This window comes from Sceloporus occidentalis, unplaced genomic scaffold (assembly GCF_023333645.1).
Source record: "Sceloporus occidentalis isolate IW3139 unplaced genomic scaffold, rSceOcc1.0.p SCAF_49, whole genome shotgun sequence".
Taxonomy (NCBI): Eukaryota; Metazoa; Chordata; class Lepidosauria; order Squamata; family Phrynosomatidae; genus Sceloporus; species Sceloporus occidentalis.
The window spans coordinates 2,052,388-2,124,476 of record NW_028317029.1 but is presented as its reverse complement, the minus strand read 5'-3'; the positions used below and the strand labels follow the sequence as shown (position 1 = coordinate 2,124,476).

The following is a 72,089-nucleotide window of genomic DNA, read 5'->3' as shown; positions in this document are numbered from 1 at the left end:
CATTCTTTGCTGATGTAGTGCAGATCTTCTATGCCATTGTCCATCACAAAGGACCATTCATTTCAGGATGGATTAGAACGTCTGCTCTAAGGCTCATCATTGCTCCAATATTCATAATGATTAAATGCCAACTATTACATGTATTAAAAAAAAATTCCCAGGGTGACAGGTGATCCACAATAGAACTCAAAACACATGTACTGAAACAACAATGGATTTATGTTGCCATTAGTCACTTGCATTAAGCAAATTTGGCACAAAGACCATCTGGTGAGTATTAAGGAGGCAAAATATGACTAAATATATAATAAGTGGCTTTGTCAAGATATCTTTCAGTATGTAGGATTTTAATGTCTGATATTGTTGGCTGGTAAAAGTAAAAATGTGCCCCAGCCAAGGCATACAGGTGTTGGACATAATAAAAGTCAAAATCAGTGACTCAACATATGATATAAATCAGCACTTCCTATCATCAGTGATGTCATATTTAAATCTGTTATAGGTATCTAAACAGCACAGAAACCAAGATTAACCATTACATGGTAAATCACACTTTTCATTATTTCATTGTTAAACATAAATGTAAGGACTAATGCCCATTCTAGTGTGGATTGGAACAAATTTAAAATGTGGCTATTGGAAATAGAAAACCAAGCTGTGAAATAAAAAAATTACTAACACGTGCACATACTGTATGCATGTATGATGGATTAAGGACAATGGTGAAAAGCTCCGTTTGTGCAGCACAATGAATACGACAAATAAGCATGGAGAAGAAGACTTACAGCAAATAAAACATAACATAATTTACATTATAAATATACTATAGTATATAATATATAGTATACATTATATATATACTATAGTATATACTCACTCAGTAATTTTAGGCAGGTGTGAATACATTCTGTAAAGTAAGAATGCTTACAAAAATAGACATGGTAAAAGTTTATTTTTATCACTTAACAAAATGCAAAGTAAGTCAACAAAATAAAAATCAAATCAATATTTGGTGTGACTGCCCTTCGCCTTCAAAACAGCATCATTTCTTCTAGGTACACTTGCACACAGTACTATAAAGAACTTGGCAGGTAGGTTGTTGCAAATAAGTACTTCTCAGCATTGAGGATACCATTAATTCTGACCAAATCCCCAACTCCCTTGGCAGAAATGCAGCCGCTAAACAAACTGCCTGGACTATGTGATAATTATTCATTGTCATGTCTACCTGCAGCCACTAGTGGCCACCCTTCCCTCTCAGGAGCACAACTTTCTAATTACTAGGCAGAGCTGAGCCACGTTACCTGAGTTTAGGCCTGCCCTTTTATACATGCTCTGCCCATCAGTCTGGGCCTTTGCATTGTTTGGCTTTGGTTCCTGTTAATCTGCTTGCAGCTAAATAGTTAGTTCTGATCTCCTGTGTATGACTTTCGCTACGTTGATGATCCAGCTTTGTGTACCAGACCCCGGCGTGTCCCAGACTCCCCTATCTGTCCAGCCCTTTCCAAGCCGTGTGCCCTGCCTGAGGGCTTCCAACCCATGTGCCCTGCCTGAGGGGTTCCAAGATGTGTGCCCTGCCACTCTGAGTTCCCTTGTCTTTGCTACAATTCCCCTATCCTCGCTACAGTTCCCCTGTCCTCACTACAGTTCCCCTGTCCTCACTACAGTTCCCCTTTATTCTTTGATTCCAGTCCTGCTTTTCTGTTTTTTGTGTGCCTGTCTGTACCTACCTACCCATCATGATGCATCAACGGGTACAGACAGAGCCCCTAATATTCCCTGGGCTCCTACCCGACCTGCTGACCAGGGTCCTGACACACCGTCTGTCATTTTCTATACAGCGGTTCTTGGCCTTGTTTCCACGTCAATGATACGGAAAGTTCTGACCAGACTTCTCAGGACAGTAGATGTGTGTATCAGCGTCCCACTGTTCTCTGCCAATGCTGAGCTAACGTCCCTGCTGGACATCTTGCAATTGCAAATGGAATTAAGCATGATGCGTCTTTTCATTCATTAGCAGAATAGATGGGCCGAATGGTCCTCATCTCCCATCATATTCCAGGTTTCTATGTGTAAACAATCATGAAATTTGCAATGAACACATGTTATAATGGTTTAAGTGTTTGAGACTAGTTAGAAAGACATTTTATGTTGTAGAATGTAAAAAAGTACAAAATGTACTATCAATTTATGGGATATTTTTTGCCTTTGAGCCATAATGGTTTTCAAAGTTTTTTACAGTAACTAAAATACTTTAAATACCAACAAGCCGTAATCATGCAAGGGACATAAATTTGAGGCCATTTCTTCCATCCTGTCATTAGTTAGACCTAAATTATTGTCCTGAGGCAAAACTAGAAAAATCTTCTTCCTCTATTACTAAAGAATGAATGATAAGTTAATCACATGGGACAAATATGATGTGATTGTGGTCACGTACGTGTTACAGAACATATTTTTACGGTGTTAATTATAACATAGTATGTGTCAAACCGGCTTGGCGCATAAAATGTAAATTGAAATAATAGCATTTTGTTTAACAGGCATTACATTGAAGGAATCAATCCAACTGCCCTAGATCATCATGGGGTTTTTTAATGTATTTTTAAATCCCATTACCAACTCTACAGAAACAATGGACTTCCTCTGTTTGTCTTGGTTAGTGAAGTGTGGGTGGATGATTGGGCAGACAATATTTACTTACCTCTGACAAATTATTTTTTATAATTCGTTTAAAGTAACAGAGGCGTATTGTTTGATATACTTGTACGCATAAGTGTTGTGCCATTTGTCACCAGAACTGAATTGATTTAATGTTTAGTCTCTTTCCTGGTAGTACCTGGAACAATTAAATTCTCAGAATGGTCACAAGTATAGCCAATGTAGCACTCTGGGTCATAGTTAGCTTGATAATAATCTAGTACAAAGGAGCAGTGCAATTTTTGGTTCTGACACAAGGCTATGACATTATAAATTATCACAACAACTCCACAGGGCTCCAGGAAGGTGCAGGCGAAATAGGATAGTTTTCCCGAGTCTTCAAATCACTGCCGTTATCAAGACCAACCGGCATAACTTTCTAGAAATGTGGCAAAAAGAAAGAAATAAGAGAAACATAATATAGACCAAAGTCAATGAAGTCCCCTAAACCCTTTATTTAAAACTGTCACAAAGGTTATGAGGATGAAAATAAATGTATGTTATCAATATTTGAACCATTCATGAACCCTCTCTATTTGAAGACCAATCCAGGTTTCCTGGCATAGATGACCATGATAATAGGGGTGATGTCTAGGTAGGCCATATTCAGACGATGGTAGGTTGATATTGATTGAAATGTAAAGCTACTTCCAAAATAATGTAACAGATGACACAAGTTGTTTAAATACTTAAAATCCAATTTAGAGATTACACCTTATGCTTTGTCTTATCTTATCATCCTTTGTACACATAGGGGTATCATTGGATTATGAGTATATATTTACATTAGGTCATATTAAGTTTTTTTTATTTATTTATTGAATTATATATGGATTTAATTAGTTATAGTGATTGTTATTACTTTACATGATTGAATATTTATATTTCTATTTAATTTGTCACTATAATGGATTCATGTATCTATTTAATTATACATCTATAACATAGTAAGGTATTTACACTGTATACAAATACACACACACATCAGTTTATATATTTCTTTTTTATTATTATAATATATTTTTTTCAAATTTTTTTAAGTACTATATTTTTTATTATATGAATATAAGTGATCTGATAGATACAAGTATAGCACTATACACACGTTTACATATATATACATAGAGACTGAGATGCCAGTATAAGAGACACGGACTATGCAGATCCTTGCACCATAAATAAACATGTGATTATAAGCACCTGGCACTTGGAGATATATATTTTTCATTTCTGGCCATTTAGGTGCGTTGGATTGCTTCCAAGCTCTAGTTATGGCAAGCTTTGCGTTCACTAGAATATATGTGATTCCCGCGAAGTCTATTCTAGGCATATTGGGCCAATCCATGTGTAGCAAAATGGATCTGGGTTCTTCTTTTAGATTTTGACCTGGAATATTTTTCATTTGTTTTATTAATTCGGCCCATAGCGTTCTTATTTCGCTGCAAGGCCACCAAACATGTAAATAGTCTGCGCTCGTCTTGCCACATCTCCAGCAGAGAGATGGAATCAAGATCTTCTGTTTTATCTTTAAGTCTTTTTCTTTAATGTTTTTCTACACCATAAACTGAAAAGTAGTATGAGTATGATATACTGCTACCATACCATTTTTGTTAGTATGTGTCCAAAGGGTCCATTTGGCCAACACTTGACAGACCTGATTTAAGGTCCATTCAAAATACTTATCATACAGAACTCATATCTTGCTCATTTTGTAAGTTTGGAAATTATGCAATATGATCATATCCTGATATATCAAGTTCAAACACCAAATTCATGTGATTTTTTTAACAATTATTGTAAACCTACAAAAAAAATGATTGGTGCAAACTATATGGAAGACGTAGAGCTTGTCTCAGTGTTGCAACAGGATGTTACATATATGAAAAATAACGTGTGATTCAAAATTACTTGCGTCTATGGAACTTGGCATCACTATTAATTAAAAACTAATCAGAGATGGCCCTTCATTGGGTCTTGGTAGGTGCCTGGGTCCTTGTGTGTCTAGGCATGTTAGCATGTATGCGTGTGTATGTATGTATGTGTGTGTGTGTCTTTCTGGGTGTGTCTCTGTGTTGATTTGTTTGTGTGTCTGACTTTGTGTGTATGTATGTATGGGTATGCTAGCATGTGTGTCTGGTTACTGTATGTGTGTGTCTTGGTTTGTGTGTCTGGGTATGTATGTGTCTGTGAATGTTAGCATGTTTGGGTATGTGTGTCTGCCTGGGTATGTGTGTCTGTGTGTGTCTGTGGGGGTACATGTTTGTGTCTGCATTTGTGTATGTTTGGTTATATGTATGTGTGTCTCTCTTGGTTTGTGTGTCTGTTTGGCTATGTGTGTGTCTGGGTATTTTAGCATGGGTATGTGTGTGTTGTACACGTGTGTGGGTATGTGTGTGTATGGCTATGTGTGTGTCTCTGTCTGGGTTTGTGTATGTCTTTTTGGGTTTGGGTGTGGTTTTGGTAGGCATGATTTTAGTGGTGAGGGGGCAACATGTCATTCTGGCACAATGTTTTGGATGTGAATGCAACTTCATAACAGTGAATTTCCCCAAAAGAAAAAGACGGTAAACAATATCAACATTTTAATTGATTCCTGTAATCACATCTTCGCTACAGAAAGCTCATCCAAGCATACCTAAATTATTCATGAAGAATGCTATAGCTGTGGTCTGGGGCCAAAGTTATTGCTTTGAATCCTGTACATGGCTGCGTATATGTTTTAGATTAGAACCATGTTAGACAGGCTGTGCTCCAGTGGTACCCTTGACACTTCAAGGAAGTCGTCCTCGGGGTTGAAACAAGGAATGGAATAAATAGACGAGAATCATTTTCATTAATATAACTTTGGGCTTTGTGGTAGGCTACTATTAAAAGTATGACTTTTGTCCTAGGTGTCCAGTCCTAGTTATTCCCAAATGCATATCTGGAGACAAAAAATAAGGCACGTTTAAGCCTTGCTATTTTATTCACAGGTCATACAAAATAAACATGAGTGCATATCATGCCTTTTGGTTAGTTACAGGATCTGGAATTGTGTAGAACAGGTTCATTGTTGTGTCTGTTTTCGGGGGGGGGGGGGGTGTGACCATTGTACTAGAAATAGACAGCAAAGATTTGAAACTGCCCCAATTAGTTAGTTAAGCTCTAGTTAAAGAGTAATGTTTGTGGCATTGGGAGGTTTTATCAGCAAAATTAATGTGTAACATATGGGCATGCAGGCATTGCAGGTCATCATGATCTCATAGACCCAAAAACCATTTAAGAAATGCTTGAAGACCAAAGAACCAAAGAAGATATCATTTTGAGTGTTTACATCAAAAAAAGTACTTGCAAAACAAATACATACATAATAATATATATATTATCTTTAAGCTTATAACAATAATTATTGTATATACTTTGGATAAACATTGTTTAAATGGACAGATTTTGCACTTTAGGATGAAATGAAGCAATAGGTAGACTTAATTATCTCAACATTAATTACCGTAATATTATGATGCAATGTACAACAGATCTACCGATTCCTGACCATAGTGATTACCACAAAGCTCTTGGAACGTGTAATTGTAAAACTAGATTTATGAAACACACAACGCTGTCTTTCTGTAGTTATCCAATGTTGTGGTTTTGGATGGTCTCGGTATTATGGAAGTAAACATAGAATTTGACAGCAGATAAGAACCATTCAGTCCACCCAGTCACACATGAATAATGTGGTTTGACATCTAAAACGCCTGAATAAGAACCGAGGGGATGCATAGACAGCACAACTTTACCATCTGTAAACTATCATTTGTGGAGTCCTCTATTTTTACCTCTTTTAAAATAATATTTAACAAAATTGCCAAATATAATTGTTTCAGGAAGTGGTAGGCAGACGTTAAGGCCAAACGTAACACAGACTCTATTTTTTTTTTTACAATATACTGGAATTCAGAGGGTTTTTAAAACAAAAAGAATAGAAATGTTTACATTAGAATCATTTTTGTTATCGGCACTAAACCTATTCGTGTTTGTTGACACAATGCAATGCAGAAAACATATTAATTTGTATTCTTGACCGATTTACTACTTGAAAGTAGCGTAATGCACTTAACCCTGGTGGCATGTAAAATTAACCCATTAGGCCATGCACAAAAATAATATTTGTCGATCTGTGTAATTTTTCTGAAGGTATTTGTTTCAAAAGTAATTGGCCAATTAACCTCCCGCAAAGCTAAGCTGACAGAACTAACACATCAATTCTAATCCTAATAAATCCTGTTATTATGTCTTTTTCTCCTCCAGAGCTTCACAATCTCTGCCTGCGCCAATTAGCTGCCCCACAAGAGGGATAATAATGAAACAAACATAATATAATTAATGTTTTTGGGGACCTCATACTAATTATTGATTGATTTATTTTTCAACACAATTTCATCTGCATTGCGATTGTTTGATTAGGTGATATCGGAGCTGGCATGAGAATGCTGACGTGATAATATTCGCTTATTAATGGAGCCTTTTCTGCTGCCTCATTGAAGGATGTCTATGACCGGATAAGTTCAGTCACTCAAAGTGTAAACAGACCTTTGGAAGAGTAGAAAACCACTGCCGGAAACGCTGACAACTACTTATGGCGTCTATCCAAAAAGAAGAAGAAAAAAAAAGATTAAAATGTGACTGCAGAAATCACACAAGCACGTCTGCAACATGACACTGCCTTACAATTACATTACATCACGCTGATTGCTGTTTTATCAGAAATTGCAGAATAAACTGGCATTATAGAAAATTATAAATATATAGATAGATAGATATCACATAGATTGGATAGAAATTATTTATTTGAAGAGAATTGTGGTGATCAGTGTTTCAAAACCCTTGATTCATTAATTAAATTACCAATGTGCTTTCAAAAAGTCTGTCCACCGGTGGAATTGTTTTGAAAATATTTAGTTTACCCGATACAGACAAAGCAATGTTCTTTGCCAACACAATGGACCTTAAGGAGCCTCTGTGTATATTTGTTCCCACTGAGTCCTATTGTAAAGGCCCCCCCCCCCCCCCGCAAATGGCGGCATCCTCAGGAACATGATTGGTGGTTGGCATGGAGTCGTGTGATCACTGATGACCGATCACAGCAATCAGAGCCACTATAACATAAGCCACGGTACTCAAACAGTATTCGTCTCTGGAGCTCTTATTCCTTCCCTGCCTCACTGAAGCAAAGAGAGACTATAAAGTCTTTCAAGTTCTATGGCAACTTTGTAAACTTTTTTTAATACAGGTCTCCACCTAATATATATATATTTTATATATATATATATATATACATATATATATATATATATATATATATATCTTAATAGTACTAGGCTTATTACAGCAGGGGAGGAATGGGTAGAATATATATATATATATATATATATATATATATATCTTAATAGTACTAGGCTTATTACAGCAGGGGAGGAATGGGTAGAATTGGCACAGCCTATGGTCACTATATTGGCTGTTGCACTGTAGGGTATATGGACCAGTTAGAAGGTGACCTCTGATCTCCCCAACCAGTCCAAGGAGAAGTTGTGCTATGGATATATATATATATTTTTTGCTTATTTATATGGGTTTATTTAGGGTACAGAACTGTAAAATGCAGAAAAAGGGAAATATCCACTTAAATTCCTATTGTTTTCTGCTGTAGGGTAAGTGGAATCTGCCGTTTAGATGCCTCATCGGATGTTGAGAACGGTTGCATTGTGTTAAGATATTTGTCATAACATTTTGGTGAAAACCCCTGGCTATGTCTATGGGTGATTTGATGACAGAGCTGGAAACTATGAACCTGAATTCAACAAGAACAGAACATTAAATGAAAATAACACAAATGGCAAGTTTTCTGCGCTGCTATCTAAATTAATTTTCAATGATCAGCAATCAGTGTCTGAATTATAATATACAATAATGTCACCTTGTTATAAGGATAGAACAACCTGTTATAATACTATCAGACTATAATTCTGTCTCAGAAACTCAGACTTGGCTAAATCTCTTAATAGCTGATGTTGTACTTTCACCCAGTGAGCTGATAAGAATTACTCTCATTTAGATTGTGAGGTCAATATTTAAATCATTATTTAAAATCAAACAAAATGACCCACTTCCTGAGAGCTGCCCGACTCACGGTTATAGGCTATTTTTTTAAAGATGTTTACTCACAAGTAAGATAACACAGGTTTTTAACCCTTCAGTACCAGAGTGTGAACAGTTTTTGGACTGGCCCTGTGTGCCAGTATGGCACCCCCACGATGGGTGGTATCCAGGGCAGCCCACCCCTCCCAAAGTACACCACAAAATAACCCCGAGGTGATATCACTACATTATATGTTTTTTGTTTAAATAGGAAAAGAACGTATGCTTTTTGTTCCTTGTATTTTATCCACAATGTTATTCAGTTGTTTGTGTTAGAAATGGCCCACAATTAATGTTTCCCTCTCAATTTTGTCTTTTACAAATAAAATACTGTTTATGCTGTTCAACTTTTCGATGTCAGAGGATGCGTTAAAAATATACCACCCAAATATTGCGTCTGCCAAGAGTAATAGTAGCAGAGCAATAGTTTGGGGAGCAGCTATAAACTGAGAATGCCCCGACCCCTCTTCCCCTTACTGTGAACAAAATGCACAAAATGGGTAAAGTAATTGTCGTAACCATCTGAATGCCAGTGGGACACATAATGCAACTAACTTTATTCTTGCCCAGCATATTCAAACTACAAAAGTAATGATGAATGGAAATGGTTCATCTGATTAACTACACGACTGCGTGCAGATAAAAGTATTTTCCTAATGTCCAATGTTTTCAACCAGTTCCACAATGAGCACAGCCTGACTCAGTCTAGTTGGTTTCTTAGGTCTGAAACCCCCTAAGGACTTCCTCAGTGATAGATCTTTTATTTACTCGTAAACCTTTCCCAAATCTCGGGGGGGGGAAAAAAAAGAAAAAAAATATATCAGAATGTGATCCTTTAACCCGAGGGCCCTCACAAAGCCACCATTCTTGCTATTCATGATGTCAATCTCACGGGAGGTTCCTCAACTTCTGTTTTGTCTGTATGTGTAAAAGGTATATTTGTGAAATTATTGGACAAATAATTGGTTAAATAATTTGTTTAAATTGTACAGTGCTGGGTAATATGTTAGTGCTTGACAAATAAAGGATACTGATAATAAGAAGAAGGAGAAGAAGATTCTTTCCCTTATTAGTGTTGTCACGCCTTGGTTTTAAAGGGTTAATGCACTTAGCTTTGTTGTGTATGTATTGAAATACCTGAAACGACCAGGGGGACTGCCTTTTCTGAATGAAAAGTATTACCTAAGAGGTGTTGTGTCATCTGTATAATTTGCCACACAAATCAGGGAAATCTGAAGTGACTCATGTTTCAGATGTATGATGCTCGAGTGGGGCTATATAAAGGCAGATCTTGGAGACGTGATCATATAATCCTGAGTTTCTACCCTACAAACAGCAGAAGAATGAAGTGCCTCGCAGTGTTGTTACTGTGCGTGACGGCTATCGCTGCATTCCCAGCTGCCCAGAAAGATGATTTAGAAGCCGACTATGAAGAACTCGCTCAGGTACTCATACCTATACATTGTAACTAGTTATTAATTCATTATATAGCGTAATAGAAACCGAAAAAAAACACAGGGGGTACTCTATTGACATAGGTTGTAATATACAAACCTAATATTTTAACCCTGAAAGTGCCAGAGAGGTTAAAAACAAATGTTTCCAATGCTTGGCTTGCTCCTCTAGTATTTAATGTGTAGCATATGTAGATCTTATATCTGATTATAAGTACTCTTTGAAACTTTTTGTCACTTGACAGAAATATTTCTAGCATGTTAGTGGTTTTTTTTTTTTTTTAAAAAAAAAAGCTTTTTAACCCCTTAATGACAAAGCGTACAGGCTCAAAATGCATTGTTTTCAATGGGTTTAGGGACCGCCCATTGTCGTTAAGGGGTTAAACAAATCAAGTTAAAATAAGCCTCTTTTCTATTACAAAAAAAAAATTAACAAATTTCCAGATAACAAATAACTCATATTTTAATCATCTGGATTGTGAGATTGTTAAGAATTCTTTAGTTTGCCTAAAGGTTTGTGTCTTAAATACGATTATGCCAAACCCCATGCAATGTGCAGACTCCATCTTTAAATTGTGGGCGCTATATTATAATAATATAACATTTTTATTATGTAAATGTGTTGTTTTTTTTAGAAATACCTGGAAAGGTTTTATGACCTGCGGACAGGTGGTCCGGTTGGAAGAAAAAAGAACAGCAATCCATTCTCTGAGAAACTCCAGAATATGCAGAAGTTTTTTGGCCTGAAGGTAACAGGAACACTGAATGCAGAGACTGTGGAAGTGATGCAGAAACCCCGCTGCGGAGTGCATGACATCGGTCTGTACAGCACCGTCCACAAAGATTCTGCATGGAAAAAAACAGATCTAACTTACAGGTAACCCTTAATAAGGGACTAAAGGACTATAGGGAGGCACTGCCTCTAACCACATCTAAAACAAAAGTGTTCCCTTTCAGCCATTTTAAGTGTTGAATGTATGCAAACGTGAAATTTTTCATCTATATAGGACAGAAAAAACCTGTCACAACATTATTGACCTGCTATAGGGTTAGTTTTAGCCTTTGTTGCACATATATATTATTTCTCCTTAAATCATTTGTCTTATTTGCATATTCAATGTGAGGACATGTGCACCTAGAGTCTACTCTATTACTTGTAATTCAAATTTCACATTATAAGTCAATATAAGCCATGTAACATGAAAAATGCGAATGCTGTATTAAATTAATTTCAGAAATTAGCATACGTAAGAAAATAATTACAGTGACATACTTATTGGTATAGTTATCGTTGATATCATGATATGTAGCTGTTAGCGAGAACAAGATATGACTTCTATGATGACTTCAAACTTTGTTCCCTCCAAGGATTTTAAACTTCACGCCTGACTTGCGTAAAGCTGATGTGGAGAAGGCAATCGAAAAAGCCTTTAAGGTTTGGAGTGATGTGACACCGCTTACATTCACCAGAATCTACGATAAAGAGTCTGATATTGAAATCTCTTTTGTTAGAGGAGGTAAATATTTATCGTTTTATAAATACTGCATTGTTGTAAAACCATTTTAACCATCGGTACCATGAGTAAGCCACAAAATAGTAATAATTCAAACAGAATTTAATTCTAGTTTTAAGCTAGTGAATTTAGTCAGAGAGCATGAGAGCATGAATGAGGGTAAGTGAAAAATAAATTATGTTTCCGAATGAAAAAATCTCTCTGGTTTTCGTCCGAACCGAAGAGCCTTACCTTAAGCTCTCTCAGGACAGGCTACAATATTTCAGGAGGAGGAATGTATGGTGAAAGCTGTGTTCCAATAACTGGAACAGAACTATTAGTTTCTAACACTAAGAGCTATTTTAACAATCATATGCTTTTGTTTCCTAAGATCATCATGATAACTCCCCTTTTGATGGACCCAATGGAATTTTAGCTCATGCTTTCCAACCTGGCAATGGTATCGGTGGAGATGCCCATTTTGATGAAGATGAAAGTTTTACAAAAAACAATCACCGTGAGTTAAACATCTTTTCAATATTAACATGTCAAGCCATCATTTGCTTTTATACTTTAATACTTATGTATTTTAAATATTTTCTTCACGTATTGAATTACCGTATATTCCGGCATATAAGACGACTGGGCGTATAAGACGACCCCCAACTTTTCCAGTTCAAATATAGAGTTTGGACTATACTCGCCGTATAAGACTACCCCTCTACCCAGCGTACAATAACCAGCCAATCACGGCAAGCGATGTACCTTACCGGTGATTGGCTGGTTGTTATAAAGACATATACATACATACACTGCCCTTACACACACACACACACATATATATATATATATATATATCTACACATACTAACATACACCTGTCAATACATACACATTTATACACTGCCCTCACCACACACCCCTGCCTTTACACACACACACATATATATATATATATATATATATATATACAGACACACACACATGTGTATATATACACACACACACCAGCTTACAAACACACAAACACACTGACCATCTCACACCAACATACCTACACTGCACTGACACCCCTTTCTCCCCATCTCTTACCTTTCTCATCTTTTATCTTCTTTCTTCCCTCCAGTTGTGGGAGCGCGAGGTCTGTCATGTCAGACCTCTGTTTACTGCTCCCTCATCACTACGCTCCGGCAATTGATGCCGAGCGCCCGGAGATGACGTCATCACCGCGCTCCGCATCAATAGCCAGCGCGTAGTGATTAGGGAGCAGGGAAGCCGAGGTCTGAAGTGCCAGACCTCGAGCTCCCTAATGTCGGGCTAGTTAGAGGGAGGTCGTGATCTCCCCAACCAGCCCTGCTGATCAGGGCTAGTTGGGGAGATCACGATCTTGCACCTACCCCGGCGTGGCCTTGAAGACCGGCCCAGGGGAGGCGGCTTCTCCACTCGCCCCTCCCCTAGAGATTTGTGGCTTTGTGGGACTCTCCGGCTGGGTAAGTATTCGGTACTCGGTTAGTACCCGGCGTATAAGACGACCCCCGACTTTTAAGAAGTCGTCTTATACGCCGGAATATACGCTAAACTCTGCAATGGGTTTTTGTTATCTTCTCTTGCATTTGAAGTAAAAACTGACTAGATCGATGTCCTTTACACTGCATAAAAAAGCATCAAGAGCCATCATGAAATTTGGTATCTATCCATGATGTCGTGCTAGAATTAAAAGTCATCACCAATCAAACTAAGGGAATGTTGCCGGTGATTGGACTATTCTACTAGTCATTATGGTTACAAAACAATTAAGCTAACAGCATCATGTTCTTATAGTCCCATATGTATATATGATATGAGCTTTGGTACTTGTGATAGTTTTCTTTAATCAAAATCATACATTTTCCTTGTAGCATATAATTTATTTCTGGTGGCTGCTCATGAGTTTGGACATTCCCTGGGGCTTTCTCATTCAACTGACCAAGGTGCCTTAATGTACCCTACTTACCCAAATACCCATCCTGATGAATTCACACTTCCTCAAGATGATATTGATGCCATACAGTATCTCTACGGTAAGTAAAATAATTATACAATATGCCTTGCAATACATTATATTAAGTATCTCCAGTGTTCCAACTTGTGCCATTTATCAGAAAAAAACCCACAATTGGTTACAACTAGTTATTAGGTAATATACCTTACGTACCTCGATTGATATCACTTTTTAGGCGTGCCACATATGAGTATATCCAGTATATTAAAAAATACGAATAGGTTTTTATGTGTTGTATTTCGTTTAGTATATCTCACCATTTTCAGTCAACCTTATTATTTTGGTTTTCTTATTAGGGAAATCAACAAACCCCATTCAGCCAACAGGACCCACTACTCCATCCAGATGTGATCCCACCATGGTTTTCGATGCTGTCACCACTTTACGAGGAGAAATGTTTATCTTTGTTAACAGGTAATCTGTTATAAGTTATGAACCTCTTTTTACTCCCACCATTTTTGAAATATTAGTATCAAATTAGAAATGTCATTTCAAAAATATTGTGCCATTTTCTATTTTATTTTTTTAAAGAGTTGTAGTTTTTGCATAATATTTTCATGCAGCTACATTTTAGTCATTTTTATATATGTTCTAGTTCCTTTATCTTAGCCCAATCTACAAGACAAACATCCTAACCTCTTATAATACTGCCTGTGGTAAACAATAGAATGTCTCAGTGTTAATCACCTAGCACCAAGTCAGGTCTACAAATAAAGAAAGTTTTTTGGAACAAAAGGGGATAAAAACAAGTTTTTGTCAATGCCGACCAACGTTACTGTATACAATGCAAGTTGAAAAATATATTTTCCCCTTTAATTACACAAAAAAATCTAAATATCTGCTCAGTGTGGAAGTACTGAGTACAGATTATGCCAAGTAGTGAGATAAACAAGCAATTTCCATAAACAGAATGTATTAAATCTATATAGTGTTGTATTCTTGTTGTCAACCTCTCATGAGCTTGGTCAACCAAGCAGATAAAACTATTGTTATAATATAATACATAATAATACAATATAATAAATTTTGAACCAATGCATGAAACTAATTTTTTTCATTTAAAACAGATTTTTGTGGCGTAAGCATCCTCAAGTATCCGAGCCGGAACTCCTCTTCATTCAAACTCTGTGGCCATCTTTGCCTGCTGGCATTGACGCTGCCTATGAAAACCCTTATACAGATGAAGTTCTTCTATTTAAAGGTAAAGATATGTGTTATTTCATCATAGTCATCACAGTGCCTAGCAGGGGAATCACATTGCATGCCTTTATTTCATTTGCCCCATTTGTTTGGGGCTGTTTACATTTATCGAAATGTATACATTTAATTTAAACCTAAATTATTGGCATACTAACCCCCACCCTGCCGCAATACTTGTCATGTACATATGCTGTGCCAATATGTCATTATGTGTTGCATAAAAGTCTCTAGCATATGATGTCATATGTGTCGCAACCACTTATAGGATGGTCCAACCTCTCTGCTTCTTGCCACCCTCCAACATAGGTGTTCTGATTTTGACACCTGAAATATAGAGGGTATGCTGTTGTTGGTAGCTCTTTTCTGCAATTGCCCCACAAAAAGATGGAACACACGTGAAGCCCATTGCCCCGAAGAGCTCTAAAAATTGTTGGTTAACTGTATTTTTTTTCTGAAAGGGCATTTGCATGTATTCTTGTACAATAAAAGATTACCTAGTTTTTTTACCCATCTGATATTGAATGATATCTTTTTTGACAACTTTCCTATTTAAACAGCTAAAAAAGGGTGATTCATATTATTGTATTGCTTCCATAGGGACTAAATATTGGGCTCTCAATGGCTTTGATATTGTCAGAGGATACCCCAAAAATATCCACAAACTGGGCTTACCCAAAACCGTTAAATCAATTGATGCTGCTGCCCACGTAGAGCGCCTAGCAAGAACCTACTTCTTCGCGGGTGGTAAATATTGGAGGTAAGAAAATTATTCCGTCTATGTATGTGACTTCTTGTAAGTCTCCAGTCAAAGGTTCTACATTATTATTATTATTTATTATTTTATATAGCGCCATCAAATTCCGTAGCGCTGTACAATGGGTGGACAGGACATAACAAGTAGTATATAACATAACAATATGACTTACAGAAACAACAGGTGAGGAGGGCCCTGCTCAAAGGAGCTTACAATTTACTGGGTTAACATAGGACAACTAGGGAGAAATACATTTCTTGGACCTTAGACCTTCTTTAGATCATAAGAGGCCCTGAGATCATGAAAACTTATGTGGCATCTACATCTTCTTCTGTATTGGTTTAAAAAAAAGGTCTTACTTTTGACTAAAGGCTCCATCATATTTCTTATTGTGATACACCCACATCAGTTTTTATATTATTATTCATATAAATGCATTTTTATTCCAAGAAATCCCACTAAAAAGATGTATTAACATTATTGACTTTTTAATATTTCTTTCTAGTTACAATGAAGACACCCAAGAAATGGATGATGGTGTCCCCAGGTTAATAAAAGATGATTTCCCGGGAATTCCTGGAAAAATTAATGCTGCTATTTATTATAGAGGTAACCCCGACTATAATTTATTTTAATATTGGTTTCATGTTTGTCATATAAAATGACTGCGAAGACACATTTTCTCAGTCACGGAGAGCATATGTCTTTAATAGTGAATAGGTTGGTATTTATTATGATTATTATATGTTAGATATAAACCCACAAATTAGTACAAACAAAATATAAAAAATAAATTACCTACTTTCATTTGTACACAGTTAGTGCAGTCAAATTTCCCAATTGATATTTACGTGATTTTAAACACATCATACCAATAGAGAATACAAAAAAAAAAAATATTACACATCTATTATAAATATTACACATCTTAGAATATCAAATCTATCTCCAGATACAAGATAGAATAATCTTTAGAAAGATATTAGTAAAACATTTTGCACATTTTATCACATTTTATAGGTTTGGAGGTCTTTTTTTAAATCAAAACAATAATGCAAAAATAATGGAGTTTTGTTTTTCTTTAATTATGAATATTAATATATATATATATATTTTGTTATATTTCTTAGGTTTATTGTACTTCTTCAGTGGACGGATGCAATATGAATACAGCCTTGAATCCAACAGGCTTTTAAGGGTTTCAAGGAGTAATAGCTGGTTGGGCTGTTAAAAAAAAAATGTGGGTATAATGAGGCATCATTTTTACATTTTAGCCTTATCATTTACTATATTGTTTTAGTATTTTTTTATATTGATATTATTTAATATTAATATGTTGGAATTATTTGAGCATTGTGTCTTTTTGGTGATTCATGATATCACTATTGTTCTCTTTCAATGTATTAAATAAAATGTATTTTGTAAAAACGCAAACTTGTGTTTTTTTTCATTGATTTGCTTTGAAAATGTCCATTTTAGTATTTTCATAAAATTATATTTTAATTCTTTAAATAAAATTGATTAAAATGTTTCAGTCAAAAAAAAAAATAGATCCCAAACAGAAAATATCAGTTCAGTGTTGTTTTATATTGATAATATATAATAATAACATATTATAATCATTTGAGCATTGTATCTATTTTGTTCATTCTTGTGCGGAATTCAGTTAGAAACATATTATGGGTTTTTTTCTATTTCAGTCTTTAATTAAATACATTTCTTCAAATTTAATTCTTTAGATTGAATAAATTTGTTATAAAACATGACGCACACAAAGAAACAACAGAGATCACAAACAGAAAATACATTCAGATAGATGGAGTGTCTCAGTACAGTCTTTAAGGTGATATTCCAACCATCGTATGCACTTTGATGCATAACATAGGAGTGTGGCCCCATTTTGCAATTTCATGGGGGATTGTGCAGCATCCCCTCCAAATGCATTTGCCCCTTTTCTCCACCCAACATCTTATTGCCCTGCAGAAGATGCATTCACCTCCAGTTTGATTCGGGATCTCTAGGTCTCATGGAGCCCATGCTGGCAGCTCTCCCCGATCCCCTCCTCCTGGTATCCCAACTAAAGTTCTCTACCAATAATGCAAAAAAGCCACAAAAGGGAAACATAATAGCAAACCATTGTGCTGTTCGTCTAGCCCGCCAGTGAAGATAAGCGTGAAAAATGGAGGGACAGTAGTATGCCCTCCCATCGTTCCCCCTGCTGGCTGATGGCAAATATTATCACAGTGGGATCAGCACTAACAGGTCAGGAGGAGGAGAGGGTGAAAAATATGTTATTTCCATTATAAAAAATGTAAAATAGTAAAAAATGAAATAAAATTGGTTGGAAGCCCAGTGATGTCACAATGATGTACAGAAACTGGCATTAAATGTATGAGAGATCCCCAAAGGAAGCCATACTGCACTGGGAGAAGTGCAAAAACAAAAAAGTAATAAAATAAATACAATAGAATCATTTCTAAAAAAAAGTGCCCCCAAACCTCTTAATATTAATAAAAACATGGATGTGACCATCTGGAATGTAATATACTTTGTATGTAGGGGTATGACTGCAATCAGGAGATGTTGCAGGACATAAAAGGGGTCATTGTGTAGCTGTGGAGTTTTTCTTGTCTATTACCACTAATATTTATTATGCTTTATGCATTTCTTTGATTTTAAAAGATGGCCCTACTTTTCTTAAACAAAATGATGTATAATTTCATGAAATATGGAAACAGGGAATCATGGTTTAACAAACATGGTAAAAATGACAAAAATATTTCGGTTGAGAACTCCCAGGACTGAAGGGGTTAAAGCAAATATCTGAAAATGTAAATATTTTGTGAGATTTTGCCCAAAGTTGTAACTTAGACATAGTAGTTTAGTTTTAGGGTACAGACGTTAACAGTGAGGAGTATGTTAAAGGTGCCGTTCCACCTACGCTTTTGTGACTAAATGCAGATTAGTGAACAGTGGGGTCTATTCACTAAAGGGAGACATTTTTCAAGAGAGCTGGTGTTTCAACTCCCTTGCTTCACTATTCATTATGAATGACCAACACTGGTAGATTTCTCAAGCAAGAAGGGCTGAGTTCACCCTGTATAATGTATAATTCAGTTGGTAAGGGTGCTTTGGATACATTTTACTGTTTAATTATACATTATGCAGGGTGAGCCAAGTCTATTTGCAGCAGTAGCTAACTGGGGTTGGATGCATATATTTTATACTTAAGCCAATGAGATAAAACCACAACTCTCCTACAAACTCTCCTGTTAACCCTTAGTGAACAGCTACCATTATTCATGTTGCTGTTTAATGTTCAAAACGTTTCCCCCAAAAATCTTTAACCATGTAAAATGTTGCCTGAATGCTATTCACTGCCCTGAATTCTTAATTTGTTTATACCGTATTTGCTCGATTATAAGACAAGGTTTAGAGCAAATGCTATTCGGGGTCATCTTATAATCAGACCTCAAATAGGTCTGACTATGAGACTAAGATCCAGGGCACTTATCATGGGGCACAGTGGCACTTAGAGGGTTAAAAGGCATATGATGGGGCACAGTGGCATATAGGGGGTATGAGGCATTTCTGGGGCAGGGCGCCAAGCCTGGTGGCAGATGTGCATAACTGGGGGGCAGGTTGGAAAATAAAAGGAAATAAAAACAAAAAAAATATTTTTCTCAATCATAGCTTTTATTAAAAAAAAATAGTTAACATGAATGAACATTTACTGGTAAAACTTTTTTCCTATAGGGTCGTCTTATATTCAGGCTTTTTCTTTTTTTCCTAAATTAATATTCAGATTTTGGGGGGTCATCTTATAATCAGGGTCGTTTTATAATCGAGCAAATGCAGTAATATTTGTTGGTCACTATTGTTCTAGGTGCAACCCGTGAATGCATAGTTTTTGTATATTTATTGTTGTGGGGTCTTATTTTTAAACATTCCTACAAAATGTATAGCTGAACATTATTCTTGTTGCTACAGTTCCTCAGAAAACCTACTGTATAAGGTTAAGAAGACATCATCACTTACGTGACAAATAATTCTGACCCTTTCGCACTGGAACAGAGATTGCTTGTCTTGTCATGTAAGAGTAATAAGCAATTTGGCAGACACACAGCTAACATATGTTTCTAATGATAATGGCTGTATACCCGAGATCTTATTTACTTCAAACATAAAACCGTATCACTCAGAGGCTGAGTAGTTTACACTCCCCCCTTATTCACATTCTTGTAAATATGATTTATGTGCACACATAAAGCACTAAAACATAGAAATAATTACTATCCTTTGGGTACAAACATTTTCTCTCATACCATGGAGGGGAAAAATGTATATTTTTAAGGAACAGTCAAACTACTTTTCCAGCTGTACTTGTGGAAGCACTCAAACTTGGGACTTTAGAGCGACCCCCTACTGTGAAGAAGAGGAGTCAGCAGACGGTAATGCACCCCGGATGATGAGTGTGAGTGCCAATGAGTTGTGCGAGCAGAGAAAGTGTTTGTGAGCAAGCATGCATGCATGTTTGTGTGTAAGCATGTATGTGTAAGTGTGTGTGAGCATTCATGTGCGTGCGGACGGATGTGTGTGTGCGCACAGATGTGTATGTGGAAGTGTGTGTGAGCACAGATGTGTATTTTTCCACCCTGCCTGCCTGGACCCTGTCTATTGTAGACTGGCCATCATGTGTACTTGCAGCCACTAGTGGCCACCCTTCCCTATGTAAGCACCTCTGCTACTAATTATCTCGGCAGCTGAGCCACGTTACCGAGGTGGAATTCACTCTTTAAATACCTGTGAATTCCTTCATTCAAGGCCTTTGCATTGAAGTGAACCTTCCTGCGATGCTCTGCATTTGGCCCTCTGCTAGCAGCGCTCCGTGTGGTTCTTTGGTTCCGTATTTGGCCTGTGATCTTCTGGTACTGACTGGGCTTGCTTGTCCACGTCTACTTGTCTGAGTGTTCCTGCCGTTTGCTCTGCCAGCGGGCTATCCTGCCATGTACATCTGCCTTAGAACTGGTCAACACAACTGAATAAGGCACAGGCAGTTTTGTACTTACCTGTCTTGCCAGCTTACTCCAACACAGACTGTATCATATAAATATACATACAACCTTATGTGTGTTTCTATTTGCTTGTCCGTACCTAACTACCAGTTACACTGCTCCTGGGTACTTCCTTTACTCCCTGGCCCTTGTTGTGTGTGAGCATGTATGTGTGTGTGAGCATGTATGTGTGTGTGAGCATGTATGTGTGTGTGAGAATGTATGTGTGTGTTTTGGAGATAGGTCAGGGTAGGGGAGAAGTTATGAGAAGGGGGGAAAGTGTGTGTTTTGAAAGTGTTTGTATGTTAGAGCAAGCAATTGCATGCATGCAAGGGTAAGTGGAAGCCAGGATGTTTATGTGTAAGGGCAAGTGTCATTGTGTGTTTTTATGTACATGTATATGGGCAGACATTTGTAGAGTATATCTTGTGTTTTGACAAGTCTGTCCATTACTTTGTTGGGTCTAAAGCATAATAAACGCTGAAAATGAGCGGAAACCTGAGACTCAGCGCTGCGGAATCTGACGGCGCTTTATAAATAAACGTCATGTAATGTAATGACTCTGAGAGTAGGCCATTGTTGGTTCAATCTGGGCGCAGGGTAAATCTGTGGATGCAATCTGGGTGCTGGGGCAAATCCTGTAGGTACAATGTGGATGCTGGGGCAAGTCCTTATGGACATATGATATAGTTAAAAAGCATGTCAAAAGCAGATAGACTTACTTGTAGATTTCACAGAGGTTGTTGGAAATAGAGAAATCAGAATGTTGTTGATTTATAAATGTTTTGCAAATGTGTATGTATATATATATATATATATATATATATATATATACTGTATATATGTGCAGCGTGCGCAGCAACCACTCCCAAAGTGGACTCCACTGCTATCAAATCTGTTGTGGGCTCTACAGCCGGATCTTTTGGAGACCTAGCAATGCCCCTGGTGTCACCTCTATAATGTATTCGTGCTACCCCAAATGTTAACTGTCAGTCAATGAGTTTTGTGTAACTTGGGCCAATACATTGACACGGAGCAGGCGGAACTGACGCCAAATTACATTTTTTTGGCTGCAATATTCTGAGTAATTAGCTGGGCTGGAAAAAGCCTGCCTGAACCGTAACACAAAATTCCAGTGCCTTGGGCTTATCGGGAGCTATTCAGTAAAATGTCCTTAACAACAAATACAACACATAATTCTTACCAGATCTGTCCATTACTGTAAATACATTGTGAAATCTGATTACGCTTTAAAGATTTGCACGTATCTTTTCATTACGTATAATGGAAAACATTGCACTTTCTTCTCATTTCCAGGATATTTGCCCTGAATACCACCCCATGAATGAAAAATCCAGTAATCATACTATAAAGGAACAAAGCTGTGCTGCTCACGTCTATTTGTACATCTTAATGCGCTATAATCCCCTCTTAGCCGAACACACACATGTTAGAGAACACGTACCGTAGTTCACGTATTCATAACAATGGGGTGTTTAAATGGATTATAAATTCAATAACATGTATTTTCTTGCTTACCTAAAGTTCACCTATGTTTTTCTGCTATGACATCACAAATTTATAAATTGTAATTATGCTGAACCCTGACCCTGCCGTAGCTTTGATATCAAATCAGCAACTGTTACCTTGTAAAGTTTACTCATGACTGTCTAGATGATACGTTGCAAATGCAAACACATGATTATTTGCGGGTGTTTCATAGACACAAGCAATTAAAAAAAAGGAAATTAGCTCCTTAAAAGGTCTTATCTGTTTTAAGGGAATATGACCACAAAATAAAAAATGACCTTAAAAAAACAAACTAGTGTTTCCGATAAAAGTATCATTTTCAAAACGGAGCATTTTTTGAGCCATTGAAGGCTGAAGTGAAGAACAAAGAACTACATACAGCTTTTAAGATGGTGATTTGATGGTATTTTGAAGTTTTGGGTCAGGTTATACATACATACAGCGCTAAACAACACGCTAATGGAGTTATTAGGGAGTTCAAATTGTTTCACTACAAAAACAAAGCCCCAAGTATGCCACTTTCTGCTAAGATTCCACCCATTCAGCTAAAATTCACGAGGAACCACTCGGTTCAATCCTTAACCCAACCACGGCGCCCGTGCTAAAGAACCCGTTAGATGGAACTCACCCCCTCTACCATGATGATTGAGAACTCGTAGATAGGTAGGACTACGCACCATAAATATTTGGATTTATTTAATACTTCCAAAAATAAAGGTTGCATGCACTCCCATGTACTCACAAGAAACTGGTATGTTAATGTATGGGGGGGCATTCACTAACAATGCCCCCAGATAAGGTGGGAGTTACTCTTTAACTTGAATAACCCTATTGATATTTCTGCTTAACAGTCGAATTAGTAGCAAAATATTCTTACTTGAAATACAGCAGCATACCATAAACAAATCCAGAGGAGAATGTTTAACCCTTGTTTCAACGTGACAGTGACTTGTATGCTTTACACCCAAAACAGGATGTTTGAAAAATAGAATAAAAACAAAAAGAGTGAAGTGGTTGACTGTTTAGGTATTTTTCATCTTTTTCGTTGAGACTATATATATCCAAATAAATAACAACTCATAGGGATTTCTTCCAATAATCAAAGAAGTGGGTTCAGTCTCAACACACATACCTGATTCCATTTATAACCTAAATCCCCTTTTATACAACTTCATTATCAAACTGCCTAAAACAACTTAAAAAAAACCTATACATTCAATGTTTAGCATGAATGGGTCAACAACTTGAGTTTGAAGTCATTTTATTTTGGGTTCCCAAACGTATCATGGAGGCGGCAAAAAAATATATTTGGAATGCAACACTGGTGATGAAATATTTCTATAAACATTCTTCTGTAGAAAGCACCAATATCCTTACATTAATTGTGTTTTTTAAATGCAAAGGGAGGTGGTGGTATCCTAGTGGTAAAGTAAGTGGTAATGCAAATTAATACTCAAAAAAGGTCTTTTTCTAAAAGAGAATGGGGGTAGGTATAGTTGGTGGCATCATATATACACATAGTACAGAGACCATACAGTAACCGCGGTCTTGGAAAGGCAGTATGACAACAAGTCAGTGTGTTTGTCAAGTAGATTTGGGCAAAATAACAGAGTTCATTAATGTTTAGCTATTATGATGTTTAATTTTGCATATTGGTTAAAAAGTATTAGTGAGGCAGAATGGAGACAGGATGCTTTTAGTGAAGACTCTCCTATTTCCCTTTAATAGCAATACAATGTTATGAAATCAGTCCTAATATAATTCCAAATCCAACCCAAAACCTGAAATATGTGAAATATTCCATTCTGTGACCAAATACAACTTTGCTCAAGGAAAAGTGAAATTTAAAAATTAAGGAAGGAAAATATTTTTTTTTTTGTAAAGCATTAATTTCATCACCTTCCTTCACTTACTGTGTGGCAGAAGATATATCAGCTAATAACAATGTACATACTTTATTCAAGAGTACTTTTTTATTTGGCTTTCAGAACTGGGAAGATCTGGGATTTCATTGGTAGTTTCACAGAAAGAGAAGTTCGTACAATTCAACAGAGAAGACTTCCAAAGCTCTGGTATCAGCATAAATTAACTTTTGAGTAAATCCACATAAAATTCAGGACAGTCTCCATACTGTATCTCTCTATACTCTATAGGGTTATTATTTTTAACCCTTTGGATACATCATTTTTTTGTCTCCCTCATTTTTGTGCATCAAGCGTTTTTCATAGGACAACCTCTTTTCTTAAGATAAATAAAAAAAAACATTTATTTTTTTAAGCACACCATGAAGTAGGTGACTGTGGGGGCTTTATTTATATATATATTTATATATGGAATATGGGGGGGGAGCTGACAGAACAAAAGCCAAAGATACTTTTACATTACCTTTCTTATATATATACCTTTTTCCTTGTTGGAGAATTTTGATACATTTCTTGTTTGTCCCATTATCTCAAGTTATTATATAAATATACTGTACAGGCCTATCCTGTCCACTTGACTCCTTGGCATGAATTCACCCAAAATTATCTAAAGTCAGTAAAACTAACAGACTCATCAACCTATTTTGGACTTGCTGAAGTATCCCATTGATTCTCTGACGAACTTGACCACCAACTTCCATGGCCAACCTGACTGACCAACTTGATGCACTATGACCCAACTTGACAAAGCTTGAGTTAGCTTGATGGCAGCTTGACTTTATGAGCACAGGCAACTAACATTTTTGTTTCTTTTTGTTAACCCCTTAATGACACAGCCCGTACATATAAGGGCTCAAAATGCACTGTTTTCAATGGGTTTAGGGACCGCCCATTGTCCTTAAGGGGTTAAGCGCTGTCTAGTATTCTCTAGACCTCACTAAGTAAGGGGGTTTATTTCTTTATTAAACCTTTACTAACAGTCAAGCAAATATATAATATGTGGATTCGTACATGAATACAGAAGGAAATACTGATGACGAAACATTTACCCTCATACTAGTTCTAAGAATTCTGGAGAGACTATGTGCAATAAATCACTTCCAGAATAGTCAGCTGTCTTAAAGAGCCATACCGCAAGTTTATATATTACTTCCTAATTTGGACAAACACTGTCAGCCAGGAAACGAAACATTGCAATTTGTTTATTTGTCAATATTCACAAAGCAATTAAACATTCTGCTGCGAGTCTCAGAGCGCTCCACACAATTATTATTATGGGGTTTTGTAGACCTGTTACCTCCACAACTTTAAGAAACATATATATTGATCAAGACCACTTATGACATAATATTTTTTGTTTACTGGTAAGTGTAAATATAAAATCTTAGTGAAATTTGATCAAAAAATTGGTCAATAAATCAATAAATTGGTGGTTTTGATTTGTACATCTCATTTCATCGAGGGTTAAAGGAGACTTCCAACTTTTTTATTACTAATATCAGATTAAATATTACACAGAATTAAAGTTTTCAAAAGCATTTTTTTAAACATATTTAGTTTTTGCATAATATAATGTTTTCAGGCAGCTGCATATTATCCTCTTTTTTTGTTCTGTGTCACCTTACTTACTTTATTTTATTTAGCTATTTACTAGACAAATGGCTTTTCTCCTTAGCATATTGCCTTGTGATAAACAATAGAGTGGCTCAGTCTTAATTATCTAGTGGGACCCTGGCGTATGAATGTCTTTGTTGGAATGGATTTTATTGTACAAGCAGGACTTCATTAGCATTGCCATAAAGCATCCGCTCAGTGTGGTGTTTGAGCAGGGAATGTCACCCAAAAGATCACATGACTAACAACAATGGCCGCCTCCAGGTCAAGCTTATTGCAGCAAAACGAAATAAAACCAAGTTTGCAATTTTTTTTCCTCATAGGTTTCTTTCTTTAAGGGAAATGTAACCAGCCTTCTAGCCACATAAAAGAGATGTATAAATTATTTGACCCTCATCTTTTGTTCTGTCATATAATTAATATTAATATTCTGATTATTATTTTTCTGATTATTATTATTATTTGTGTTATCTGCTAGGGAAATATTCTATTCTGCAACCATATTAAACCTAGTCCAGGAAAATTCATGAAATCCAGGAAAGAAAATATTTTTTTGCAAAGTATTGATTTCATAATATTTAGCTTTTTTTCTGCATTGCAAAGTAAAAAACCTCTAAAACAAATCTTTATCCTTTCTTCCACGCTTCAATTTTATTTGGCTTTCAGGGGCTGCGGGGCTTGGAATTTCTGTGGTAACTTCACTAAGAAAAAATTCCCACTTTACTCATTGCCAGGACTCATTACAAATAATGCTATTCATTCATCGCCTGAAGCCTTGTAAAAAGGGAGAATCCTAGCTGCAGCGCGAGCAAAAAATCTCTGACACACTGAACGCAAGGTGTGTCGATACGCCGGGTGACTCAATAGATGTGTTGCCTTCACTTGTTTAAATAAGCTAAAACATTAAGAAAATGATAATTCTTTAATTAAATATTAAACTAGTACGAAGAAACCTCCGGGAATAAAAGCCTTGACATTTCTACGCAAAGCGCTAATTTTATAGATGTCTCTTAGAAAGGACAGTTTTGTTGATACTGTTTATCAGAGGTTTATATCCAATTTTGTCTCTGATCTCTATGTCTTAATAGCATGCATATTCATCTATTTAATATAATATATAATATTAATAAGGTACATGTTAAAGAGTATTGATTGATTGAGTTTATATGAAAATGTTATGAGGATTGGTAATTTCCAATTTTCCAATTTCCTATATTATAGTAAATGGTGCCTGCCCCTTGATTTTCACTGATTTTGGGGGCTGTTGACCATGACTTCTGACGGGCTGCAATAACCTTTGATTCCAAATATATCGTCTCTCAGTCACCATTAGATTTCATTTAACCCCATTATTTCCAAATCTCCGTTTATTAAAAGGTAATAAAGTACAAATAGGCATGTGAGTACAATCCGACAGCGATAATAACAAAAAAAAAAAAAAAAAAAAAAAAGGACAAAGAGTCAGAGCATAGATAATAAGAATAAAAATAGGCTACAGAGCGCATACACTGCGAAAAATGACAATGACAAGGTAGTACATCGTAAGTAGCCATAGAGTGTCACATATACTCGCAGCGTAAAAGCAGTACAACACAATCTACATGAAATAGTATGCATACTTCAAAACTAGACCGGTACATAAAGTATCGACCGCAAACTAGAATTCGATGTACAGAGATCGCATAGGAAAACAAAATAACAATCAGAACCAAACCGAAGCCTCGAAAGGCAAGGAAAACTGTCCAGTGGGTAGTTTTTGTGACCGAGCAGAGTGAAAAATACACAAAGAAAATAAAAGAAAATAAGGAGTTGTCTACCAAAAGAAACAAAGGTTGCGCGACCAATACTAGGCAAGGTTGAACGATGCAGCCGATACAAACAGAGAGACCCAGAATGGATGGGCATTAGTCACCGACGCAGTTCCGTATTAGTGTGGAGAATTGGGGGGACACAAGAAAGGACTGCCACGGTAGCCACCTCAAGGCGTTTTTGTGCATAGAGCCCCTGGAGGAAGCGACAAGCTCCTCCAATTGGCTGTGTAAGGTGACCTGTCTCAACCAAGCCGAGACCGGGTTGCCTCCAAAAACGAGGTATAGCCACCTTAGCGGCATTAAGGAGGTGAATGGTAAGGGACCGCTTGTATGAACCTATGGGGGAACCATTAAGGTGTAAAAGCACACTAGAAGGCTCAAGGACAAAGCCCGGGTCAGCAACATATCGGATAATACGATGGACGACCTCCCAGTAAGGGACACCCCCATTATTTCTATGCCATCTTTCTACCCCACTTACGGCACAATCCTACTAATCGATACCCCCGCATACCCCGATGTCATACACCCATTTCACGTCGTACTACTAACCTTGTGTTTACTATTTAAAACGAACCACATAAATTTCAGGCTCAATGTTAATATCCTTCCTATTTTCCTAAATAGTTATTCTTAACATTTACTTATTCACTCATTATAATTAACTTATATCATTTATATCACTACTGTATCACTACATTATTTTCTAATTTCTGACATATAATTAATCTATTTATAAAATACACTTTAGTGATTAACAATTTAACTATGTGTACAGTATTATCATAATAACATAAGCAACAAACTCTTTTCTGTTGTACCAAGATGTGAAGAACATTTGGTTCTCATGACCCGACTGATTTCCTGCTGTTCCTGATTTCTGGCATCCGGACCTTGGCTTTGGCGTTCAACTATCCGATTTCTCCGACCTTCACCTTTTGACTTGGCCAATGGATTATCAAAAAATCCCACAGCCACTCGGACCCATGGGCTCAACCTGTGGTAGAGCCAGTTGGAGAGTGAAAAACCCCAATATGGTTGGAAGAGTGTCTCTATTCTTTTGAAGTGTAGACATTTTCATCTAATATAAGAAGGTGCTTGTAAGAATAAAATTCTAATATTTGTCATTGGTACAAAACATGTTTGTTAAAGGTGATAATAGTGTATTCTGACAAAATGTCATGCCCTGAACTGTTAATTGGTTTGTTTCTTTTTATTTGCCCTTATCCCATCTATCTGTTAATAATCCACGCTAAACAAATAGCAAGCATATATTTTATCCACGTGTCCCCAATTTTTGGGTGTTGGTCCAAGGCTTTCTGTTCAGTATTTGGAAAAAACTTTATTTACATCTGTGATTTTTTTGGGCTTTTAGACTAGTTGGGGTAAAGTCACCAGAGACCATGTAGACCCAAATGTTTTCACCATTTCTGACAGGGTTCTCTTACTTTCTTGGATCTTGGTGAGTTCCATAGATGCATTTTTCAAATGCTAAACACGTGAATTCAACCTCAATAAATATTAATACAGACCTTAAAATTGCTCATTTGAACCAGGAGTTACTCATAGAATTTTGAATTTAATGTGAATTCAAAGACCACATCGGCCCCTCATTAGGGAGATCACATCAGCCATGTTTTCTAGGACACAGATAATTTTTACGCGTTGCTGACCAGCCCAGATAAAGTGCTGCCCTGCAGTATGTAGGATGTATATCGAACTGATTGGTTCACTACCATGAGTCTATACATCCCGCATACTGCAGGGCAGCATTTTATCTGTGCTAGTCATCAATATGAGAAACGTATACGTGTTCTGGAAAACATGGCTGATGCGGTCACTCTACCCCTTACCAAGTTGATGTTAATCAGGCATGGGATTAGCAGAAGATCTCTGGGTATTGTAAATGCACTCTCATAGATGTCTCTGTTGACATAAAGTTACGATTATTTTGGTATTCTGGAGAGCCCCAGACACCTAAAATACCATCTTTGATTACAGCCAAGCACATATCTAGTGATGTCATTACTATGGGCAAACCGAGATTGTATGTTCTTGATGCTTGCACTCTAAAGAAGCCTATGACATTTTACGCTATGCCCAAGTTATAATTATCTAACTAAGATCGTCTCCCAGTGTTAATTATCCCCCTTTCCAGTCATCCTCTTTAGTCACACCACAAATCCAATACAAAATATTCCTAGAATGTAATTGCTGTTTAGTTTGCTGTAATTTAGTGTTTCGTCTGTTTTTGGGAATAAAGGAAGACTTAGTGAGCAAAATGCAGAAGAAGAAATTGGGGTACTTGTAACTGGATAATCTTTCTCTAAACCAAAAAACATCAAGCCTGGGGCTATGATGAAATTTCACGCATGAGTAACATTGGTTGTGTAAGAATCTAAAAGGATACATTATCTTTTGTAAGCGGAAGTGGATTTCTCACTGGATGTCATATCATCGGGATATCCTATTGGTCACATATTTATGCCAAATATAAATTTTGAACATTACTATTTCCGGTATATGGACAAGAAACATATCAAAGGCAATAAATAGAATATTGATTAAAATATATACAGATGAGATAAAAAGGTAAATAGCATTCCTTTAGCTGTTGGTTTGAATTATTCAGTTTCTTCAAATTGTTTAACTAATAGAGTTAAAGGAATTCATGTTTAGAAACACTAATGCAAGTTCTCAGATAAAAACTGTTTTTTTTTGTATTGTCAAAACTTTAGATCCTATCAACAAGTATCGGTTTCATCACATAAGCCCATATATGGACTATTGTTTTAAAAACAAACGTTCATGAGAAATTTCCTGTAAGTGTCTACATATATTGAGTCAGCAAAAAATTCATCCCAAGTTTACTTTAATTTAAAGGGGTATACAAACATTATCTGACAACACAAAAGGGAAATAGCATTGGGTCCACTGTTAAAGTAGATACATTTACTTTAATGCATATGAGAGCAGCGTGGTCCCTTCAAATGTTTGTGTTGTAATTTTGCAAGTATTTGGGGAGATTCTGCAAAATCCATGTCTTTTCCCCAACCCTCAGCTAAATTCAGTGCCGATGAAGAATGCAGCCAAACACATCAACCTGTATGTGATATACTCACCAGTCAGGTCCGGGGTTGGCTCGGTGAACCCTGTCGTTGAGGGTCTCCTCAGATCCCTGCGTACATGCTTGGAAAGTACTCACATTGATTTCAATGGGATCCCTTTCCAGCCAATGAGTCACCGCCAATCCCTTTCCGGCAATACATGTTTGAAATAAACTACCTTGTGTCTGCAGCATGCAAACTGCGCCTCTGCCCAGGCGGGGACTCTGTGTCTGTGAAGGAGCAGCTGCCAGAGTGAAGGGAGGAGACCAGCTAAAGTGAGTGGAAGAGAGCAGCCCAAACCACTCCGACAGCAGAGGGTGTACAGAATTAAATAAAAGCTTTTTTTCTGCACTCACCTCACTACCAGATGTTTTTCATGTTCTCTATGCCTAGTTAACCTACAGCCTACTGTTTCTCCCTCCCTTACTGCTGCTCTGGTGGGTTTCTTTGAATTTCCATGGGGTTCAAGTGCCCCCTCTCGCCCCCTTTGGAGTCTCATGAGGTCAGGTGCTGTGATTTTTTTGTTTTGTTTTTGGAAAAAATTCATATTAAAGTACTCCCAGAGTAATTAAATATGCATTATTCTATAGTAGGGTTGTCAGGAACAGTAAATTATCCCTTTATGGTTCGATAGATTCCGTGGTCAAACAATAAAATGAATGAATTAAGCCATATTGTGTATTTGTGTATAAAGAATGCAACTAACTTAAGTATAAATGCCAATATTATATGTTTGGAACTAGAGACAGGAAAATTATATGGAGAAACATGAAATTTTCAAATGAAACTAATATAAATGTAATTTTGTCATCTTCACGGTCTTTAACAAATGAAAACTCTATATTGTCCTGTTTTAATCAATGTAATGGTTGTACAGTATATTTTTTAAGTATGAAAACAACAGCAAGGGTAGATTTGATTATATTGCATATTTGAAACTACTGCTATTTGAAACATTAGTTGTCGTGCATAATTTATTATAAATGTTTTCTTAAAAGCACTATAATAATAAATATGTAAACTGAAATGAACATTGAAATAAAAATTAGCCTGAAATATTTTATGTTGCGTTAATAAATATATTAATAAATAACTATTAAATTATTAATTCTATTAAAAATTATTTTTCATAGACAACTAGGGTAAATGGGGCAATACTAATTAATGCTACTTTACAAATCTACTTTCTAACATAGGGATGAAATGTTTTTTAAATATCATTTTACATTTTATTTTCTATTATTCCAACCATTTTTTTTAATTTAGATAGTTTTTTTATAATTAGTAATTATTTTGAATCGAAAAAGATATCTTATCTACAACTCTATCTATATGCATCTTTCAGATTTTTGCTTTTATGTCACGATATCTTTCTGATCTAAGGAGTTGCGCAATCACGAGGTTTTTTTTCAATGTGTTGTGTCACAACTTGTTGGCATTAAAGTGATTTTTCTGCCTGTGTTTGAATCAGCAATGAGAGGAAGTTGTAAAGTCTGACTCATTTTCAGTAGACTGTTTGGGGTATCCAGGTACTGTATAAATAGGCATGTTGAGCACTTAGAAAGTCAGAGACAGCGAGGAAGCCTTAAGACACTTAACGATACAAAGAAAGAAGTAGCTGAGACATGAAGCATTTACTACTTCTTTTACTGCTCTCAGTCACCTATTGCTCTGCCTTCCCTGCAGTGTCCGAGTCCGACAGAGAAGAAGATGATGCCAAATTTGCAGAGGTAAGCATTTCCGTTAATGGGATATATGAGCGATCCAATTAAAGCAGTATATATAGAGAGAGAATGATGATACAGTTATATTATTCTATATTGTTATATTTAATTGGAACCCATGGATAAAATTATAAATTTGTATATAGTTTACATACAATTAACATGTTTATATGCATTTGAATAGACTTAGGTATTGGTTCTTTAAGTATCAGTGCAGTAGCAGTGGGATTGAGGTGTATTTAAATATTAAATCATAGATAGCATATACAGTAGCATGTTATCATAAAAGAGTAGTGGATTTGGTAAATTGAAATGTTTAATCTCACTGCAACTGATTTACAAATTAGAAAATAAACTTTTGTTTCATATTTACCTGGCAGGGGGTTTTAGTTTTACTTTTTTTATTATGTGTATTATATTTTTTATACTTTTATATTTATATTGCCCCTTCCAGATTGCATATTGTTATTACAATGGTGGATAATACAAAATGAGCACAAGGTACTGGTAATTAAGGAGAAAAGGGTCCTGCTGTTTGCCTGTGGATCAAAATATGTAATTTTACCATAACCTCTGTGTTACATTTATCTGGTGGAGGGAGTTCAGCTATAGTCCCAAAGTTTTACTCTAAGACTTGTTCATAGAAAAGTAGAAAGGTAGAATTCGCCGGCAGATAAGAAGCACTCGGCCCATCATGTGTTGTGTTATGCCATCATGGTGACCTCTCGGATTTCCCCAAACTATATTAACGAAGACTGGGTCTGTTCTTTTTTACACTTTTGTAGGAATACTTGAAAAAATACTACAAACTTGAAGGAACACGTCAGTCAAGAAAGAAAAGCAGTAGTCCGTTCACTGAGAAAATTCGCCAAATGCAAGAATTTTTTGGCTTGGAAGTGACTGGAAAGCTTGATGCAGACACCATGGAAACGATGCAACAACCAAGATGCGGTGTTACCGACGTTGGTGAATTCAGCACCTTTCCTGGCCGCCCTGTGTGGCGGAAAAAAGACCTGACATACAGGTATTAGAAGATATATCTACATAAATATATATATACAGTTTTTATACAAGTATGCATGTGTTCGGATCAAATTTGAAACTAAATCACATCTCTTTTTTCCCCCAAGAATTTTAAATTATACTCCAGACATGAGCAAAAATGATGTGGACAGTGCCATCAGGAGAGCTTTTAAAGTTTGGAGTGATGTGACGCCACTGACGTTCACCAGAATCTATGATGGAGCTTCAGACATTGAGATCTCATTTGCTGCACAAGGTACCGTACAACTTTCGAAACTACTGTGCGCACATCTTATCAGCCATATCTTAGTGCAATGTTTAAATTCTATTTTTTTCTTATTATCACAGTACATAATGATTTCTATCCATTTGACGGGCCACATGGTACATTAGCACATGCCTTTGCGCCTGGAAATGCCATTGGTGGAGATGCGCACTTTGATGAAGATGAAACATGGACACCTGGAAGCAATGGTAGGTCTTGTGCGACTACATTCACATTGACTCTCCTAGTTCCAAAGGCTTTGCTGTGTTATGCATGTTTGAAAAATGTAAAGAGTGACAAAACATGACTATATGAACACCAGTGTGCGAAACACTTTTTCTAATAATTCTATAATTTGAAGATATGACATTACGAAGGTCCACCAAACAATCATTAAAATACCTTGTCTTGTATTCTGTGGGTTCTTCAAAAGCTGCCACGATGTACAGCATATATTAAAAAGAAAAACCTCTGAATGTGTGTTTTTAATTTAAAGGTTACAACTTGTTCCTGGTGGCTGCTCATGAATTTGGTCATTCACTTGGACTCTCCCATTCGAATAACCCAGATGCTCTAATGTACCCAACATATCATTACACTGACCCTAGTGAATATCAGCTTCCTGAGGATGATGTCAATGGGATCCAATCACTGTATGGAAGTAAGTATGTTATTAGTTTGATTAATTAATATAGGATTCTATATAGTTAATGTTGGTGTTTATGATCAGGGTGTAAAATAATAAAATAGCAAAGTATGTATTCTATAAGGATACATACATATAAGTATGTAGACTATAAGGATGGGATAAGGATCTGGTTGTATATATGTAAAATAATGTTGACCTATCGGTATCTATTGTTTTAAATGCACCATATAACTCTGTGATCTCCAAAAGTCAGAGACAGTAAACAAGTGATAAATCGCTACTTATTAAGACATACAGTAAGGGAAAGAGACAGGGCGCGCTGAATTTACAATCTAACGGTACATTGTTACTGTATGACAGGGCCAATTGTGCAGCCAACACAACCAGGAAGACCAACCACAACAACAACAACAACAACTACTAAACCATCGTCTGCATGTCCAAACGTTACCTTTGATGCTGTGACAATTCTGCGTGGAGACATGATATTCTTCAAAGACCAGTATGCAATTTTTTTTTTCCCGGTGAACTTGAGAAAACAATTACAACTCTGACATCAACAATTTATGTTTTTAAAAAGTAGAATGCCCTTTTATTCTTTACATATTTTATGATAGCTGCTACAAAAAATGCAACAGCTTTGATGGAACTTTGTAATTTCCACAAATACTAATTAATTTCACCAATCAAAGTTAGCTTTAGTTTTTATGGCCTCTGAGCAAAAATATACGTGAGGCATCTGTAAGAATCCACACCACATGTGTGGTGATATCTACTCTTCTTATAACTTCTTATGCGAGATCCCCAGTGGGACCACTTATGACCAAACAGAACGTTGCATTCATACTAATAAGGTAGTTTATAAACAAATATAAAAGTACATACATGATAAATTATAAAACAACAATCACAAATGTTAACTAGACAAGGGTTGTGTTTTTTAAATCTTTTAGGTCTATTTTTTTATGTGTTATTTATTATCATTTTAATAGACATTTCTGGCGTAAAATTCCTCAATTTTCCGAAGTCGAATATAATCCAATAAAGTCCTTCTGGCCTGGCCTTCCAAATGGTATTCAAGCTGCGTATGAATATCCGGAAAGGGATCAAGTTCTCCTCTTTAAAGGTAGGCAACATGGTCTTTAAATCAAATAATAATAAACATGAACATGTGTGTGCGTTTTAATGCCCCCAGCTTTACACATTCCTAATGCAATGGTACATTTTCCTATCTTTAAATAGGGACAAAATACTGGGTTCTGAGCGGATACGAAGTATCAAAAGACTCTCCTAAAAGCATCTACGAGCTAGGATTTCCACGAATCGTAAAGAAAGTTGACGCAGCTGTTTACAACGATGAAACGGGAAAGACCTATTTCTTTGTAGATGATAAATACTGGAGGTAAGAATGTTAATTTTGCAGTTTTTAACATTAAAATTATCCACTATTACTATTATCACCAAGCTTTCTCAAAATAATAGAGACAGAGTTTTCCCACGGTGTGTGTTTAATGAAAACCGAAATAGGGGCCTGTAATTGAACTTAAATTATTATACCTTAATCCCTTCATGACAAAGCCCGTACATGTACAGGCTCACAATGCATTGTCAACTGGGCTGTCCTTAAGGGGTTAAACATCTTGTGATCATAAATAGAACAGAAGGATGAACCGACCTTTGTCCTTTCTTGAAAAATGCAAGCAAGTGTTAAAAAAAATATATTTATATATTTATTTATATTTAATTTAGCTATGATGAAGAAACACAGAGAATGGACAAAGATTTTCCTAAAAAAATAAATGAAGGCTTCCCTGGTATTGGAAACAAAGTTCATTCTGCTTTTAAGACAAACGGTGAGTAAAAAAAAACCATTATTTCTTATGCCTCTCTCAAGCCTACACTTCACAAATTAAAATGCTGAAAACTATCATAGTGCATTGGATATAACTTCATGTTAATTGGGTGGTAGTAGTTCAGGGGCTCCTATATAAAAACTAGAAGTCTGTGTATGAGATACATTGCAAAGAACATTGTAACTGGCAGGTATGATCAGCAATGTATGTAACTTCAACTTGCCCAAAAAAGTCTATCCCAGGCCAGCTCCCCCTGCCACCTTCTGCAGCCGCCTTCCATACCGCTGAGCACTGTGATGTGATGTCATATCCTGATGCTCAGCGAGCTATGGATGTCGTGCCAGTAAGGCACGGTCCTCCATAGCATAAATTGGCCATTTGGCAAAATCAGAGATCTCCTTGGCAACCGACCCATTGAGTAGCGGCGCACTAAATAACCTAATTGCCCAATAGAGCCCTCGGTTTGGCGGTAGAGGGGCTGCCATCCTCCCATGGCCTAGTCCAGGATACACTTAGAATACTCTACCAAAAGTAGATATATAAAGAACACATAAGAAAGAAAACACGTATTAAATTTTGGACTAATCACCATTTTGATTTTTTTTTAGGATTTTTATATTTGTTTCATGGAAATCGTCAGTATGAATTCCGCACATCCAAACGAAGAGTGACACGCATTTTGAAGAACACTAGTTGGCTAAACTGTGAAAGCAAAGAATAGTGACTACAGCCATGCATTTTATATGTTAATTATTTTTTTATACGCGCACCTTGGCTACTATGTATTTAACTTATAATAATTGTTTTGTGTAATATATAATAAAGAATGCAATTATTCATATACATGTGTATGTCATTTTTTAATGCATCTTGATCTACTCATTTGCAATGCCACACTCAACCTGTCTTAAGGATGTTTTTTCTAACTGGAACATAATTTATTAAGTGTAATGAATCCCCATAGAATTTTTAGGTAACTTGATGATTTGATAATTTACAAAGGTCTATAGTTGGCTATAACTATTCTCAGGTTCTCCTGATTTAACCCCTTAAGCATGAAGTCTTTTCATAAATAAGGATGCACATATTTTCACACAGAAAACACACATAAATGCACATAAACACACACAGAAATGCCCTTCTGATATCAGCCTCAGGTATCTTCCCTTGTGTCCAGGTCAAGGATGGTTAGAAGAGAGCCACAGTGAATAAAGCTATTATGTGTCACTTAGAATAACGAATCCACAAGAACCATGTAAAATCCAACCAGAAATGTTGAATTTATTGGCATAGATGCACTAAGGTTATAGAGTTTCCCATCAATATGCCATTTAACAGTATAATTGGAAGCTGGATTTTGTATTTAGCAACATGAACTCCTGTCACGACTTCTCCATTCTTTCCATACCTGCATAACTAAACTTTCGGCTTTGGTATGATATTACTTTGTTCAGCTTACATACCTAGTGTTTGAGCAGGGCAAATATGTCTGAAAACGTCGATTTGTTATGTTATATACTACTTGTTAAGTCCTGTCTTCCCACTGTACAGCGATACAGAATATAATGGGACTATATAAAACAATAAATAATAATAATAATATTGTCTGGATTCCACCCAGCCAGCCTGGACCATGTGATAATTACCTACTGTCATGCCTACCTGCGGCCACTAGTGGCCTCCCTTCCCTCTCAACAGCCCCTCTGCTACTAATGTTCTGATCAGCTGAGCCACGTTACCTGGGTGTTAGCCTGCCCTTCTATACCTGTTCTGCCCTCCAGTCTTGGCATTTGCATTGCAGTGTAAGCAGCCTACTGCTGTGGCTCTGTATCCTGTACTTATCCTAGCAGCTTCCTACTCATTTTTTGGTTCTGACCCCGCTTGTTTGTGACCATTCTCCTGGATACCTAATTTGGCTTGTTGACTGTGTCCTTCTGTTACTGACCCGACTTGTTTTTGACCACATCTTATTGCCTGAGGGCTTCCTGCGGTGTGCCCTGCCTGAGGACTTCCTGCCATGTACCCTGCATGTGGGTCTCCAGTCCCCCTGCCAGTCCAGCCACATATTCGAGTCTGTCCCCTGTCCGAGTCTGAGTTGCCTGTCCCCTGTCCGAGTCCGAGGTGCCTGTCCCCTGTCTGAGGAGCCTGTCCCCTATAAGAGTCTAAGGTCCCATCCAGCCACAAAGTTCCTCATAGGACTTCAGCTTTGTTCCCAGCCACATCACCCCGTCAAGAGACTTTCCAACCCGTGAATTACTTTCAGCCTGTATCCTGTTCATGTCTTGTTCTGCTGTATAAACCAGTCCTGTTTGTATTACCGATTAGCCGGCGCTCTCCAATATAGACTGTTTCCTGGAACATTCAGCTGTGTGTGTTTTTTCTCTTAGCCTCTCTGTACCTTCCTGTCCAGTATCATCCATCATGGGGTACAGACAGAGCAACAGGTATCCCTTGCAACTGGACTCTGACCTGCCTACCCAAGTCCTGACATTTAGCTTGTTGGGCTTCCTCTAGATCAGTGATAGGCAACCTTTTTGGCGTGGTGTGTCAAAAATCGGCAAAAAATCGAGCATAACTCGCGTGGTGTGTCACTTCGACAAAAAAACATACACCTCTGCCCCCAGGCTTGCCACTCTGCCCCCCTGATATGCCTTCTAACCCCCTATATGCCACTCTGCCTCCAGAAATGCCTTATACCCCCTATATGCCACTCTGTCCCATGATATGCCTTCTAACCCCCTATATGCCACTCTGCCATATAGGGGGTTAAAAGGCATATCATGGGACAGAGTGGCATATAGGGGGGTATAAGGCATTTCTGGAGGCAGAGTGGCATATAGGGGGACACACTTACATACACACACATGCCGATTTTTTTTGTTTTTAACAAATACAAAAAACATTATACAGTACAAAAAATACATTATTTTACTCACCTTCTACTTCTCTTGACTTCCTGGTAGCTGCACACTGTTCTCCTCTATGCTGACAGGATGCCACTGACCTGACATCCGGTGCTGCAGCAGTCTGAGTGCGAGGGGGCGGAGCTTCCACCTCACGCTGCTCCCATCACTATGCGGCCATCAGACTGCTGGGAATGTAATCTAAACGGCCGGTGCGTGCTGATGCCGCCGGCCGGAGCTACTTTAACACTTTTTTTTTTATTTATATGGTAAGCTGGATCGGCTTGCCATATAAAGTAAAAAAAAAGTATTAAAGCAGAGGCGGCCGGCGGCATCAGCACGCACCGGCCGTTCAGATTACATTCCCAGAAATCTGATGGCCGCATAGTGATGGGAGCAGCGTGAGGGGTGAAAGGTCAGTGCGAGGGGGCGGAGCTTTCACCCCTCACACTGCTCCCATCACTAGACGGCGATCGCACACGGCTGCTGGGTGCACAGATTCTTTCATCCTCGGTGGCCGTGCAGGAGCCGAGGATGAATCGCATGAAATCCTGCGCGTGTCACCCCAAATGGCTACGCGTGCCATCACTGCTCTAGATTGTAAGCTGTTTTGAGCAGGTCCCTCATCATCTCTTGTTCTGTAAGTACAAATTGTTAAGTTTTATACTACTGAAGTGTTTCTTTTAAAGCTTATGCATAGCTTTGGATACAGCTTTAAAAATGACAAACACAATTAATATCGGCTACTTCAGCATGGTATGTGTTATGTGAAGCCCTTCCAAAATATATTTCTATAGAAAATCATTTTTTTAAAACGTACCAGCAGCACAATGAGAATTTTTTCTTTACACTGTCCGCAAAGGTAATTTTGCAGCAGCTCCCACGAACGTTGAGGCCAAGGCTGTAAGTTAAAGAACGGGATAAAGTAATGCGGGAGGTGTGACTGGGCTCTGGCGTGCTGGACTTTTTCACATTCGCCCAATGGCCAGTCCGGGCCTGATGTGCAGCCCTTCCAACACATACTTTTGGTGCTAGGGACTAGGAACTAGATGGACACAAAACGTATAGTGCAAAACGCCTTTACCAAGCGAACAAAGCCAAATCATGATCCAGTAGTGAATACTAAAAAAGACAAGCCGGGGCAGGAACTAAAGCGGGTAGTCAGACGAGCCGGAGTCAGGAGTATGGAGATCAGGAAGGTAGTCAGACAAAGCCGGGTCATACACAGGGACTCCTTTCTGTGCACAATGTGTGTGTGTAGTTATGTTCTTTCTGATCAATTAACGTCTCACTAGTACAAAATAGTTTATTTCACTATATATTATAAGGTCTGATATCCCCAATGCTGGCAGCCTCTCTTAGGGAAAACTATCCAGGAGATTTAGGCAGACAGTTTAAGGTAAACAGGAACAATTCTCATTCTGCCGTTTGGCGACTATTATATGTTCCAAGTAGGTTTTCCTTTCTGCCTCATTTTTTATTAATTTTCTTTGAACCCTTCTTATAACTGATGGTCCTTCTAGACTGCCCCCCCCCACACACACACACTTTTAAATAATACATTAAAAGTTAAAATGTATTTATTTTTGATCAGTCATTTAGTACAAATTTTTAGCCAACCACAGGGAAATATGAACTGTCCCCCCTCGCAGATACAGCTAGCCAGAAACTCACATAAAACCGTTTAGTAAAGGCCATGCCGGGAGAACGTAAGAGTTCTGGAATATTTCGAGTGGGCTATTAAATTAAATGGTTAAGAGTCAGGGTAATCCCTATCAGAAAGTCTCTATTAATATGTACTAACATCGTTAGCAGTATCAGACATCGAAAGCACTTTAGGGGCGGAAGATTAAAGGCAATTGTACCTGGCACGACTATCTCGCTGAGTTAATAATAATTATCAAAGAAACAAGTTTCTGACCTGGGGTTATGTGTCTGAGTATTCGGAAGCTCATTGCTATTTATGACTTCTGATAAGTGACACGATTAGGCTGGGGATATTCTTACTGCGTGTTAGGTCACACTGTGTAAATTGTATATAAGATTATGCTCCTTAAATACACACACGGAGGATAAATACTTCCTGGGAAGAGTCAACCCACAATAACTTCCTCTGTGAATCATCTCGTCTTGAGCAAGGGAGACAAACGCAATTTGGATCCACCGACAACCTATTGAGGGCCACACATTTTTCCCAATAAAAAATAAATTAATAAAATGGAAACAAATCACAGGGCTCATGGTCACTCATACAAGAATGCAACCCACAACACTCCCAGACGTGCACTCACGCAAAACTTCACACTTCTCACATACACTTACACAACTCACAGGCAGGCACTCACACAAGCAGGGCCACATTGGGAAGGAAAACCGGCTCGGCTACTTTATGGCCAAGTGTCGATAAATGGCACACGTGCAGCCACCTGCCGGATACATGTGGCCTCATGCTATGAAATACTGAGGGACCAAATATACAGCATGGGCGGCTTCAAAGGTTACGTTTGTGACCCCATCGTTATCAGGAGGGCCGTGGTTTCGACCCATTGACTTCAATATACATTGATACATTTGTGCCACCTAGTGGAGTAGAAACTAACTTCAGTTAAACATTATATGTCACTTATGTTGTTCCTATTTATAAGAAGACATTATTTCCTCCTCACTTCTTCCACCTGGATGTGTAGTTATTTGTAATGTAGGACTAATTAAGGTCTGAGTCTTTACATCAGGAAAATGGGTAGAGTAGATGAGCCGAATGGGTCTTTAGGTTTATTTAAGTTTATTGTTTATTTTTTTAAGAAACCGTATTTGAGCTGTTTATTTTTGATTGACTTTGCACGTGCAGTGTGTTTTATTGTTTCTTGTATGGTGTTTACACTTACTTTAGTCGTGTCTAATAGAGGTTAGACCAAAATTTTGATGAGCTGCAATGCATATGCAAAAATGTTTCCATTTCAGTGTTTCCATTTCAACTGCGCCGCTTATTGTCCTTATGGTCTTAAAAAGTTTATTCTATAAAAAGTGACCATGTATTATTTAAACTGAACTACACAACGAAAGTGTGTATAATTAATGTTAACATTAATTAATGAATTAACCCTTTGCAGACGGCTCTACAACATTTCCTAAAATCTGTTGCAATTAAATGGTTAAATGGTTTTACATTTTGTTAAACGTCATGTTTCGGCACAATCCAGCTGACATAATTATAACGTTTTAGCAAATTTCCTATCAGCAGTTTCTGAGTGTTTTTAGGAACTCAGGCACAGTATGCAATTACTGTATCTCTGCCTTTAATAGGCAGGTATTAAACAACCAGTAAAACTATATGAGCAATAAACATCTTGGAAAATAAAGACGAAATCTCAATTCAGAGTTCGGTGTTAGGCATATGAAATGTAAACGAAGGGAAGAAGTCTCAAAACTGAAATAAATTAACATGGGATTCAAATAATTTCATAACAATGAAATAAGTAGTAGTCTTATCCAGTAGGTTTAGATTATTTGGCACATTTTCCTTTTCATCATAACTGGGAGTTCTCCATATTATGCCTGGAGGCCCTGGAAATTAGAGCTGATTAGAAGACCTCTTGGTCAGTGTGTTTAGTCTCTAGTCATGAGAGCAGTACTTTAAAGTGTCCCCCTTTCTGCCGCCTATAATAAGTAGGAGTGGGAGAGCTCTCTGAGGCCAGCCATGGGAAGATCCCAGGTAGGTTTATTACCCTTCTTCTTACCGCCATCCCTCACACTAATGCTTTCACCAGATCTAAGAACTGAGATATGATGTCATTTCCCAACTTTCTGCTTCTCTCAGACCTCTTAGACCATAAGTGTGAGGGAGCTTCCCTTTCCTTAAAGTAACGGGGGCCCTGCAAATTCTACTTGTCTTCAACCTTACTTGGTCTTTGGTGTTGTTTTTAAATGTCCTCACTGCATTAATGTCCCACTTTTGTTTCAGTGAAGAAATAATGTCCTTACATTACATCTAAACCTCTGACTCTCTTACCTATGACTTATTGCGTTGAAATTTCCTCTTTATGAATTTTAAATGTATCTATCATATTCTCTATCACTCTCTATCAGTCTTTTCCCAGTCTTTTTCCCAGTCTCGGAATCCTGTAGCCTTTTCTGATAAAGTGTATCCTGTTAATCACGCGCCTGCAAAGCGCACAAAGATTGGACCATTCTCTGGAAACTCCAAAGAACTTCAGCCTCCTCGTCGCCTTAACCTTAAGGCCAGAAGAAGGCTTTACCTCTCTCTCTCACACGTACTACACTTAGTGATAGCCGAAAGGCCACAAATCATTATGAGTGCTTGTAGGGAATTAAACATATGCACTAAGAAGTGCTGACCTCATCATTTCTCATGTAAAATCATCTAACTTATTCCCCAGTAAAATTATAAGATATATTTTTTAAAAAATCATATAATTTCAATACTCTACCTGGAACAAGCTCATCGTTTCTTGCAGGAGTATCGCATTAAACGGGACTACTCTTAATGTAGGTTAATTAGCAAGAAAATGTTTTAAATTTTTTTTTATTTGAGACCATCAGTGGCTCACAGTTTAGTAAATAAAACCCTGCGTCTAAAACAAAATACATTCTGAGCATCTCAAATGTGTACAGGTACGTGCTAACTATTTCATTTCTTTGGAAATAACAGGGTAAACCATTGCCTAGAAGAGTTCTCACTGCATAATATTATCACGTCCCGAGAGAAAGCATATTATTTTACCTAGTGTAAAATTATTACTTTACCTTTCTCTGAGCTCTGTAATTAGTTTAGATTTTGAGACATGAATCACCTTGTAATAAACATGTCTCTGGTATAAAAGAGCCATGTATTTTTTTTCTATGTTTGTTTTTTTGATGCCATATCTAACTTGGGCCAGTTGTGGCTTCATTTATCTGCGAGTTTGAATATGAAGATGTTGATTCTTTTTTGGATTATAATTTATTGGCAAATTAATTTAATTTTTTGTTTAGCTGCATCATCAATGCACACACATAAGAAATCTTCTAAATGGAAGGATATACATATTGCAAAGGTCTGTATTTATTTTACGAGCTTTCATATTAATTGTGTTTTTTTTTTAAAAAATCAATGCAGAATACTGGCTTGCAGAAATGTGGTTAACAAAAAAATAACATTTTAAACATTGTAAATCAAGCAATTAAAAAAAATTATGTCCAAATCTCTATAGTGTTTAAAATTCTTTAGTAATGTAATTCTGGAATATGCAATCTCATGAATACTACAAATTATCATTTTTCTGATATCCTAATTGCATAACAATTTAATAATCTCTAAAACCTGGATAGAATATTACAAATAACGCATGTGGAGAAACTCTTCTTTAAATCAACTATCTTGTTAATATTAGTATATCATGAAATTTAATTTGATTTATCATATCACAATTATGGTTTGCAATTTTTTTTTTTACTTTATAGTGACCTTTTCGGGATTTTCAAGTTAGTGTTCCAATATTAAACATATGGTGTTTAACCAATTATATTGAATTATTTGTGTAATTTCAGGTTTTCAGACAGCGTTGTTTGTATTTATATAACAAAATGTACAACTAATACCAGCCATATATAGATAGTATTTTAAGACTGAAACTTGATGGGTGAGTTGAGGATTCTATATAAAACACTGCAATATACAAGATATTTATGCAGTTTTCCTAGTTCTTCTTCCCAAGGCATAGTAACATTTGGTATTCCAGAATGTTACTTTATTCTCCTCTTGGTCCATTCATAATCACAGAGGAATCCATTGAACGGGTTGTCACCCACAGATCTGCTGGTTAATACCCCAACCTCAGGGTGAATGACCAAATTTGTAGCGTCACATAGTCTGGAACTGGTTTCTTCATGTCCTACTAAGATTTGATTTTATATGAGCATCTCAAATGATCTTTTTTTTGCTGGTATACCACAGTTTAAGTCACTGCTTAAATACAGGTGACTTTTATCTCCTGACAAGTTATACTTTTCACAAGGATGGAAATATATTCATTATATTTTCCCGTCCGACGTTTATTTGTAGTGTCAAAAACGATGTAAATGTAAAGAGGTGGCTTTTCAGGTCTTAAAAGGTTACAATACTCACTGCCTATAGTAGTTTTTGTCAATGGCTATAAAGAACGTTTATGACAATCCCCATGTCATTCGCAGGAGTATCTTGATAAATATTACAGTAAGAAAGGACGGTGGCATGTGGCTGAAATAATATCTGATGACACGTCTATGTCAAGGAAGATTAAAAAAATGCAAACGTTCTTTGGGCTCCAAGTAACCGGCAAATTGGATTACTCTACCATCACTGTGATGAAAAGGCCTCGATGTGGACTACCTGACGTGGCAAATTATCATCTGTTTCCAGGAGAGCCAAAGTGGAAAAAGAGCACTTTGACTTACAGGTAACTGATAATTATGTGCAGTTTTTATGCACAAGGTATACAGATTTTGCTTTTTGTGATTGTTTAATAACTTAATTGCTTAATATATGTAAATGTTATTTATCAGCCCATCGTGTGGTGGAGGTGGTTATCTCCCTTGGGCACTTGTCAGGTATAGGCATACCCCACATTAAAGTACATAATGGGATCCAGAGCTCGAATGTAAAACAAAAGTGTTCTGTAAACACTCAGCTGGAGGAGCTTCTGTCACCGACCAAAAGGGCTCAATCAGGGGCAACTTAGTTTGCTCTATGTCACGAACCGAGGACACAGGTTGATAAGGAGCCCAGATGCAGGGGATACGAAGGCGGCTCTGTCTGTACCCCACGATGCATGATGGCTTGGGGACGGTACAGACAGGCGTCGGAAATAAACCACAGACAGGAGATGCGGATTAAGAGTTGTATTGTAGATGAACAACAATATATATGCAATGAAAGTCTCTTGGCTGAAAGCCCACGGGATGGGGCAACACACGGCAGGAAGCCCACGGGATGGGGCAACACACGGCAGGAAGCCCACGGGATGGGGCAACACACGGCAGGAAGCCCACGGGATGGGGCAACACACGGCAGGAAGCCCACGGGATGGGGCAACACACGGCAGGAAGCCCACGGGATGGGGCAACACACGGCAGGAAGCCCTCGGGATGGGGCAACACACGGCAGGAAGCCCTCGGGATGGGGCAACACACGGCAGGAAGCCCTCGGGTTGGGGCAACACACGGCAGGAAGCCCTCGGGTTGGGGCAACACACGGCAGGAAGCCCTCGGGTTGGGGCAACACACGGCAGGAAGCCCTCGGGTTGGGGCAACACACGGCAGGAAGCCCTCGGGTTGGGGCAACACACGGCAGGAAGCCCTCGGGTTGGGGCAACACACGGCAGGAAGCCCTCGGGTTGGGGCAACACACGGCAGGAAGCCCTCTTGCAGGGCACACGACTAGAAGCCCTCTTCCAGGGCACACAGCACGGCTAGAAGCCCTCTTGCTGGGCACACGACTAGAAGCCCTCTTCCAGGGCACACGGCAGGTTGCCCACTTGCAGGGTACTCGACTTGGGAGTCCACTTAGTGGGGCACTGGCCGCAACTCAGGAACACGGCACAGGTGCAGGCACAGGCTGGTAATTCGGGTACAGGCTGGTAATTCGGGTACAGGCTGGTAATTCGGGTACAGGCAGGTCGCTCGGGTACAGGAACTCAGGAACACGGCAGGTTGCCCACTTGCAGGGCACACGGCAGGTTGCCCACTTGCAGGGCACACGGCAGGTTGCCCACTTGCAGGGCACACGGCAGGTTGCCCACTTGCAGGGCACACGGCAGGTTGCCCACTTGCAGGGCACTCAACTTGGGAGTCCTCTTAGTGGGGCGCTGGCCACTTGCAGGGCACACGGCAGGTTGCCCACTTGCAGGGCACTCAACTTGGGAGTCCACTTAGTGGGGCACTGGCCGCAACTCAGGAACACGGCACAGGTGCAGGCACAGGCTGGTTGCCCACTTACAGGGTACTCGACTTGGGAGTCCACTTAGTGGGGCGCTGGCCGCAACTCTGGAACACGGCAGGTACTGGAACACGGCAGGTACTGGAACACGGCAGGTACTGGAACACGGCAGGTACTGGAACACGGCAGGTACTGGAACACGGCAGGTACTGGAACACGGCAGGTACTGGAACACGGCAGAAACCCAGGCAGAAACCCAAGCAGGAACCAAACAGGTAATCCTCCAACTTCAATGTCAAGGCCCAGACTGCAGGGCTGGGCAGGTTTATAAAGGCTGTCTTGATCATGAGATCAACTGCAGCTGGACCTGATAATTGGTCTGAGTGGTTCTGAATGGCAAGGGCGGCCACTAGTGGCTGGAAACGAAAAATGAATGGCACAAGTTTAACCAAGTCCATACAACGAAGGGAGAACGTTACACTCTACTGGTCCCTGACTGCCCATTTAATATGTTTATGTGCTCTGATGATAGTGTGGATGATAATGTCAAAAATGTCAGAAAATAAATATTTTTTACAGAAATGATTGAGGATACATGTCTTCAAGACAAAGGCCTGAAGTCGATAATGATGATTTTGATTTTTAGAATATGAATGCCCAGATGGCTGGTTCTTTTGATGGCACATTCTGTGTTTGCATTTCCATTTGCTTGCGTTCTCTGTCACAGGATTTCCAAATACACATCAAGCCTCAGTAAACAAGATGTTGATAGAGCTGTGGATATGGGTCTGAAAGCATGGAGCGACGCTGCCCCTTTAAACTTTGTCAAAGCAAGTCAAGGAGAAGCTGACATCATTATATCCTTTGAATCTGGAGGTATTATTTTGAGTATGGCAAATGGCATATTTTCCTCTTCATTTACCATTCCCTGCATTTTATCAACCCCTCATATAGTTACTGCATTTTTTATTTGTTGCTGTAAGGAATCATTGTTATACCGGTACTTTTATTCTGTTCAACACACTTTAGACTTGAATGCAACTTGAGTGCTAGGAACATATGTTCTTAAACACGTAATGTAGCCAGGCCCGGACTGGGACAAAAAATAGGCCCGGGCATTTAAGCCCGAGCAGCCAATATTTATTTATTTATTTATTGTTAAAGCCCACGCTTCATGTACCATCTTTGCATTTACTCATTCACACAAATCATTAACACATAATGCAGTCTCACAAATCATTCAAGCAATTCATCCACACATGAATTCATTAATTGTCATACGCATTCACACAATTCATCCACACATTTATTCATTCATTCTCATACGCATTCACACTACCCCCTCTCCCCATCTTATCTGCCCCTTCTCACTATGTTCCCCCTTTTCACTATGTACCCCTTTTCGCTATGTACCCCCTCTCACTATCTATCCCCTCTCCCCATTTCTCACTATATAACCCCCCTCTGCCCCTTCTCACTGCACCCCCCTCCCTCACCCTACTTACCTTGTTGCCGGAGCAAGCAGCAACTGCGGCCGGCCCGCGGCAGGACCGGAATGACTGGGCCTATGCGGCCTCTACGGCCGCATTAACGCAGGGCATAAGGGGCACCTGCCCCTTAAGCCTGCCGCAACTGCGACCGGGTCCGCCACTCTAAGGGGTCGGGAAGCCCCCACCAGGGCCGGCCTTAGTGGTCTGCGGCCGCACAGGGCTTACATTAAAATCCGCCACGGCTCCGCCACTCTAAGGGGTCAGGAAGCCCCCACCAGGGGCCCCCACCATGTTTTTTAACATCCTCCATGTTAAATAAAGTTAACAAAAACTTTATTTAACATGGAGGATGTTAAATAAAGTAAAAAAAAACCCCGATGTTTTAATTTAAACCCTGTGCGGCCGCACACCTGTAAGGCCTGCCCTGGTGGGGGCTTCCCGACCCCTTAGAGTGGCGGACCCGGTCGCAGTTGCGGCGGGCTTAAGGGGCAGGTGCCCCTTATGCCCTGCGTTAATGCGGCCGTAGAGGCCGCATAGGCCCAGTCAGTTCGGTCCTGACTGGGCCTATTTTAAGGTAGTGGCCTGGAGCTGTAGCTCCATCAGCCCTTAACTCAATCCGGCCCGGCCCACCAGGCAAACGCCCGGTTTGCCCGATGGCCAGTCTGGGCCTGAATGTAGCTATAAGAGGGTCTTTTGTGGAATGCTAGTGTATCCTATGACTGCGCCAATAGGATTCCTTAAATTCATAAATCATCTCTATATAGTAAAGAACTTATACCCTAACTGAATGTAAAAGGGTACACATACGCATGGCTCCAAGGGCAAGGTCTCTTTCTTTCTTTCTTTCTTTCTCTCTTTCGCCTTCATCTCCCCACACATACAAATACCACCTTCCCCATTTATAGAGATTCCATTAGAGGACTAGTAGTGGGAACTAAATCCCTGACTAACAGATCAGAAAAAAACTAAAAAAATCTAAAAAACGTAATTTTAATAATCATAGTTAAAACATCAAATCAATAATGGAAGTGAATGACACCCTCGAAGAACAGGGAAACTAAGCGCTCAGGATTCATTCATACTAGTTGGTAGTACTATGTGTAGTATTGACCTTTAGGGGGACTCGCTCTGCTTCAAATCACTAACTCAATCTAAAGAAGCTATAATGACCCAGGTTCTTCAAGGGTCTCATTCTCTACATATATTGATTTGATGTTTTAACTATCATTATTAAAATTTAGTTTTTTAGATTTTTTTGCTCATTGTTGCCTCCCAATATAAAATTAGGAATATTCCAGAATTTTTGGTTTTCTTTAGATCATGGGGATTCATATCCATTTGATGGACCACGTGGTACCTTGGCTCATGCATTTGCACCAGGCGAAGGACTAGGGGGTGATACTCATTTTGACAATGCAGAAAGATGGACAACTGGATCAAATGGTAAGTTGAATATGTATTGTATTCTGAGTCAGGTACACTTTTGAGCCATTTAAATTCATGCTTTTTGTCTTCTTCTATCACATTCCAGGGTTCAATTTATTTACTGTTGCTGCTCATGAGTTTGGCCATGCTTTAGGACTTGGACATTCTAGTGATCCGTCTGCTTTGATGTATCCAACCTACAAATACCAACATCCCTACGGTTTTCGTCTGCCCAAAGATGATGTGAAAGGGATTCAGGCTTTGTATGGTATAGTGATTATGTCTTGTACAGCTTGTTTAGGTTGTTAATACATGGGTTTGAATTATTATGTTATTGAACAATTTGGAATTGACCAAAGTACAGGAGGGAAGTTTATTTAAAGACAATTGGTCATCATCTAAAACTAGAAGATCTGCAGGCTAGATGTAATCTGGGGATAATTTACTTTACTGAGAGGTAAAGCTGAAATAGTACAGGCGAGAAAATTTAAGTATACATGGAATATGCATATGGTTATCCTGAATCTAACACAAGGCCAAAGGCTGATTAAGGTTTGAAACTTTACATCAATAATAATGAGCAGACTAGATGGGCTAAATGGTTTTTATTTGGCGTCAGATTCTATGCTTATATGTAACTTTTCACCGACAGCAGATATTTTGTGGAAAGGGTGACTTCAAAGTCTAGTATCTGTTTTAAATGTTTCTAAATTCAAGTTATATTTCTTTGATTAATTATCACTTTCTTAGGAACCAAGACACTTGAAAACGGGAAACCGACAATACCACAGCAACCTTCGTTTAATCCAAATTACTGTGATCCAAACATGTCATTTGATGCTGTCACTGGTTTAGGAAATGAACTTTTATTCTTCAAAGATAGGTAAACAAAGGTTTATTATTGATTGATCTAAAAATTTGGATAGAGCTATAAAAAATTTTTTTTAAAACTCCAGGGGAAGTTTCCTACATTTTGTAGCCCGTCTCTGCCTTTGTCTTTTATACTACATGGATGTAGACCAAAAAGTTCCATGTTAGCCAGATTTAAAATGCCCCATTTGTAAAATGGCCTTATCTGGACCTCAGGCCATTCAAAAGTAATATACATACCTTAGTACTCTCAGGGTTAGACCTGGAGTCTCAGGGATTTTGCCCTATTCTCGGTGTCTCACGGTGAAGGGGCAGATTCTAAGGGTCACAATGGGGATCAGTATTAGAGACAATGGCTTTACTTGTTCGGTGAGTCACTACATAGAATCTGCACGATGGTTATTAATATTTAATATTTCAAAAGTCTTAGGATCAGCTTGTTTAGAAAGCTCACAATTATATAGATCAACAGAATTCAATATTATCAACTCAAATACATGTTTTAAAGATTTATACTGTTCACAAAATGGAATAAAGTCAAATATTACACAGAATATGGAAATTAGCACAAATGGCACTGGCAGAATTTTGCTTATTATTTTTCCATGCATACCCAATCAAGGAACACAAACAGGCGACAATTTTCGGATATCCCATCTTAAGCATCTGCAACTCAATTTAATTTAAACTACCTGTTTTTAGGCAGGGATGCACAGACTTTCTGCCCTGTTCGTAGTCCTCAAACACTGCAGTGGTGCACACCTGATCTTATAGATGCAATAAAACTATAGCTTTGTGGACAGATTAGAACCTTCAATATGTATGAATTAGAAATTATGCTTATCTATTTACCAGTCAGAGTCTCCACAGAATTGGTGGTTGTTAGGATGCAAAGAATAATAATGTGTCACCATGTCACAGAACAAAAAACTTTGCTGGGGTGAAATAGTCCCAGACCTTTAAACCTATTCTAGCTATAGAATACATAAAGTTTTTTTTTATCCTACTAGAATGACCATCTTCTCTTTAAACTCATTGGATTTTACCTCATTGGATGAGTTCTGTTAAACCACAACAGAACTCACCATATACTTAACTGAGTTTTGCTTCTGATTGGTTCTTCGCTTCTCTTTCTACCCACGCAGGTCCTTCTGGAGAAGACATACGCAGGTGGCAAGTGTTAGGCCCAGCTCTATAGCAAGTTCGTTCCCGCAGCTAATGTCAAATGTGGATGCTGCGTATGAGATTTCTGAGAAAGGAACAGCATATTTTTTTAAAGGTAAAACCAATTTAAGAATTTGTTAAGAGTTTTTCCCCATTTGTATTAGTCCCATATCAATCTATTCATATCTAATACCTAAGTATAATATATTAAACCACCAATGTTCTTAGGCAGACCTTGGGTGCCATAGCTCAACCGATATCAACCTTGGAGTCTAATTGTGGTTGTGAGGTTTAACCAATACCTTTACAGGCCCTCATTACTGGACAACAAGAGGACTCCAAATACAGGGGCCCCCACGAGCAATCTATGACTTTGGGTTTCCTAGTAATGTACAGAAAATAGATGCCGCGGTCCACTTAAAAAACTCAAGGAAGACACTTTTCTTTGTCGGTGAAGATTATTACAGGTAATTTAATATACTAAGTATCAATACCAAATATACATTCTTATGAGTCAACATCTGACTGTTGTGTTTCTTGGAACTGAGAGCCTGGTGTACTTCATTCTCAGGTTACATTTCATTATACTTACCATTCTTCCTTCTCACACTTAATTCCTAAGACCCTGATGTCAACTGATTTTTAGGAGCTCAAAATATTTCGTAGGAATGAATGAAGACACAATAGCTGAATAAAATGTATACATATCTTTATAAATTGTATTTTTTTAAAAACATATTTTTTTCCCTCTAAACTCCTTACTCTGTTGTATATCACAACGTTGTAGGTTGCAAAGTCACTTAAAATGGGTTAATAAAGACCACTACCTAAACACATATTTAACAAGACCCTGTGACAAGTGCCTTCCTGACTATTTAAAATGTTGAGAGGCCTGGACAGGTGAAAATGTATTTCGTAAAACTGTTTGTAGGAAAAAACAAAAAACATTTATCTTTGTCTGAATATTAGACAATGGGGAGGTTCACGTCACATGTCTGTGTAGGTGGTGGTATCAACGGAAGTTAGTGGTTAGGCTAATGAAACCAAATATACCAAGAAGGGGATGGGTATGGGGATTAATGCAAGTATCTAACTATTATGTACATACATTATGATGAAAAATAAATGTATTCAAGTAGTGGTATGATATAAGATATGTTTTTATGAATATATATATATATATATATATATATAAGGACAGGAAGTTTAGACGCCTGAGTCGTAACCACTCACTCCAACAGACCACACGTTTAGTTAGTTACATAATACACAAAATCACGGGACCATCCAATTTCAGAGGATTAGTCAGAGATCTGGTTAAAAAAGTCCAAGTGAGTAAAATGTAGGCAACTGAGAAATATATTAAGAAAAGAATCAATATCAAAGAAGGATGTAAAGGACTAGAGTAAAAACCAGAAACCTATTCAAAAATAACCCATCAGAAAAAAAATATCACAAATTAAAAAAGAAGCCAAGAAAGGTAAATTGATTCAATTATTCACTAAATGGGGAGGTTGCGGGAGGGTTGCAGTTTCAGCTGAGACTGATTTCACCATGTACTGTATTATGAAGGGTCATCCCCATTGAGCTTCTTCTGCAGTGCTTAGTTAGCGTTGTACAACACGTTAGTAAATGAGCGAGATTTCTGCAGTCACCTCATCAATTTAATTATGCATGGCTTATGAAGTGCCAGTATAGCTTTTATTGCAGAAGACTATGCCTTAAAACCGCAACTATACTGCAATCGATGGTTGCCCTAACAAATTAAAATGACATTTATAAAATGAAAAGTCTAGTCCCAATCAAACAAGAGCTGGAGGTTAGACAGGTCATCCAGGACAGGTTGTGAACCATAGTGCTCAGGAGCCAATGTTCCAAAGATCAACACTGGTGGATGATATTCTCCAAACCTTCAATGCCAACAATGGAGCACAGAAATCGACAAGAAGAGTTTATAGTTTAAAATTCTCAAACCTCACAAAACTATTGAAATGATTGATCTGTCTTATTAATTACTTTATTAGGCATTGGCTTAAGTATATTTTAAATATTCATAATGGTCTCACATAACAACGTGCTAATCTCAGTCCCCTCTAAACTCCTACTTCAGTTACTTACTGCAAACACATTTTACATTTTGAAATTGTGTGTATTTTTGGATGCTGTAGTAACAAACTATGTCCTTGTAGCTTTGATGAAGCAAACAGAATAATGGAAAGCGATTACCCAAAAAGCATTGATGATGAGTTTTCTGGCGTAGAAGGAAAGATAGATGCAGCAGTAGAAGTCAACAGTAAGTACCTAACAATTAGTGTTGTTTTTAAAGGTTAGTATTCAATTAAATAAAGAGGTTGGTAGAGATCTGTATGATTATTTTACTATGGTGAATACTGCTAGTGGCATTAAAGCTTTGAATTATAATTTACCTAATTTAATGAACTGGGGACATAAGTTTCAATAAGAACATTGTTTTCCAACGACAGTACTGATTTTCAGGCACTGTCCTGCTGCCCCTTCTGCCTCACTTTTGTAGATAGTGGAGTGTATGGGCCTGTTTGCGAGATCCTTTTATTTCCCCTGACCATCCCAGAGAGGACAAAAATCAATGAGGGCCTGACCCATTGCAGCAACCGAAAGACCCCCAACGTACTTCTGTAGCCACTATCCTCAGAAGGTTAGATGGCACTGGGTAAGGTCATAGCAGCAGATGTTGTCCAGAACAAAGCAGAACTTTATTATTTATTGTTTTATATAGCGCCATCAAATTCTGTAGTGCTGTACAATGGGTAGACAGGACATAACAAGTAGTATGTAACATAACAAATTGACTAACAGGTGAGGAGGGCCCTGGTCAAACGAACTTACAGTCTAGAGGGATATCCTGCAGGCACCCTGGAGCAGGCATAAGACATAGCACTAGAATATTGTGCAGGATTCTGCAGGTTGGGAGTAACAGCTGAAACAGAGCGAGCAAGGGGGACAGAGCGAGCAAGGGACAGGGAGACCAAGCAGGAAACATAACCAGACAAGACATACATAATACAGGACACAACAAAGGACAGGGAACAAGGACCACAAGGGATGGAGTGAGATCCTTAGATGCTTCTCCTTTAAGCAAGGATAGGACATCTTAACTGGGATGTAGGGAGAGAGGTACCAAAATTATCAGATGATTCAAGGAAAAGAGGGCAAAGTTACATAAGAGACAGACAAACATAAATCCAGGAACTAGCCTAGGACTATGTGATAACAATAGGAGATTCCGTCACATCATATGGCCATAGTATGCTTAGCCCACCACTACGCCAAAGTACTCCAAAATTCGGTGGGTCCTAGCACTAATCCCTGCCTACTGAATTATGAATAAACTGATACTTAACATTGAATCTAAACACAAAACCAAGAAGGACATACCTTTAGACTGCTGATTGAGACAAACATAACAAACTGGTGGGCCACACCTTATAAAGGAAACAGAGCTGAAGCAAACAGAAGATCTGGAATCAAGGAGTCAGAAGCACAGAACAGAGCATAAAGAAATCCAAGAATGGATTACAGCAAAGGGGGAACTGTGGCGAGACAGGGGAACTGTGGCGAGACAGGGGAACTACAGTAAAGCAGCTCTGCAGCCTGAATGGACCCTGACACTAATCCTATGTATTTATATCTTGATTACAGGATTTATTTACTTCTTTTCTGGCCCTAAAGCCTATAAATACGACACAGAGAAGGAAGATGTGGTTAATGTTGTGAAATCAAGTTCCTGGATTGGATGTTGAGAAAAACTTTGGAGAATTGAGCATCAAGCAGCCAAGAGAAGGAAATGTAGTTCTTTTATTACCCGTTTCCTAATTTATAATAAATATTTTAATATTGTTGGTCTAATTATAATGGTTTCATATTAAAACCAACTTAAGAAAATGACATTTCAGTTTAAACAACTGTAAGAAATATTATCTGTACCACCAATACAAATTCATCTATGTAAGAAATAGCTTAAGGGTTAATCTTACAAGGTAAGGAGGAAAGCCAACATATATTTTGGGTAACTTCAGACCTTGTTAACAGAGTGGCAATTTGCCAATTGTAGTACCACTTCAAAAAAGGTAGCAAAGTAGGCTGCTTATCTTCTCTTTTGCCCAAATAAGAAATGCACTTCTTGAAGGGACCTTTGATGTAATGGGGCAGTAAGGTAAATTTACAAAGAGAAGATTTTGGTCAATGTAATCTTGTTGATGGCAGATATAATTATCTGAATCTGGCCGATTGTTTTCAAAACTAATTGTTCTAAAGTGTTATTCCAGTAGACCAGGGTATTATACCAGCTATATTTTCAATTAAAGGACATTGACGTGGACATTTGTTTCAAGATATGAATTTCATTTTTGGTTTAGAGTCTAGATTCAAACCAAAAATTTAGGTTCCCAGGGCCCTAATAACAATAAGGTTTATGTGTAGACTTGGAGGCCACCCTTTTAGACAAGTAATATTTGGGTGACACTCCCTACTCAAACGTGAGGGTTTCTCTAAGGTTCTCTAATGGTCGAGACTAAGACATTCTATTGTTTACCAATTAAATAGATTTCAAGTAAGCATTTGTCAAAAATATTGCATTATGTAAAACCTTTATTTAAGTGCTTACCTCGCAAGATATATAAATACACCCATCAGCCATAACATTCTGACCACTGACAGGTGAAGTGAATAACACTGATAATCTTGTTATCATGGCAGCTCTCAGTGGGTGGGATATATTAGGCAGCAAGTGAATATTTGGTCCTCAAAGTTCATGTGTTAGAAGCAGGGAAAATGGGCCAAATTGTGATGGCGAGACGACAGGGTCAGAACATCTCCAAAACGGCATCAAAAGTGGTCCAAAGAAGAAAAAGTGAGGAATCAGCGACAGGGTCATGGGCATACCTGGGAACTCTCCGGGTTTGAACCAGAGAACTCCTGGAAAAGCACCGGTTCTCTGGGTCAACAACCGAATCCTCCGGGTCGCAGGAGTGGGGTCTTGACATGCCCCCCTCCCTGCCCATTTCCCGACGTCAACGCCCCCAGACATCAACAGGACCTCCACTGATATCAGCGGGACCGCCCACCGATGTCAGCAGGCTTATTGATACATGTGGGGGGAAGGCTAGCCCGTCTGGTCAAATCTACTGTAGCTCAAATTGCTGAAAAATGTAATGCTGGTTCTGATAGAAAGGTCTCAGAACACACAGCATCATAGTTTGTTGTGTATGGGGCTGTGTAGCTGCAGACCAGTCAGGGTTTTTATGCTGACCCCCTGTCCACTGCTGAAAGCACCTACAATGGGCACGTGAGGATAAGAACTGGAACACAGAGCAATGGAAGAAGGTTGTTTGGGCTGATAAATCACGTTTTCTTTTATATCACGTGGATGGTCGGGTGCGTCGGTTACCTGGAGAACACACGGCACCCGGACGCATCCATGGAGGCCGCACCTCGCAACTTACAGGACTTAAAGGATCTGCTGCTAACGTCTTGGTGCAGATACCACAGCACATCTTCAGAGGTCTAGTTGAGTCCATGCTTTGACGGGCCAGGGCTATGCTGGCGGCAAAAGGGGGACCTACACAATACCTACACACCAAAGGCAAGTGGTCAGATTATTATGGCTTTATATATAGGTATACACACAGTATATATATATATATATATATATATATATATATATGCACCCATATTCCAATTATTTGCACGCAGCAGCCAAATTCACACGTTAATGTTTAAAACTAACATGAGTAAGAAAAACAGTGCTGGTATTTAAGTGACTAAGAATTTATGACTGAAAGTCATGTGTTGAGCCTCAAACAATCCCAACAATCCTTACATAAGCTATTTGAAACTAAAGCCACAGAACTTGGGAGTGTGCTTAGAGTAATAGTCGTGTGTCCTCATCACTGTCTGCCGTTCATCCGGTTGTATAAACTGAAGTATACCTTGAGTTATGATTAAATGCTGTCCTCATATCTATAGGAATTTTAGGAACGGCATGAGCGATATTTTTTACAAGCTTGTGGATGACTAGAATTTTTTTTTGTGGTGTAGGGGATTTATTCACGTTGGATGGAACATGGACAGTCATGTGTAGAATGGCTGATATGGTATCCCCTAAAAATGGGATGCTTTAGACAAATACCTGATAAGGCATTTATTTAGAATTTAGATGCTACAATTCACTATTTTATCAACTATTAAATGGAAAAAGTGGACTAAAGCAAATTAAGGGAATTTAAAATAGATTATTAAGAACTACCTATAGCTTGAGCTTTTGTTTCTCAGTTGCCGTATGCAACAGTTCCCAGGGGTAATATGAATGGATCCTTGTGTGGCCGTCGATTCCATGCTGGATGAGCACCATTGGTTTCCAGTGGACTGGAAGGTCCTGAGCTTCTAGGCCAGGGGCGTCCAACCTGCGGCCCTCCAGCTGCTGCAGGACTACATCTCCCATACACCTTAGCCAGCCCCTTAGCTGAATGATAGATGTAGTCCTGCAGCAGCTGGAGGGCCGCAGGTTGGACACCCCTGTTCTAGGCAACTGGGTGAGGCTGTATGGGGCACTAGACTGTCTCTTTAACACTTTAAGCAGTCAAATGAAGATTTCAGGGAGAGAATCAATAAAAGGGAAGAAGAGGGATGGGGAACTAATGACGACACATAGGAGCAGAACTGAAGGGGCAACCATGGGGAAGAGAACACAGCAGACCAATAAAAAAAGAGTTTGGCAACTTGACCAATCAGAGTTTCCTATTCCCAAATTATGCTGAAGATTTTCTGTACAGAGGTAAATTGTTTGCAAGGAACAAATAACATTCCAGCTATCCATTGGCTGCTGCTTTTCGGAAAAGAGGGGCTAGGGGAGTTTAGTAGTCTTTGGATGCTTCTTACTGCTCGGGAGGAATGTAGCAGTTCTCTTATATTGTCACAAACCCTTTCACACCAACACGTTACAAACTTAAATTCAACTCTGTCTCATAAGACGTTTGGGCACAACACATATATGTTATCACTTAAGGTTTTTTCCTCAATTACCTAACATTAATTGCAACATTAAAAGTTAAACTTAGTTGGAAAAAATTATGAAGTTGTTAAGTTGGTTTATGGGTTAATTAATATTTATGTGATGTAAATGGCTCTAAGAGTCTATTTAGTTTGGTTAATTTTTTATCAGAAAATGAAGGAAGCTGAGTAAATCATTTCTAACATGATTCTGGAATGTAAGAATCTATTGATTATTTGGATTTAATCATTTTTCACCCTGTGAGATTTAAGGAATGTCCTTCTTAAGATGTTCTGTTTACCAAAAGGGAGTTGTATACTGAAACATGTTAAAAAACTAAACAATGTAAGACAAATAAAGTAACTGAATAATTATATAGTGTTTGTTTTCTTGTCTAATATATGGTGTGAAAAATCACATAGCTTGATAAAATCCAGCAGAAAAAATATTTCTGAATTTGCAAAAATTTTCTGAACAATCATTACATTGTAACAAAGAATATACACAAATACCTCCATAATAAATTACTATTGGTATTACTATTGGTATTACTATTGGTATTGTTTTATTTATTACTATAAAAGTACATTGTATGTGTCCATTTTAAGGGTAACCAAAATGCAGACCAATGCTAAACATTAGGCATGCGTAATATAATGTAAGGCTACCCATCGTCATTGAAGGTTTTGAAAACCCAGCGATCTACACGTACCAGGACGATTTTTGCAATTCCCCTCTAAAAGTAATTAAGGAAGTCAAACATTGTATTGTTCACATCTATTTTTATCTTGGGGACTTTTCTTTACATTAATCATTTAATGAAAATGAAAAGCGTGGGATCTTATTAGAGAAGAATAAATGTGTTACAGTGCACAAAAAGCAGTAAGTTAAGGATGAAATCACTTATTACTGAATAATATGACTCACTTATATTGCAACACAAAGAATTACTATATAAAGGCTTCTATCTGACACTCAGGTTGTAGTCTTAACAAGTGGTACGAGACCTGGCACAATGCTGTCTGCATTCACCTTAATCCTTTTGTCATTGTCCTATAGCTTGGCATTTCCGAAGCCTAAAGCTGAAGGGGACATCAGTCTTCCAGATCAGAAATTTGCAGAGGTAGGTGATATGATCTCATTTTTAGATACGTTACAGGACTGGAAGAACACACATTTCTGATATAATGCAATGCTCCATGGGTTTTATTACATATTATTTTCAAACTTGTTTGAAAGTAAGCTTGGAAGAAAGTCTTTAGTCAAAGTTGATAGCTCATATTTTATGACCTCAGAAGTGTCTTCTTCTGAATAGACCTCTGAGGCTCGGGAAGATTAGGTAACTTGACATCTTTTGCTATGTTGACCCAAAATAAGGTATCAACCATGTCTAAAGACCCAATTTTTCCTTGCGCTCATACAAAAATATATATTTTTTAATTAAAAGAATCTTGGTTTATTATGGCAGAACACAAAAAATTAGCGTTATGGAGAACTGACTGAAATATTCATACTTTTCGCTACTCTATATAGCTTTACCATGGTAAAATAATGACAGAATGGTACTATGCCTTTAAGGGAACATATATCTATTGTTTTATATTAATGACATTATCAGAATAATATGTGTCATTTGTGCCATATAATGTAAATTTAGCAAAATTACCTTATGAAATCACACAAATAAAATGAAGCATTATCCAACTTGTGAGTATGATTACATGTGAATCTGTTTAATTTTTTTACCAGGACTATCTGAACAAATTCTATCCATCAATATTAAAATCAGGAGTTAACACATTTGAAGAGAAAATTAAGGAAATGCAAAAATTCTTTCGGATAAAAATAACAGGACAATTAGACACAGAAACCATGGATATGATGAAGACCCCTAGATGTGGAATGCCTGATGTGGCAGATTACAAATTCTTCCCTGGAACTCCAAAGTGGACCAAAACATCCTTGACATACAGGTACCTGGATTAACTGTACCAAATACATTGGGTCTTTGCAGTTTTCTTTGACCTGCTGTCTCACATTGGACCAACCTTCAAGCTAACAACAGACTCTCTTCGTTATATTTGCACTTTTTAACTTCTAAAGTTTTTAACATAAGCCACTTACTAGCTTCTTTTCCTTTAGCTTTGTTTCTCCTCCAAAAATCTACCTACATGAGTTCTCCCTTATCATGTTGATACTTTTACTTGCGTTTTTGGTAGTTTTTGCTATTTTTCTTGGTTTTTTTTTCAACAGAATCCTGAACTACACACCTGATCTTAGCAAAACGGTGGTAAATGAAGCAATTCGAATGGCATTCAACGTTTGGAGTAATGTAACTCCCCTGAAATTCAGGATGTTAACACGTGGTCAAGCCGATATTTTTATAAGATTCGCCAAGGGCAGTAAGTAAATTTTGGAACACCAAAAAGCTGTTGCATTGATCAAAAACACATGCAGTTAGGTAAATGAAGTAAACATTAAAACATTTTATATGTTTATATAACACTGTTCCTTTTGAATTTAGCTACTTTTTCTTGTTTTGGATTTTAGATCATGGTGATTTCAATCCATTTGATGGTCCCGGTAATACACTGGCTCATGCATTTGCACCAGGCACTGGCATAGGCGGTGATGCTCACTTCGATGATGCTGAAAAATGGACAAATAGTAATTTAGGTAAATTGTCTGTAATTCATTTTCATGATCTACTTGGTAATTTTGGAATGTACATATAACACGTGAGTGCTAGTGCTAGGAACTGAATAAAAAAAAAATCAAGGATGGATCAAGTAGTTCTAGATCTCTAGGTGAACGATGTTTCTAGCGTTCCTCATGGATTTACTTGTTTACATAGGAAAGGACCTCATGGTGGCATCCCTACCAGCTCAAATCCTTAGGCAGCCACCAAATTTACTTATATGTTAGGGCCAACAATTCACTGCATATTGTGCATTTCTGTCCTACATTTTTGCATTATTTAAAGAATAGATAACAGTACAGTCTGGCTCCTCATGGTTTATGGAGTGTTAAATAAAAATGGGGGTCATGTAGAAAATTTTATTCTAGTTGTTTTAGAACCACAGCAACCAATGGGATGGAACCATTTGTAAGAACATTCCATGAGTTGCTGTAGTGACACTTGTTCATAATTTGAGTAGGATTTGGTTTTGATGTATTAACCCAAATGTATTTAATGACATGTCGCCTATGAAAAAACACCCCAACACCCATACATAAAATATGAAGCTTGATTCTTGGGTAATGGATACATAACATAGCTGAAGCTAAGATGCAGAGTATAATTTGGAGTGAGTGGGCCAACTTCTTTGCCTTGTTTTTCATGGCTCCCTAAAAAAGTGATGCCTTCGGAAAATGTCTCACAGTCCATCCCAATTCCAGTCATTCTTCCCAATTAATCCTTAAAAAGCAATGTTTTCTGTACATCTTAACTCCACATTCTCAGGGTCTACATGACGTTTCCTTCTTATTATCTTATCTCTGCCCTGTTGTTAAGTTGCTCACTACTGTTGATTGGTTGAGGCAGCGATTGTAAGCCCTGCTGCCCTGATACATTGATTATAGCTTCTGATATTTAAACTAAATATCTAAAAAACAAAAAGAACTATAACTATAATATGTATAGTAATTTGTATAGTATAGTAATTCTCTGATTTAGTATGCAATGAGCTGTGTCTTGTACTGTTCTGATTTAACTTATACTACATTATAAGTACATTTTCATGACAATATCATCCTGGCATGAAATATGAAGCCTGAGGATTTTTTTATTATTATAAAAAAATGTTTGTTTCACTGCAGGATTCAACTTGTTTCTTGTGGCTGCTCATGAATTTGGTCATTCGTTGGGACTCTCTCACTCAGATGACCGAAGAGCTTTGATGTACCCTACATATAGATATGTAGACCCAAGAACGTTCCGCTTGTCTCAAGATGACATCAGAGGAATACAAAAACTCTATGGCAAAAAAAGCAAATAAGACTTTGGATCAACACAATATATTTTGTACGTTTTAGTATGACTACTGATTTAATTGGATGCCAGAGCACAGCTAGCACCTGTTTAATTTTCTGTCCCTGGAAGACACTTTAAACACTAGCCATTATCTGTTGGATATGAAAAGTTTATTTCCACAAACAGACAAAGGTTGTTGATTTATTTATTTTCCATATCGAAGCTATATTGCTAAATCTTCTTTTAATCTATAATGTATGAGTTTTAGTCTCGGCAGGGTCTCCTTCCGAATGTTAAATCCCGTGGGCAGTCAGTAAATTATTTTTTTACTTATTGTATATCCTTAAAAAATAAAATATATATATATAAAAAAAATGTCATAAAGAAATAAGTACTACATTTGTCACAGTCTACTGGGCTGTTGGCCATTTTTTCCACTATTCCCTCTTGGGCAGACAGTGCTATTTCCCAGTTCACTTGAGTTTCTAGTAAATCTGATTTAGAGGCAAGGCTGGATTACGGAGTTTTGGGCCCTGGAGCGATTACACAGGAAGGGCCCCTATGCTTTTAACAAGCTCTTTTCTCTTGTGGTATTTTTTCCTTCTATATTTCCTGTTTTATTCTTTCCTCCCTCTTTGGTAATTTCTTTTGCCCTTACTTCTGATATTATTTTCTCACTTTTTCTATCATCTTCCTCTTTTTTTTCTATTATCTTGTCTGTCTTCTAAATTTTCTAACCCACACATATACACACACATGTACAGTATACATTTACGCGCACTTTCATTCATTCGTTTACACATACACAAACATATATGTGGCTACCCTGGAGTCCACCCTTGCAGGATGCGGAGGACCCGCTGACGTTGGTGGGCAGCCCTGCCGACGTTATGGGAGACACGCTATTTTTAATGGGGAAATTGACGGGCAATGGGGCATGGCCTGGAGACCTAGCGAAACGGCGATTTATTTGGAGACTTCCCAGATATGCATACACACACACATATATATATATATATATATATATATATATATATATATATATATATATATACGTATCTGCATGCAAATACCCACACGTAGATATACACACAAATCTACACACACATATACATATACTGTACGTATACACATATATACACACAGCACTTAACCACATCCTGTGTGTACCTTGTGGCCTGCAGCTCCCTCACCGAGTGGTGATCCCATTGTCCCACTGGGAGAGATATGGACCCATTGGAATGCCGAGGGCCATGGAACAATCGCTCCGGCCGCATTTATAGAAACAAAGCACAGGGATTTAGTTACATAGAAAAACAGTAAATGTCCATTTACCCCAGAAAATGTCCTCAGTTAAGAAAAGGTGGTCTGGTATTTGACAGGGGTGCAACAGAGGCCTCCATTATGTGTAAAAGTGTGCACAAGATGTATATGTCTACATTATCAATCTAAATGTATAAATGGTCAGATGAGGATTTAAAAGATAAAAAAGGTGGATAGGCAGCCAATCACATGTTGGCATTTGGGGTCTGCTATAAATTCCCTAGGCACTCCCTTTCCATTGGGTATATGAAAGGAGATCACCTTCACACCTGTGCCTTCACACCTGTTTGGCTACTGGTTAGTGCCCCTCTAGTTGCCGGAGCAAACCCACAGCGTTTCTCTAACCTGCTGAACACTGTGCTGTTAATGCAACCCCGTTCCCGGTACATAGTGGGTTTTTTTTCACTTACCTGCTCCTCCGGTGGCACAGTTGCCTGATTCCTGCCCTCAGCAGCTTCTTCAGTGGACTTCTATGGTCCTGTTTATTCTGAACTGTTTGTTCTACTTGTTACCCACACCATCGTATGGCTAAGCAGCGTTACTACAGGACCTTGTATGAACTTTTATTTTGTTACCAGAAGCACTTGTTCTTCTGGGGACACGGTGCACCTAAGTGCGGTGGGATCTCTGCATTTGACTCAGGGTGTTCGGTATTCTTTGTTCTTTTCTACCCAGCTTTCCTATGCTACCCCAGGAAACCAATGTACATATCTGTGATAGTGGCATGCTTTCAAAAAATATTTGTCACGTTTCCTATATCAGCACTGTGGTGTTCAAACAAAATCAGCTTGGTGGCGCTGTCAATTAATATAAAAATCACTATATCAATCAGTAATATGCCACTATCTCCGATAAGTGTGTACTAGAATGAATGTAAGCTACTCACTTCCACAAAAATTACAGTAAAACGTATAAAAGAACAATAAAAAAAGATAAACAGATAAATCATGCTGTCATATAGGATTATAAAATGTAAGTATATAGTAATGCAAAAAACCAGAATGTTGCAGAATCTTGTAATACCTTTTTTATTGGACTAACAGTATTTAAAATAATAATAATTTCTCAATGCTTTTGACTTGATAAAGGGAGGACTCCCGAAAGCTCGTCTATTATTTTAAATACTGTTAGTCCAATAAAAAAGGTATTACAAGATTCTGCAACATTCTGGTTTTTTGCATTCTTATACACTGGACTAATACGGCTACCCCAAACTACAGTAAGTATATAGTGAAATTGTCTTGGTTAGGCAGGAGTTTGTTTCACAGAGTCCATACTCCTGAATATAAGACGACTCTACAGGAAAAAAGTTTTACCAGTAAATGGTAATTCATGTAAACTATGTGAACAATTGTTTGTTAATAAAGGCTATGATTGAGAAAAATATTTTGTTTTTATTTCCTTTTTTTTCAACCTGCCCCCCCCAGGTTTGCACATCTGCCCCCAGGCTTACCACTCTGCCCCAGAAATGCCTTATACCCCCTATATGCCACTGTGCCCCATGATATGCCTTTTAACCCTCTAAATGCCACTGTGCCCCATGATACGCCTTTTAACCCTCTATATGCCACTGTGCCCCATGAGATGCCTTTTGACCCCCTATGTGTCACTCTGCTTCCAGAATTGCCTTACACACCTATATGCCAAAAAGGCATATTATGGGGCAGAGTGGCATATAGGGAGGTATAAGGCATTTCAGGAGGCAGAGTGGCGTATAGAGGGTTAAAAGGCATTTCTGGAGGCAGAGTGGCATTAAGGGGGTTAAAATGCATTTCACAGTGCACTCTGCCTCCAGAAATGCCTTATGTCCCCCATTTAACACTCCCTCCCCCTCCCTCCTCCAAACTTACCGGTGCTTCTGAGTCCCCGGTGCTTAGTCCGGGCTTGAGCGGAAGTTGTGTACGCGAATCGCGTAGAGCTCTACACGCTGCCTGGCTAAGCACCGGGGACTCAGAAGCACCGGTAAGTTGGGGGCGGCATAACACAGGAGGATCCAGGTCCCCTGCATCTGAGTCCCCGGTGCTTAGTCCGGGCAGCGTGTAGAGATCTACGCGATTCGCATAGATAGAGCTCTACACGCTGCCTGGACTAAGCCCCGGGGACTCAGAAGCACCGGTAAGTTGGGGGGGGCATAACACAGGAGGATCCAGGTCCCCTGCATCACTGCGGGGGATCTGGATCTTAGTCTCATAGTCAGACCTATTTGAGGTCTGATTATAAGATGACCCCAATTATAAAACGAAGGGTATTTTTCAGAGCATTTAAAATCACGTACAATAACAAACTGGTACAAAAGGCGAAGAGGGCCCTGCTCTTGTGAGTTTACAATCTACATGGCGGTTGAGGTGGAAGTGAAACAATAGGACAGGATAATTAGATAATACTTGCCACATACTGGCGTGCAAAGCAATCCATGACCGTATAGTGTGACAGAATCCACAATATTGGTTTTTATATAGTATTTGCTGGCTCTGATTCCTTGCTTAGTCGCCTGTAGAGAAACATAATATTTGATGACAGTTATGAACCTTTTTTTCTGGTCTCATCTTTGTGCTCTTGTCCTGTCCTAGATACAGATTAGCTTTTTTACCTGCACCATGCATGCTTAAATCACTTCACTGCTTACCAGTTCTTATACCTGGAAACTCTTGGGGTTCAACACTCAAATCCTCCAGGTCGCGGGATTGGGGTCTTGACACACACCCCACTCCCTACCCATTTCCTGTTTAAATGGGGGGGTTTCCCGCTTCAGTAAAGTCAAAATTCCTCCCCCAATTCTTTCCCCCAAGCTATACATATTGAGATCACTTTGCATTTCCCAATAATGTTTATCCTATAAACCATTCACCATTCTAGTCACCCATCCTCTGATCTCTCTCCACTGTGTCAGTATCCTTCTGGAGATACATTTGTATTATTTGAGCCTGAGACTAGCTTAGCGCACGACGTTTCTTTTTTTTTCCCATATTTCAATATAAAACTGCAGCTACAAGACTCTTGAATATTTTTCTGCTTTGCTTAAATTTTGCACCAGCATGTCTATAACCATGCCATAACTATAATTATTTTGTATTATATTTTAAGTAATATTATATTAGTATTACTGTATTTTGCAGGATTTACTTATTTCGGTTTTTGCCAAAATACTCAGAAAGAAGATGTGGTTATCGTTAAGAAACCAAGTTCCTGGATCAAATATTGAGAAAGCTTTGGCACAATGTGTCACAAGAATTGTTATTAAACAGTTAAAATCTATTAAGAAGTTAGGACAAAATTAAGCAACTAAAGCAAGTAAACAAGTTTACTAAGCAATGTGTTCAAATAAATATAACTCTAATAGATTTTAAAATCCCAAGAGCAGGACCCTCTTCTCCTTTGGTAGCAGTATGTCTAAACATACCCTATATGAACAAAAGTTTTGGGACACCTGACCATTACATCCTCACATTCTAAATAAAGAGACATTAATATGAAGTTGGCCTTCCCTTCTGGGAAGGCTTTCCACAAGATTTTGGAGAGTTTCTGTGGGAATTTTTTCCCATTCATCCAGTAGAGCGTTTGTGAGGTCAGACACTGATGTTGGACGACAAGGTCTGGCTCAAATCTCCGTTCCAGTTTATCCCAAAGGTGTTGGATGGGGTTGAGGTCAGGGCTCTGTGCAGCTCGTCTAGTTCTTCCACACCAGACTCATCAAACCATGTCTTCATGGACCTTGCTCTGTGCGCTGGGGCTCAGTCATGCCGGAACAGGAAAGGGTCTTCCCCAAACTGTTCCCACAAAATTGAAAGCATAGCATTGTGCAAAATGTCTTGGAATGTCTACTTCAGCACACCAAGACATTTTGGACAATGCTATGCTTCCAAATGTGTGGGAACAGTCTAGGGAAGGCCCTTTTCTAATCCAGCATGATTGTGCCCCAGTGCAGACAGATGTTTTCTTTTTTTTTTGCAGAGTTTTCTGTTGCACCCTAAACAGCTGATGTGGAGACATAACGAGTCCCTTTTGAAAGACCCACAGCTACTCAAAGACACAAAGATCACTTTGCGAATATAATTCAACAGTGTATTGGTCTGCGCTGTAATATAAGTCAAGTAAATAAAAAAAAAATAAAACAAAGAAAGAATCAAGAAAGAAAAAAGTATAATAGAATACTACCAGTTGGTAGTGTTCTCTAAATACCAAAAAGAAGAATATACAAAATCTATAAATTCTGGTGAATGCGCTAGCTCCAAAACAAATAAACAGGTTACAGAGTATAAAAATATATTTGATAGATGCTTATTAAAATACATAATTGAACATATAAAAAACAATTGATATAATATAGAATTTGCAAAACAAATGCAGAAATGCAAGTGACCTGATGCGTTTCGCCCTCAAGGGGCTTCTTCAGAGGATTTTTAGAGCTGGCTTAATAATATGGACACTGTAACCTTTAAGGCCTGTTTTGCAGAGTATAAGCAGTGTAGTGTGGCTGGATTTAGTATAGTGCAGTTTGACTTAATTCAAAACTATGTATATCCCTCAAAGGCTCAATTTTATTTTAAAAGTGGGGCATTGTAGATGACTCTACAATCCGGGTAGCGGGTAGACCTCTGTGAATGCCCCACTTTTAAAATAGAATTGAACCTGGTGAAGGATATACGCATAAACCGATGATCTCACATTCTTGATCACACAGCCCTTAATAACTCTCCCTAACATTCGGAGTGAGCGTAAGCAGCATGAAAAAAATTAAAGTACCTTGTGGATCTGGCTTTCAGAAAATCTATACCAACTAAACTTCCTTGCTACTCAGACTGCGGGCACACCTGAGGGCATAGGGCAGGGGTGTTCAAGTTTTTTCTGCAGTGGGCCAGTTCATCAGAATTGTATACGTGCGCGGGCAGCACTCATTTTTCACTGAGAGAAAATATGGCCTTTAATTAAATAAATTAAATAACACAAAACCTTTACTCTTGCTCTCACTGATTTCTGGGCCTAGAACGTTTTGTGACTACAAATTCAGGATTCAGGGTAATTAAAAATGAAATAGTTCTATTTATTCTAGGGATGATGCACCAAAATGAAAATTCTGGACCAAAACCGAAAATTCAGACTTCACTTAGCCGAAACCGAAAATGACCCCCCCACACCTTTAAAAACAATAAAAAAAAAACCCACGCTTTTATTAAAAGTTAGTAACACACCACAATTGGACAACAAATTCAACAATATGACCCTCCCCACCCCCTTACCTGCACTGCAGCTCCTCGAGACCTCACAGACTTCAGCAGGGGGCGCGGCCTCCCTCTGCCTTCTCTGCTAAAGCACAGAGGAAGTAGGATGTCACGTGAACTCCGCTTCCTCTGTGCAGTCCAGAAGACCCTCCCACAAGTAAGTAGCAGGGCTTGAGGTGCGGCTCGCGTAAGATCGGTTGCCCTGGCTGCCGATCTTACGCGGGCCGCACCTCGAGGTCTCGCGGGCCGCATTTGGCCCGCGGGCCGCATGTTGGACGCCCCTGCTATAGGTAAACAAGTCCGAAGAAGATGAATACCCCGCCACGTGACATGCTCATGACAAACGTTGCTTCTTTACCTTTCAGAATACTCTGTGTGTGGAATTAACTCTGTTAATTGAATTCGAACTAAATCAAGGCATATTAAGGTTTAAATTGTTGTTGCAAGAAATGTAATGCCATAATAAGAGACTTGAATAATCCTTATTTAACTGATTACATTGCAGGATTTATCTGTATACCCCTGGCTTCGCGACGATATTGGGCCATTCTTTGCAATCATTATAATCTCTGCAGTGCTACATTTTTACAACAAGCCGAATTGCAGAGTCTTCCCCAGGTTCCCAGGCAGATGGCATCTCAGAGTTTACAAAACGACGATGTCCTCATACGTATAACAAACGGCGATGGCTCCAACAGTCCAAGTTCTCATGCAAATGTTTCTTTTGATCATGTATGGTGGCCAAGTTGTAAATGTTTCGTGTTTAATGATATGAATTTGATTGCAGAAGCCCCCTCTTTCACCAATAGGTCCAGAACGTGGCAATCCTAATTTTACTCTTAAATTAATACCGTTAAATAGAATAAATAATCATGATATTGATTCGTCTGCCCAGTTAAAGAAGATGAACTGTTACAGGCACCAGCAAATGTATGGTTAAAAGATTCAACTATGTAAAAACAAGTACTTTTCCTTTAATGTAGATTTTTTTTTTCACGGCATAAGATTAGAATGTTTTGGTTATTCTGCAAAAACAATTTAGCAATTTAGCCTTGGCAATAATTTGAGAGAGGATCCTTGCTTTTTTTCCTGACTGTTAACCCTTTTTTGAGGTAGTGATACGCGGGTCTAGTTATAATACTCTATATAGGGATAATATATATATATATAAGGATAATAATATATATAAGGATTTTTGTTTAAAATATTGGGGCAGACCGAGAGACTGAAGCTAGACTTCATATCGAGACTGCCTGTTTATTTTTATGCATATAAGCTTTAATACGTATTCTATATTACACTTTGCTTCATTTTGGATTTATGTATATTTTTGTGATTTTTAATAAATAGCTATAATTTTATCCTCAGTCCTTTAATTGTGCTCACAACTTCATTTATTGCATGTAGGACCGATCCATGTGTATAAAATTTAGATTTGGTAACCTATCACTTAGGGTGGAGAATAACCTCTTATTAAGACCTTACATGGGAGGAAAAGTTTGAACCCATCACACGAGTACGGCCCAATGTTCCTATAACGTGATGCAAACAGAAATCAGAGTGTCTTTATTAACTTTACTAAATATTGGATTAAAACCAATGGATATCAACCATTCATTTCTTTTACACACCTATTTTTCATTGATTTTTGTTTGTTTGTATTGATATCCATTGCTTTTAATCCAGCATTTAGTAAAGTTGATTTTTAATTCAGACACTGACCAGACTTTTCTGTCAAAACGCCATTACATTGACTGACAAGTTTGAAAAAAGTTACATATTCTGCCAACAGAGGTAAATAAAAAAAAAAGATTCAAAAATGATGTTCCGGTTTTTTGTATGCCCCATGAGTTTTTTTTCATTAATGTAATTATTTTAATATTTTTATTCAATTTTTTTTAATGCACCGCAATTCAGATGATAAATATTAAAAAATACATTTACGAATATTTAAGAAAACTTTTAAAAGTTTCTTCACTTTCCCTTTAATACTCCCCCATCCCCCGCCATTGCATCTCCTACACGCTCCTTGGAACGTGCGCGCCCCAATTAAAACTGTTCTAGGCCGGCGCCTACCTTGCCTATAGGTACCGCTGGCCTTGCGCCCTGCTCCATGTATGGGAAAGAAGGGCAGGAGTAATTGCTGTGCTTCTCAATTATTATGAGCATTTGTCTGACTTACAAAGTAATCATTTCTCTTTTCATTTATGGTACATTTGCATTGCAAACCTAACCCCACTTCGTTGAAATAAAACCCTGTACACAATATAAGTAAACAAAAAAATCCAGGTTTGGAAATTGTGGTTAGGCCACAAATTACACCAACAATAATTACCTAATATTCTTAAAATTAAAGTCAACTTGTGAAATGCTTGGTATGAATTTTTTTGTTCCTCTTTAAAACTTAGAATG

At 38.1% G+C, this 72,089-nt stretch overlaps 4 protein-coding genes across 4 annotated transcripts; all 4 read left to right on the top strand.

Moving 5' to 3' along the window:
• The first annotated feature begins 10,220 nt into the window (after positions 1-10,220).
• On the top strand, positions 10,221-17,050 carry LOC149288822 (matrix metalloproteinase-18-like). Its single transcript, XM_089491120.1, has 10 exons — positions 10,221-10,322; positions 10,967-11,208; positions 11,700-11,848; positions 12,216-12,341; positions 13,723-13,884; positions 14,162-14,279; positions 14,933-15,066; positions 15,663-15,822; positions 16,325-16,428; positions 16,950-17,050. The coding sequence occupies exons 1-10, from the start codon at positions 10,221-10,223 to the stop codon at positions 17,048-17,050; spliced, it is 1,398 nt and encodes a 465-aa protein (XP_089347246.1).
• Positions 17,051-32,482: 15,432 nt separating this feature from the next.
• LOC149288821 (matrix metalloproteinase-18-like) lies at positions 32,483-37,092 on the top strand. The gene is made up of 10 exons (XM_089491169.1): positions 32,483-32,587; positions 33,367-33,605; positions 33,712-33,860; positions 33,953-34,078; positions 34,366-34,530; positions 34,906-35,020; positions 35,511-35,644; positions 35,761-35,920; positions 36,268-36,371; positions 36,980-37,092. Exons 1-10 carry the CDS (start codon positions 32,483-32,485, stop codon positions 37,090-37,092), a joined length of 1,410 nt encoding a protein of 469 aa, XP_089347295.1.
• Positions 37,093-40,323: 3,231 nt separating this feature from the next.
• On the top strand, positions 40,324-55,914 carry LOC149288820 (matrix metalloproteinase-20-like). Its single transcript, XM_089491168.1, has 11 exons — positions 40,324-40,456; positions 44,267-44,328; positions 45,464-45,708; positions 47,914-48,062; positions 49,994-50,119; positions 50,208-50,369; positions 50,852-50,984; positions 52,117-52,250; positions 52,446-52,602; positions 54,325-54,428; positions 55,814-55,914. Exons 1-11 carry the CDS (start codon positions 40,324-40,326, stop codon positions 55,912-55,914), a joined length of 1,506 nt encoding a protein of 501 aa, XP_089347294.1.
• Positions 55,915-59,806: 3,892 nt separating this feature from the next.
• On the top strand, positions 59,807-63,160 carry LOC149288819 (matrilysin-like). The gene is made up of 6 exons (XM_089491167.1): positions 59,807-59,820; positions 60,222-60,285; positions 60,912-61,135; positions 61,416-61,564; positions 61,713-61,838; positions 62,982-63,160. The coding sequence occupies exons 1-6, from the start codon at positions 59,807-59,809 to the stop codon at positions 63,158-63,160; spliced, it is 756 nt and encodes a 251-aa protein (XP_089347293.1).
• Positions 63,161-72,089: the final 8,929 nt, after the last annotated feature.

Bases quoted from the DNA above. Each gene is read 5' to 3' on its own strand.
- LOC149288820 (XM_089491168.1), top strand. From the start codon at position 40,324: ATGGACACAAAACGTATAGTGCAAAACGCCTTTACCAAGCGAACAAAG. The intron at 44,329-45,463 runs GTCTGTATTTAT...TGTCATTCGCAG, and splicing joins AGGATATACATATTGCAAAG to GAGTATCTTGATAAATATTA. The intron at 48,063-49,993 runs GTATTATTTTGA...GGTTTTCTTTAG, and splicing joins TATATCCTTTGAATCTGGAG to ATCATGGGGATTCATATCCA.
- LOC149288822 (XM_089491120.1), top strand. From the start codon at position 10,221: ATGAAGTGCCTCGCAGTGTTGTTACTGTGCGTGACGGCTATCGCTGCA. The intron at 11,849-12,215 runs GTAAATATTTAT...TTGTTTCCTAAG, and splicing joins AATCTCTTTTGTTAGAGGAG to ATCATCATGATAACTCCCCT. The intron at 15,067-15,662 runs GTAAAGATATGT...TTGCTTCCATAG, and splicing joins TGAAGTTCTTCTATTTAAAG to GGACTAAATATTGGGCTCTC.
- LOC149288819 (XM_089491167.1), top strand. The intron at 60,286-60,911 runs GTAGGTGATATG...TTTTTTTACCAG, and splicing joins CAGATCAGAAATTTGCAGAG to GACTATCTGAACAAATTCTA. The intron at 61,839-62,981 runs GTAAATTGTCTG...GTTTCACTGCAG, and splicing joins ATGGACAAATAGTAATTTAG to GATTCAACTTGTTTCTTGTG.
- LOC149288821 (XM_089491169.1), top strand. From the start codon at position 32,483: ATGAAGCATTTACTACTTCTTTTACTGCTCTCAGTCACCTATTGCTCT. The intron at 35,021-35,510 runs GTATGCAATTTT...TCATTTTAATAG, and splicing joins ATGATATTCTTCAAAGACCA to ACATTTCTGGCGTAAAATTC. The intron at 35,921-36,267 runs GTAAGAATGTTA...TATTTAATTTAG, and splicing joins GTAGATGATAAATACTGGAG to CTATGATGAAGAAACACAGA.